Source organism: Brassica napus, chromosome C7 (genome assembly GCF_020379485.1).
Source record: "Brassica napus cultivar Da-Ae chromosome C7, Da-Ae, whole genome shotgun sequence".
Taxonomy (NCBI): domain Eukaryota; kingdom Viridiplantae; phylum Streptophyta; class Magnoliopsida; order Brassicales; family Brassicaceae; genus Brassica; species Brassica napus.
The window spans coordinates 22447048-22519136 of record NC_063450.1 but is presented as its reverse complement, the minus strand read 5'-3'; the positions used below and the strand labels follow the sequence as shown (position 1 = coordinate 22519136).

The following is a 72089-nucleotide window of genomic DNA, read 5'->3' as shown; positions in this document are numbered from 1 at the left end:
GCTTGCAAAGCTGAAGATGAGCCGTGTCAACTGTCCAACGTTGTTGTTGCATCTTATGAAATAATCTTTGAGTGGGATCCTTCTGCCTCAATTAGAATTCATCAAACTGTAAGTCATTATAATTTATCTATTGGAATTCTTACGGTTTATTGTACTAGTATTTTCTTTTCTCTTGTCTTGTGCGTTGTGCTAATTTATTACTCTTTACTCTGTCTGTAGGAATGCTACCATGAATTTAAAGAAATTATTTTGGCCGGGGAGAGGCTTCTGCTGGACACAAGTGCTTTCCATCTCCTAGACGTTGAACTTCCCTACAAACCTCTGGCTGCAGCCTTGAATAGGCTGAACGCTTGGCCTGACCTTGCAACAGCTGCTTGGAATTTTGTGCATGACTGGTAAAGACCCTTTGTTAATACTAGCTTCTGCGCTTTTGTCTCCACATCGAGTTTGAATAAACTTATAATGCATTGTGCGTAGGCTTCGAACGACACTGTGTTTGCAGTACAAACCCCATGTTATCGCAACTGCCACTGTGCACCTAGCTGCCACGTTTCAGAACGCGAAAGTTGGCAGCAGGAGAGATTGGTGGTTGGAGTTTGGAGTAACCACCAAGTTATTAAAAGGTTTGTCTTTCAAACATCTTTAATTTTATTTGTGTGTTATTATTGCCAATCGTTTGATCAGTCCCATAGAGAGATGCATGTTAGGTTCTTTCTTACCGTGTGCACATATTGAGTTTGGGAATTAGGTATAGTGGTCTGAATAAACAAACTGCGACATGATATCAGCGGTTGATTAAAATAACGGGGTGTTTCTCATCAATGGTGACAGAGGTAATCCAGGAGATGTACATGCTGATAGAAGTGAACAGAAGGAGGGCTATGCCGCCTCCAAGAAGAGAAGTAGCATGGGCAGTACCTACAGTCATAAAGCCGCCGGTCCATTTTGCTAGAGGCTACCCGTTTCACAGCTACCCTATGCAGTCCTATAGACAGCCTGGCATCTGGTGAGCGATACTTCAGCAGCCTGAAGATGCAATCTCCCTTGTAGTCTTGAGTTTGTGGATAAACAAAAGGAGATTCTGCGGAGTCTCATGAGAGAGGCAGTGTAAGGTTATATAGCAATCCGAGTGAGGTGTTTTTGGCTAAGTTAAGCCTCTCAGGTGTGAGCATCTCCACCAAAGTGATTTTGTTCTGTTACATAGAGATTATGTAGAATTATTGGTTATACAAATATCCACTTCCTTACTATTATACTAGATTATTGTATGTCCGGAATCTATATGTTGGGTTTCTTCGTATTATATATTTTTAACTTCTTCTCATTGGTAAGTAGTTTGGTTTGATGAAGTGCATCATCACGGTCCTCTTCGAAGCAACAAAGTTGATCAAACTAGAACTAGTCATGTTTTGATTGCACTCGGTAAAGTCATTTCCAATGATCAGTTCAATGTGTTGAAAATAGCTTAAATCAAGTTGAACAAATAAACAAAAGTAGCTTAATCACTAATACCAAGATGCACCATAGTTTTTCAGGTGTTTTACATATTCCTGAAACTAATATACTTGTTGAAAAAAAATTATATGGTCAATTTTATTTTAAATTAGCCTATAAATAATAAAAGGGTAAATCTCCCTGCCTAAAAAAATGATTTTATGACCAACAGAACGCATAGGAAAAAAAAAAGACTAAATAGATTTAATTAAAAAGGTAAAAGATATTTGTACCTCTAATCTATACTATTATTTGCGACTATTATTTGCGAAATAATTTTTTGCAACGGAGCTCTCACGTTAAAAGTTGGAGCAGTTAATATTGATACTATCCTTAATGAATAATTAGATTTATTAATATATAATTCTACATAACTATAATAATCAATCAATTAACCAAAAATAAAATAAAAACATGTTTAAAATAATATATTCATGTTTATCTTTAATGGTTACTCAAAAGGAAGAAATTAAACCAATGATAAAATATTGTATTATTATACATTAGTTTAATTGGTTGGATGCAATACATTCATATTATAATAAATTAATGATCTTTTCACGCACTGAAATATAATAGAAAGAGATTTCATGATTTTCGCATTTTTTTACTAAAATAAAAAACCATTATAATGATCATGTATGCATGTATCACTAATTATTTTTTAAATAATTATATCTTAGTACCTATTTTCATTTACAAAATTTTAAAGTATATGAAATAGTAAAATAAGTATGCTACAAAATATCATTATTCTAATTATTTTTTTAGATTTTTATTATATATTTTTTATTTATGTTTTACTTTTATTTTGATTTTGTGTTTTTTGAAATTTAAAAAATAGGTTTACCTCTATATTTTATTTATTTGCAGGTAATGTTTGTATATGGTTATGTTCTCATATTTTAAGAAGATGAAGATGAAGCAAAATCTGATAAAAAGAGTTGAACAAAATTAAGTGATTAACAAAAACAAAAACAACTTATGATTGTGGTCTTTAAACTTATAACATATATCTAATATTTCGTAGAAAAAGTTAAGTCTGCATCCGCGGGAAAACCCTTAATTAAGTTATATATATTCTTGTGTTTGGAACTTATATGGTATACTATTATATATATTTTATTACTATCAATAATATAATAGTATAGATTAAGTTACATATACTATATATTATCATATATTATGTAATTATCCTATTCATCATATAGTATGTAATTATCTTTTTAACTACAGTAAAAACTCTATAAATTAATAAATACGTTAAATTAATAATTTTTTCGATTCTGAATTGAGCCGGTTCAAAATATAATACAAGTAAATAAAATAGTAAGATAATATTTTTTTGAAAAATACTATGTAAATATATAGTCCCATTAAATCATAAATTAATAATTTATATATAAGTTTTATGTAAATAGAACAAAAGATTGTATTATTTATTGTATATTCACAGTGAAGCTCATCGCTTAACCTTTAATATATTTTGATAGAATTTAGTAAAAGTATATCTAAAACTACATTTAAATTCTATGAAACATATTTCTCATACACCAAATAGTATAACAAAAACAATATAAAAGTCAAATTTCTAAAATTTAATTAATATATGTAATACAAAATCAAAAATGCTTCTTACTGTTTCAAAAAAAAAAAATTCTAAAAACAGAAAAATCTAAAATAGAAACTTTTTGTAAATTAATGACTCTACAAATTAATAAAATTTATATCAATAACTACAAATGTATTAATTTTTAATTGTAAGTCAGTTACTTTGGTATTCAATAAGAGCTTTATTAATGATAATAAACAAGGAAACAACATATATATACAAATTAAAGGTTTGTGTAACCAAATTGTGGAAGATGTGAAGAGCAAAAAGTTAAAATATTTTTTATGCAAATTTTAATTCCCAAACTAACATTTTAAAAGAGATGTCTCTCATCAAATATATTTTTTATGATAGGCCAGTCTGGAACACATCTTTTATCAAAGGTATTCTTACTATATTTTTTCGAAATAGGTGTTCTTCAGTCTTACTATGCATTTTAGAAATATTGAGTCCACGAAGACATGGATTTGCTATTATAAACATCATCATATTAGATTTCCCTTATTTCTAATTAATTTTTATAAAGTTGTAACTATTGTATAAAACTAAATAATGAAAAGTAGAATGCTTATATATAGAAAAAATATTAAACAAAAATATAAATCGGTATTAGTTAAAATTTAATTGACCATTTCCTTATTCATATATAAGATAGTCTTATTACATTTTTAAATATCTATATATTTTTATAGAGCTAAAAAAAAGAAAATAGATTCTAAATTTTCAAGTTTTTCATAATAGTTTTTTTTTTGTATTTTGTGAAAACTTTTTTCATGTATAAAATGTTTAAATTTTAATTTATTCTAAAATTTTCGAATACGTGAACAATTATTTATCTTAATTTGATTGATTTATTTTCTTTTGTCAATAATTGATTGTAAGATGATTATTCCGCAAACCTAAAAATTAAAAATTAATCTAAAATTTATTTGTTTAGATAAATGATTAAAGTTAATAATAAAAGTTTTCCAAAACCTAAAAATATATTTTAAGTTAAAAAGATAAAATTTATATGATTAGGTAAATGATTAAAGTAATAATAAAAATTATCCAAAACTTAAAAATATATTTTAACTTAAAAAGATAATTACTATATATATATTTTGTTGTTATTTGAAAATTATCTTTTGATAAAAACTAAAAAAAAGATAAAACTATAACTAAATATTAATCATGTAAAATTATTAATTTGATATATATGTATAGAGAATATTATGTGATTTTTAATATTTATTTATTAATAATAAACATAGTGTACAAAGATACTTTCAAAATATTTAGAATACATAAATTTTTTGAAATGAAAATATAAACAATAAGTTATCATTATAGTATTTTACTTTGTAATGCATGTATTAATAAGAAACTATAAAATGATTATGCCCACATCTTCTAGGATAAACACATTTCTAAATCTTACTAATTATTTTTGTGATAAAACCATTTTTAGAACTATCGTAGTATTTCTCGTGATACAATATAGGAAATATTGAAAAATAGGTCATAATAAGAATGTATTTGTCTCTTTATATCTTATAATAAATTAAAGTAGACATTATCTAACCATCAAAGTTGTTGGAGTATGTTATATTAATTAATATTAAATATGTTATCAATATGAAAAATTTATGTGAAACTTTTAATAATTAAATTTTAATTTTCACTTTAGCAACATATAAAATTAAATATCATATGTTAAATAAAATTTTTCTTTTTAAATAAAATAAAAGTATTGTTTATTTATGTTATTTATAATTGCAAAAATTTAAGAATTATTATGTAAACCAAAAAACTGCGTTGTTATATGTAAAAAAAATATTTCTCCATAGACATATCTTTTAGTTATAATTCTAAAAAGTTAAAAGACTAATGTGTAAACAAAAAAAATTATCTCTATTATAGATAAAAGCTATTTTTACCTCAAAATATAGATGAAAAAATAGTAATTTTTCTTTTATGGGAAAAAATAGAAACATGTTGGAGTAGATTTTACTCTATTATAACATGCATATAGAGGCAAAACAGCAAAGGATTAGAAATGTTCTAATAGGATAAAAAGTATATAATTGTTAGCCAATATAAATTATAAATCTGTTCACTCCACGAGTCTCCACCTAGTATATACCTATTTTGGGATGTTATACCAATAAAATAAACCAGTGTGTGACGTTTATGACTAAAAACCGTATTGTTAGGATGTTATACCAATAAAATAAACCAGTCTGTGACGTTTATGACTAAAAACCGTATTGTTTGTTCCCCTATTAGCTTTTGTGCGGTGAAACATTATAGAAAAAGGTAAGAGAGTAAAAGGGAGGTCAGGTGCAACATTTTAGCAAAAAAAAAAGAAGAAGTAAAAATTCGATTCTTCTAGTTCCCTTTCCTTTACTATTTTAAAATTTGTTAAGAGCAGTTAATTACAAAAAATCATCGATCACCTCTAGCTTTCTCTCCCAGCTCGCGAACAAAGCAAACCCAAGATCATCAATCCGACGGAGACTGCAGCTCTTCGTCGGCAATTTCTTCTCCACAGGCGGCGTCTAATCGCAGATCTCTCGGTGTCTTCCATCTCTGTAACATTCTGTAAGCATGCTTTCTCTTTCTTCGCTTAGGTCGTGTCTGTAGTTTTAAGTTTTAAGAGCTTTGTGCTTTTTAGCTCCTTTGGACGATTTTGCTTCTCATGTATCTGATTATCTGTTTTTGTATTTGGTTCTCTGTGATTTGTTGCTTATTGATTGATAATCAATTCTGTTCCATTAATTTGTGATTTATGTATTCTTGATTATTGTAAAAACAGGGTTGCCGTTTTGCGATGGCGGAGCATTTAGCTTCGATCTTTGGTACCGAAAAGGACAGAGTGAACTGTCCCTTCTACTTCAAGATTGGCGCTTGCCGTCACGGTGACCGCTGCTCTCGTCTCCACAACCGTCCTACCATCTCCCCAACACTCCTCCTCTCCAACATGTACCAGAGACCCGACATGATCACCCCCGGTGTCGATGCAAATGGCCAGCCCCTCGACCCGCGCAAGATCCAAGAGCACTTTGAGGATTTCTTCGAGGATCTCTTTGAGGAACTCGGCAAGTTTGGCGAGATTGAAAGCCTCAACATTTGTGACAACCTTGCTGATCACATGATTGGCAACGTCTATGTTCAGTTTAAGGAAGAGGATCAGGCTGCAGCCGCTTTGCAGGCTCTGCAAGGTAGGTTTTATTCGGGGCGTCCCATCATTGCCGATTTCTCTCCTGTCACGGATTTTCGGGAAGCCACGTGTAGGCAGTATGAAGAGAACAACTGTAACCGTGGTGGGTATTGTAACTTTATGCACGTGAAGCTTGTTTCGAGGGAGCTGAGGAGGAAACTCTTTGGGAGGTCTAGGCGGTCTTACCGCAGGGGAAGTGGAAGTAGAAGCAGGAGTAGGAGTATAAGCCCTAGGCATAAGAGAGAGTATGACTGGCGTGATCCTCCTCACAGAGAGTTTAGTCACCGGGACAGAGATGGCGAGTTTTACAGGCATGGAAGTGGGAAAAGGAGTAGTGAGAGGTCGGAGAAGGGAGACAGGGACGGTTCAAGGAGGAGACATGGAAGCCCTCCTCCTAGACGAGGAGGGAGCCCTGGTGGTGGGAGAGAAGGAAGCGAGGAGAGGAGGGCAAGGATTGAGCAATGGAACAGAGAACGGGAGGAGAAGGAAGAGGGAGGAGGAGCATAAGAAAAACATAACTGCTGCAATGTGGTGGATTCTGCTGTCAGCTTCTCTGCGTTTGTTGATGTATTCTGAAGTCGGTAAAATCTAGTGATGGATTTTTCATGTGGTTGTTCTAATTTTGGAACTTGGAATGAGAGTGGAATCAACTCCTTTAGATTATAAAAATAATGTTGTTGGGGTTACTTTCTTGTAGTTGTGATTAGGAAAAACTTTGTTGCCTAGCTTGTTACCTATCTTCACCAGTGTCCTTTAGAACTTTGTACTATCTTCTCTTTAGTTAAAAGGTTCTTCTATCATCCTATGTTTATTAACTTTCCGTAAATTCTTTAGTTAAAAGGTTCTTCTATCATCCTATGTTTATTAACTTTTCATGCTAAATTTATGGAGTAGATCCCTCATTTTCTAGATAGGAAGTTTTGATCCTTCCTTGTGGATTGTATCATATGCCTCCGCATTCAGCAAGGCCAATCCGTATTTTTGGGCGCAAGATTATGATTACAACCCTCATAACCATTCTAAAAATCGGTCTATGCCGGTGGGCATTTCTGTTTAATTACGGGTTCGGTTTGGGTCTAACAAATTTTGAATCAAGGTTAACCCAAATTAGTATGGTTTGGTTTATGTTCGGTTTTACTTCGGTTTCGTTTGTATTCAGATCAATTTTAATTCGGTTTGATTTGTGTTTGGTTCGGTTTAATTTGATATTGTTTGTATTTTCAGTTCAAACGAGTTGATTTTTTAGTTTTGTTATATTTCAATTACAAAAATATGATTTATAAAAACATAAACAAATATCATTTGATACTAAATCTTTAGTTTTTTCATATTTAAACGTAAATCCAAACATCACAATAAATATTTAAAAATGTAAAGAAGTTTTGATCCTTCCTTGTGGATTGTATCACATGCCTCCGCATTCAGCAAGGCCAATCCGTATTTTTGGGCGCAAGATTATGATTACAACCCTCATAACCATTCTAAAAATCGGTCTATGCCGGTGGGCATTTCGGTTTAATTACGGATTCGGTTTGGGTCTAAGAAATTTTGAATCAAGGTTAACCCAAATTAGTATGGTTTGGTTTATGCTCGGTTTTACTTCAGTTTTGTTTGTATTCAGATCAATTTTAATTCGGTTTGATTTGTGTTTGGTTCGGTTTAATTTGATATTGTTTGTATTTTCAGTTCAAACGAGTTGATTTTTTAGTTTTGTTATATTTCAATTACAAAAATATGATTTATAAAAACATAAACAAATATCATTTGATACTAAATCATTAGTTTTTTCATATTTAAACGTAAATCCAAACATCACAATAAATATTTAAAAAATGTAATTCAATAATTTTATATTATTATCTTCATACCTAATATAAATATCATAAAATAACTTTTTCGTTTTGATGTTAATGTATGAGATTCATATTTTTTCATTTTATTTTTAGTTGTGTTTATTCTATTCATTTAAAAGTAAAAAAATATATATGTTTAGCGGTTTAGGCTAAATGGTTAAATATATTAAATTTTAATATTATTAGTATATTTAATTATTTAATTAAAAACACTTCGGTTTTTTTGGTTTGGTTCGGTTTAAAACGAACCGAACCAAACCAAAGCATTTGGGTTGATAAAATCTTGAAACAAATGGGTTAGACAGATATTTTGGTTTGATTTGGATCGGTTTTGGTTCGGTTGGGTCGGTTTTTTTTTTTGCCACCCCTATATGCCGCTAGATGCTCGCATCGGTCTACTGATTTAAGCTACTCAAATTAGTCTAGATCGTCCCAAATCATTACCAATCTAAATTGATCTAAATTAGTATATCAGTTTAAATTTTCATTTTCAAATTTGATCTAATTTGAGCAGCTTAAACTTTCACTTTGATAACGATTTTCAGTTTCAAAATTTTGATCTAATTTTAGTTATTTTCTTGTTTTCTGAATTATGTTTTTTAGATAAATAAAATACAAAAGAAAAACAAAACAATTTTGACAAAAAACAATAAAGTGAATTATTTTCTTAGTGAATGTTGACAAATTTAGTTGATTTCTTGTTTTTTATATTTCATTTTGTTTCTATTTTCATCAAAAGTAAATATTTAAGTAAACACAAAAAATCAAAAAGACAAAAAAAATATAATATGAGGTGGCCTGGCCGACCAAAAAAAAACAAGGGATGGGAGACAGATTGATGTGGATCCACAAATCTGTCCGATTTATATATAGATTTGTTGAATTTGCAAAGAATTGGAAAGAATTTTGAATATTTTAAAAATCTATGAAAATAAATAACAATAATGATTTTAAAAATTTAAGAGATATATGTAGTATTCTTCAAATCTTGGGTTTATGAGTCAAATGGTTAAGAATACAACTTACAATAACACTAAATTTAATAGATTTATAGAATCATTAAAATTCAAGTTTGTTAAATAACAAAAGATTTTGTATAAAACTATAAAATCATCAACCCAATAACAATATATTTTTTGAGAATGTAATAATCTATAAACCAATAACACTAAATTCTAACAAAATTATTAATATTATAAATGTAACTTCCACTAGCAAGATTTCAGTTATGGAAGATGCATTAGTCGAGTTTGGCCAAAGATTATGGTCTTAAATTTTACAACAACAAAATAAACTTCCGAAAAAAGCTTCTCTCCTTCAAAACCCTAGTTTGCTTTTTTGGCGGCCGCCTTCTTCTATGCACGGTCGCCGGATTCTTTCTCCGGTTTAATTTCATCTCTTTTTTTCTTCTGCTTCTCCATGTCATATCTGTTGTCTTCTACTCCATTACGGTGGCCTTTGTCTGAAGCTCATCGTTGTCAAATCTGGTGGCTGTAGAGTGGTTATGGTGGTTTTTCGTGGCGTTTGCTATAATTGACGCCTGTTGTTAGCCAACCAAGCCCATGAGTTGTTTGTGATTGAGTACCTATCCCTTATGGGCGAACTACTGGAATTGAACCCGCGCATGGTGGATTCACAATCCAATGCTTTGATAACTGTTGGTTTTGTCTGTTTAGCCAGCAGAGTTCTCTCTCCGCTATTTTCTCTGTTATGTTTTGTTTCATAGGAGTGTGATGACTCGTTTGTCATTGATGTTTCCTATCGCCTTCTGATCTATTCGTCTAGCATGGTGGACTGGTGGTTGGGTTAAGCTCGAGCATGGGTTGGGGTTTGTAGAGGATGGATTCGACCATCCCTCAAGGTCTGGAGAACGGACGGCCCGGCCCGAACAGGACGTAACGACGGTTCGACGCGGCGGCTCGAGGCGCCGGTCTCTCGGCGCGGCGCGAGGGAACTTTCGGTCGGCTGCATTTCGACTAAATGACTCCGCGAAGCAACATGGGCTTTTCGGCCCAGCGAGTTAAATGCCCATGAAGACAACGCAAGCTAGGTCACAGGAAAACACCAAGTCAACTATAAAAGAGAGGAGAGGATGCAACGTAGAAGGGATCCGAAAATACTCATACATACTGGGTGGCTAGATTAGGGTTTTTACCTTCGTTATCTCGCCGTACTGTATCTTTCAGGCAAAGCTCCTTGAGCTCCGATCGCTTTTCCTTTACGCATTCCCTTTCCTTGTAGCCGACGAAACGCTTTTCCGACCATCAATAAGACGTTTTTGCTAAACCCACATTTAAAACCGAACGTTCTCTCGTTCAGTACCGTTTCCCGTTCGAACAGTTGGCGCCCACCGTGGGGCTCGTTAGCAAAGTAACGTTGACAAGATGGCAACGAGCAACGACGGCTCTTCCTCTGGAGAAGAGCGTGAAGCTCCCGAAACGACGCCTCCGTCTTTTCCTACAACACCGGCACCGTTACCACCCTCCTCTATAGAGACCATCATGGTGCGCCTTGCACAACAGGATGCAGCCCAGAAGGCGGCGACCGACCAAATCGCGGCGCTCGCAAAAATCTTAGCTCCTCTCGCTGCGAACGTGGAAGCCTCAACGGCGCAGTACCGAAGACATATGTTTAACACATAGAAAGCAACCGGCGCGACGCCGGCGCACGCTGACGACCAAGATGTCAACGACGGCGATACGGCTCAAACCCCTGGAGGCCTCGACGCGCAGACCATAAACGAGCTCGCCGCGTTAAAACAGTCAGTGCTCGATATAAACTCTAAGATCCACAACGTGACTACGTCCGCTCCTCAGATCGAGGGTGTCCTCGCAGAATCTCTCCGGACGCCGTTTACAGAAAAAATAACGGGGGTCCGACTCCGAAAGATGGACAAGCTCCGTCTTCCGACCTTCGACGGCGTCTCCGACCCTTCTGCCCATGTCACGTCCTTCAACATCGCAATGCGGCGCGTGAATCTCTCTGACGAAGAAAAAGACGCCGTCTTTTGCCAGCTTTTCGTCGAAACCCTAGAAGGAATCGCTCTCAACTGGTTCACCGGCCTTCAAGAAAACTCCGTCAACAGTTTTCACGACCTCTCGACGGCTTTCCTCAAGAACTATATAATGTTTACTCGCCAGGAAGCCACTGCTACGGATCTCTGGACCTCAATCACGCTAATGGGCAGAGCCTCCGAGATTTCATGGAGAAGTTTAAATCCGTTGTCTCGAAAGTCGATGTGCCGGACCACATAGCTGTGGAATCATTGATGAACACCCTCCATATCAAATCGCCATTTCGAGCCGTCCTTTATCGGCACCCGACAAGATCCGTGCTGTACGCTATCGCTCGATCCAACAACTTCATCCGTATGGAGGAAGACACCAGAGCAAAGGCGTCGAAAGAGGGGGCAGGAAAACAAACGCCCGCACGGACGAACGTCACCCGTCAGGGCCGAGTCAACATTCTACGGGCAGCAAACCCAACCAGAAGAGGGGTTACATGAACGTAGTGGACGAAGAGGATCCCTCAGGCTCCGCAGTTGTCGTGCGAGAGAAGGGATGGAATCATTGGGACCGAGAGACCGCGCCACAGAAATCCAATTCTCCCGAACCAACGAGCTCAAACGCTGCGGAACCAAGCAAGTGGTGTATGTATCACGAGGTCAAGCCACACGACACGAAGGATTGCAAAGTCCTTTACGGACATTTCCTCAAGTCGATCAAAAATGGCAAAATCGAGATAGAACCTCCTCCGCAGAAGCCGCAGAACAATAAGAGCTGGAGCAAAAACAAAGATAAGAAAACTCAGAAGTCCCAAGCCATGGCTCATCAGAAAGAAGAGCGAGCTAGCCCCGAGAGAGCCCCAGTGAACAACCTCAATCTCGAGGGAGAGTCAACCGATGAAGAACCACCTAAAAACTGGCGGCGAGTAGAAGTAATTCTCTCTCGACATGATGACTCCTCGGATGACGAAATTCCATCGATAGCACGAGATTTGCGTGAACAGTTGGGGAGAAAAATGGACTCCAAGGATCTACGCGCCTTGCTAAAGCGGAAGGCCGCGAAAGTCTCAGTAAGCGAAATGGATCTCAGGTCGACCCTCAATGAGTCCAAAGCGAGAAAGACTGCCCACACCGTAGTTGCTCCAAGCCTCCAACCTCAACCTACAGACTTACGCGAGCATATCAATTCTAAAGCTGAAGACCTACGCGTGAAGCTTAGTCAGTACAAAAAACATGATTTACGACCGTGCCTCGAAGCGAAGCGACATGCAAAACTGGAGTTGATGAAGGCTACGGGCACCCCGCACCTAAACGTGATAATGAGTGGCTTACCTCCTGGCGGGGACTCGGTAAGAGTAGTAAAAGATTACAGATGACAAGCCATCACCGCTCAGAAGTGGCCTACACAAGTCAAAGCTGACCATCAGATCTCCTTCTCAGCAGCGGATACTCGCGGCATCAGCATGCCGCATAATGATCCACTCCTCATTGATATTGGAATTGGCGAATGCCAAGTCACGAAAGTTCTCGTCGACACCGACAGCTCTGTCGATCTTATCTTTCAAGATACGCTTGGCAAGATGGGGATCGACCTACGCGATATGAAGCCCTCTTCACGCACTCTCACGGGGTTCAACGGTTCCTCGGAACAGATGATCAGGACAATACGTCTCCCGGTTTACGCAGGGGACGTAACCCGGACCGTTAAGTTCTCTGTTATCCGGGCTAAGGCGCCTTACAACGCTATCCTCGGCACCCCTTGGTTACACTCCATGAAGGCCATTCCTTCTACTTATCACCAGTGTGTAAAGTTTTCCGGGAAAAATGGAACAACACAAACGATCCGTGGAGACCAACGAGCTGCGAGGGAGCTGCTTATCGCTGCAGTCAAATTACAACAGTCGGTTCCTCTCGTCAACTCAGTCGCCAAACCAATTCATAAGATTTATCCCCAGAAGGAAGAAGTCCGGGAGGTCCACATCGATGAAGCCGATCCGACGAAAGTCATACGCGTTGGAGCCTTCCTCTCCGACGAGATGCAATCACAGGTCATCTCCTTCCTCAGAGCAAACGCTTCGACTTTTGCATGGACAACTTCGGATATCAAGGGGATAGACCCCATTGTAACGTCCCACGAGTTGAACGTCGACACTACGTTCAAACCTATTCGGCAGAAAAGACGAAAGCTTGGACCTGAGCGGTCTAAAGCTGTGAATGAAGACGTCGACAGACTGCTCGAGGCAGGCTTCATTACCGAGGTCCGGTATCCAGAATGGTTGACGAATGTGGTGGTAGTAAAGAAGAAAAACGGGAAGTGGCGCATCTATGTCGACTTCACTGATCTAAACAAAGCTTGTCCCAAGGACAGCTACCCGCTTCCTCACATCGATCGTTTGGAGAGTCGACAGCCGGTAACGAACTGTTAACCTTCATGGACGCCTTCTCAAGGTACAATCAAATCCTAATGCATCCGGACAACCGCGAGAAGACGGCCTTCATAACGGACAGGGGGACTTATTGCTATAAAGACATGCCTTTCGGCTTGAAAAATGCAGGAGCGACCTACCAACGATTGGTTAACCGAATGTTCGCAAGTAAACTCGGCGACACCATGGAGCTTTACATCGACGACATGCTGGTCAAGTCACTCCACGCCGAAAACCACCTCGACCATTTGAGAGACTGCTTCAGAACGTTGAACGAGTTTGGAATGAAACTCAACCCGACGAAGTGCACCTTCGAAGTCACCTCAGGCGAATTCCTGGGCTACATTGTTACCCAACGAGGCATCGAAGCGAACACAAAACAAATAACGGCAATCCTCGACCTCCCGAGCCCAAGGAACAGCCGAGAAGTCCAACGCTTGACAGGGAGAATCACTGCCCTCAACAGATTCATCTCGCGATCAACTGATAAGTGCCTCCCTTTCTATGAACTCTTACGCGGAAATAAAAGATTCATCTGGGAAAAAAATGCGAAGAAGCGTTCAATCAATTGAAGCACTATCTCACGACGCCTCCGGTTCTGTCAAAGCCAGAGTCCGGTGATACCCTGTCCTTGTATATGGCCGTCACTTCCTCGGCAGTCAGTAGCGTTCTCATCCGCGAAGATCGAGGAGAACAGAAGCCTATTTTCTACATCAGCAAAAGCATGACCGAACCAGAAACGCGGTACCCAACCTTGGAGTAGATGGCTCTCGCCGTCGTTACCTCGGCGAGAAAACTCAGGCCCTACTTTCAATCACATACGATTGAAATACTCTCCAACCAGCCCCTCATAACGGTTATGGAACTCAGCAAGCACGACATTGTATACAAGAACCGCACTGCGGCTAAGTCGCAGGTTCTCGCTGCCTTTCTGATCGAGTTAACGCCAGAACTCGAACAAGACCTAATCCTACAAAGCAAGAACTGGATATTGCACGTAGATGGTTCATCTACGAACAAAGGTTCGGGGGCAAGTGTCCAACTGCAGTCTCCCACGGGCGAGCTAATTCGACAATCGTTCAGCTTTGGCTTCGCAGCATCAAACAACGAAGCCGAGTACGAGTCTCTCATTGCGGGGCTCCGTCTCGCTAAAGCAGCCAAAGCTAAGCGAATCAGATCATATTGCGACTCCCAACTCGTGGTAAGCCAATATCTTGGCGATTACGACGTCAAGAATGATAGGATGAATGCTTACTTAAAGCTCGTCAAGAATCTCACACTGGATTTCGAGTTCTTCGAAATCACGAAGGTTCCTCGCGGAGAAAACATATGCGCGGATGCCCTTGCAGCTCTTGGAAGCAAACTGCACGACCAAGTTAAGAGAACGATCCCAATACACAAGATTGAGAAACCAAGCATCAGCCAAGAAACCGAGCATTTGACCATCGCAGCGTCCGTCACCGACGCAATGCATACCGACGAAGCAGAACCTTGCGCAACAGAGAGTCAGCTCAGCGATTGGCGAGAGGAGTTCATAGCTTACCTATCTGACGGCAAAGTGCCTACCGAGAAGTGGGAGGCTAGACGACTCAAGCGACGCAGCGCACACTACGTCGTCATGGACGGAGACATCCATCGATGGAACGCGACAAAGGTACTCCTTAAATGCATTTCCGGCGACGAAACAAGACTCGTCATGGCCGAAACGCACGAAGGAGCGGCAGGCAATCATTCAGGAGGGCGAGCTCTCACATTAAAAGTGAAGAACCTCGGTTTCTACTGGCCAACCATGAACGTAGATTGCGACTCCTACGTCCGGAAATGTGACAAATGCCAACGACACGCTTCAACCATCCACAGCCCGACGGAGTTGCTCCATACCTTGACTGCACCACACCCATTCATGCGATGGGGAATGTATATTATTGGACCAATGCCGAGTTCTCGACAGAAGAGATTTATCTTGGTCCTCACTGATTACTTCACTAAGTTGGTAGAAGCAGAAGCCTACGCCAACATCACAGATAAGGAGGTACATAAGTTCGTCTGGAAAAACATCATATGCAGGCACGGGCTCCCTTACGAGATAATCACCGACAACGGGTCTAGAGATGGGAATTTGGGTAATTACCTGCGGGTCCCGCCCCGTTTGACCCGCCGCGGGGCGGGTGCGGGTCGATCGATTTACATATTTCAGCATGCGGGTGCAGGTGCGGGTTGGGTCGATTTTAAGCGGGGCGGGTGCGGGTCAACCAAATTTGAGTCACGGGTACCCGCCGACCCGCAAAATAAAAAATATATTATTTTTTTCTAAATTTTTTTAAAATAAATAAAAATAAAAATAAAAATATGTAAAAATATATATAAATTAATGAAAATTATATAATTTAAATTATAAATGTATAATTTTTATTATAAAAAGTAATTAAGTGATAATAAAAATAATTATTTATTAAATTTAATATTATCTGCGGGCCCCGCGGGTTACCCGCAATCTTAGCGGGGCGGGTGCGGGTTTACGATTTTTCTTTCGCGGGTTATGCGGGTCGGAATTTTGAGTTTAATAAATACAGTCGATCCGCGGGTTGGCGGGTCATGCGGGGCGGGTTGACCCGCGAACCCAGCCCTAAACGGGTCACAGTTTATCTCGCATAACTTCAGAGAGATGGAGAATCCGTTTAAACATGTCAACACCGAGAAACCCGCAGAGCAACGGCCAAGCCGAGTCAACTAACAAAACGATCGTCGACGGACTCAAAAAGCGACTCGACTTAAAGAAGGGTTGCTGGGCTGATGAACTAGACGGAGTCCTGTGGTCCCATAGAACAACCCCGCGCGGAGCAACGATGGCTACCCCTTTCTCGATGGTCTTCGGAGTAGAAGCAATGGCACCCGCTGAGGTAAACGTGACGAGCTTGCGCCGTTCCAAAATGCCGCAGAATGTCGAACTCAACCACGATATGCTCCTCGACGCCCTAGATGACATCGAGGAAAAACGCGACCAAACACTACTTCGCATTCAGAACTATCAGAATCAGATCGAGAGCTACTATAACAAGAAGGTTAAATCTCGGCCTCTTGAACTAGGTAACCTCGTTCTGCAGAAGGTGTTCGAGAATACGAAGGAATGGAAAGCTGGCAAACTCGGAGCCAATTGGGAGGGACCTTACAAGATCACCGAGATAGTCAAACCCGGGGTCTACCATCTCGAAACCTCAACCGGCGAACCAGTGCCACGAGCTTGGAACTCGAAACACCTCCGACGTTTCCACAACTAGACAAGGCACCAAAAAGCGAGTGAATGACTCACGGTCACATTCACCAGCTCAAAAAAAAAAAAAAAAAAAACGAGTAAATGTGCTTTCACATCCACTTTTACTCGAAAACCAAAGAACTACGAATGGCTTGATTCCCCACAAAGGGGGTACGTAGGCAAACTTAACGGGTCCAGCTGTAACAAAAAACAACACAAACTTCTCCCTCGAGAAGTCACACCATCCATGCGATGCCCACAAGAGCTCGCCCCGGCCTCTCGAATGAACGTACCGGCACTCGCACCCCACTATCGAGTATGTCCTGATCAGACACGTACTCGCGGGAACTTGGTCATATCACGACATTAGCCGATATGTCCAAAATGATAACTCCTATCCATTTTATAATTTACTAAGTAAGGTTTGGCCGACTGAATGCTTAGGAATTACTTTGAGATCATATTAGGAATCATCGTCATTTAAAAATTTCTCTTGGTCTTAAGTTGCCCGCCTCAGACCCGTATCTAGTCGACGTGCGGATAACGGTACTAACGAGCGAAAGAACTTAACGACTAACGACTAGGCGACATATGGTCGCAAGTCCATTAAAATCGCGATCTATACGAGACAACGACGATGATACCATTGTCTCGATATAGCACAAATCACGCGCTCTGCATAACCGCCTTCGGTCAATATCTACCAAGTCCCTTAAACTCAATTCAAAGCCTATAGTTTCTTATGATTCTTCGAAGACTCAAACGGCAACTCTACGATTGGTTGAGAACTCGGAATCTGAGGAAGTAAGATAAATGAAGCAGAATTCGTAAAGTCTTCAAATAAAGAAAAGGCAGGTAGAGTCTCAAGCAAACAAAAGGCCACTCTGGGCCAAGTCAAAATACAAAATGAAAGATAGAGTTTAAAGTTCGAGAAGGGCAAAAACGTCACTCCTCAGCATCCTCGGCGAGCTCCTGCGCGGCGCCGTCATCGCCAACAGACGGCCCTGGAGGGTCCACATTCATCGAATGAACCGCGCCGTCATCTTCAACGAGAGGAGTCGTCTCATGCACCCCAAGCGGATCATCAGGAGGGTTGGCCTGGGAAGAATATGCATCTCCGCTTTGACCCTTGTCAATCTCCTCATCGCCCTCACCCCTGCTCGATTCCTCATCCTGACCGCCCTCTTGGCCAGCAGCTGAGGAATCAGAGATCTCGAAGACAGTGGTCTCAGCCTGACCCAGCGCCAAAGTCGTCCCCTCGCCATCAATTTGAGCGACGGAAGCCAGCACATTACCTCCTGAGGCCTCATGTCCCGAGGAACAAGAAGGAGTAATCGAAGCCTCGAGATGAGTAGTAGGATTCTGAAGGGCAACGGCGGTCCTCGGATCGATCAAATGTGCATTGGATCCGTGCGGGTCGAAGCCTGCAAAGGCTCGCATGTCGAAAAACTACGAGTCGAGCCTCAGTGGATACAGAGCCAAGTCACCTTCAGGAATCTCCCTGGGGTTTAGTTTCGTGACTTCCCTCTCAAACTGCTCCTCATGGGCAGCAAACATATCAATGGTCTCTTGAGGGATGTCGCGGTCACTAGCTTTCAAAGCTTCGAGGCATTTCTTAGTTCCGAATGCCTGACTCTGCAGCAGCCTCGCTGTGTCGAAAGGCGCGTAGCGAGCCAACCAGTCGCGGAGATTCCCGAAGTTTTTGTTGGACTTCGAGATCATCTCGGTTTCGACCTTCACCCTTTCCTTCGTAACCTCGTAGATGCGCGAGTCCCTGAGTCGGTCTAATTCTTTCTTATGCTCCGCGGCCTTGACTCCCATTTCCTCCATAAGATCGGCCTTTCGTAGCTCCAGAGCTTCGATAGTAGAGCGAGCAATGGAAAGCTCCTCCTCAGCTGCGTTAGCTTGCTTCTTCTGAGCCTTTCTCCGAGCGACCGCTCGATCTCTTTTCTCAACCATTTTATCGTACTCTGCTTGCCATTCCGCCCTCTTTCGGCGAAGGAGTTTGCTCTTGGCCGCCATCGTCTTCTTCAACTTATCCGACTCTGCAAGCGCTTCCTTCAGCGCAGTGTCGTATTTCTCGATGACGAAGTTCGAAACCCCGTCACACTGCGAAACATGGAAGCCAAAGCACTTAAACAAATAAAATAAATATGACACAAGTGGAGAAGACGAAGGAGTCGAGGGGAAACTCTTACCAGCAACTTGGTATGAGCAGCATCAACGTACTCATCCTGGAAGATCAAGTCAGCAACCGGAGGAAGAGACTTCGGGCCGCATTTGATCTGTCTGACCAGTTCTGTGCATCTGTTCGAAGCATAGATGACGGGATTCGGTCCATCGTACTCAAATGAAACACGGTCGGGGAACTCAACCCTCAGATTTATCCTAACGACCGGAGCACCACCAGTCGACGAACCAGGAGCCGACACCCCAGGGTTCGGCGGAGCAGCAGCCAAAGGAACCTGGCGTCTGGTCATTCCCGGCTCGCTTGCTTGCCTCGACTTTTTCTTCCGGAGCGGAACCTCAGGCGAGACGTTCTGGGGCTCGTCCGTTAGGGCCAAATTGAGAGGCGGCCCGGCAATCGAACAAGCTCTACCAGGGGAATGGGCAACCTCGGTGCCGCGGTTTGCAGCGTTCTCCTCCGGAGATCGCTAATTCTTCTTCTTTCTCTTCTTCATGGACGGCTCGACGGACTCAGAATGATCATTTCCCTCCAATCGAGTTTCGGGATCATCAACAATGGACGGATCGGCGTGAGACCTCTTCTTGCTCTTCTTCTTCGAGGCAGCGGCGGCAGCGCCGGGCGAGGAGTCGCTACGCTGGAGAGACGCGTCGGTCGCATCAGTAGCCGCCATCTCGCTAGAAGGTATCAACGGCTCAGCACTCGGCAGACCAAGCTGTGCCGCCATCATGGCGCTCAGATCAGGAAGGCCCCTCATCTTCCTCGCTTCGTTGATCTTCTTCTGCTCTTCCTTGGTGAACAGCGAAATCCTCCTTTTGGTCTTGTTAGCCGAGGGAAGGTAACTCGAATTCCAGTCCTCTGCGAAGGACATATAAAAAAAAATTAGAAGAGAGCTCATTTACAAGAGCAAAAGCAAAGGTTCGCGGAAGAACGAAGGAAAGGAGTGGACTTACTCCTGGAAATATGATCGATGGAACGGTGAACCCTCTCCCAAGAAATATTTCCCCAATGTTCTTGAGCGAGTCTCGCAACAGCACGAGCGCTCGAAAGGAATTCTTCTGGATACTTACGAGAAGTCGGGTGATCGGCTGCAAAGAAAAAAGACAATGAGAATAAAAGACGGTTAGTATACGAAGAAATGACGCGAGTTAACAAGGGTATTCTACCAAGCAGAGTGTTCCACAACACGCGGTAGTCTTCGTCCGGAGGATCCTCGAAGGCAGAGTCGTCGCACTTAACGTAGAAATAGAACCTCTGCCAATCGAACGTCTTATTAGGATGTCCCCCTATCACGTTATAGCTTGGTCGCATCTTTATCAACAAAAGGCCGTCATCCAACGAGCTGATGGATGTCAACTCCTCGAAGACGCGAACACTCATAGAGACATCGACCTCTGCAGCCATAACCATCAAGGCAACCACGATACGCCACGAGCCATTTAGAAACTGTCTTAGCGCTGCACCTCGACGCCTCACGTATGATGTAACTAATCGAGGGATCAGAAACCAGAGCTTCGTATCATCTTGAAAATAAGATTCGTAGACGCACTGGAACCCAACCCGTGACGACCAAGGCCTCTGGATTCTCGAAGGAATCAGAAAGGTCACCCCCAATCCGCGACGTTCCCTCAAAAGCTTCTTCACGCTATCAGGGGTCGATTGTGTCTCGATAACGTTCTCCCAGGCTTGGCCACTCACGTCCGGGGAACCCAGGAACTCGAGAGCTACTGCCGGGAGTTCCTCAAAAATTTCTCCAGGGTAATAGCACGTCGGCACATAGTTAACGAGGGAACCGTCCCTCGCACCACCCTAACTGTCTTTCTCGCAGGCCTGTGGCTCAGCTGGATTCCCGCCTACTTCTTGTCGATATGAGCGCGCTGACTCGGAGATCAAAATCCTTTGAGACAGATCTAAAATCCGAGTGTCCATCATCGCTTCATGATGAACCTGTTCGAATTCTTCAAGCGCAACCCCGCTCGCGTCCCTCGCAGGACTGGATGCAGTCGCGACCTCTTTCCCTTTCTGTTTACGAGATAACCTCCCACCAGACTACATATCGCTATCTATGCTACAACAACAACAATATAGAGAGAGAAGCAGAGAGGAAGAGAGAGAAAGTACCTGGATAACGCGGAGAAAAATGGAGAGAACGAAAAAGGGACAAGTATTTATAGAGGGGAAGCGGGGCATCTCCCCGAGGCGTTTTCATTAAATCTACATGGGCCTACGTGGACCTCGAAAAAGTATCCAGCCCCGAAGAAATCGACGCGTCGTTTTGACTTCTCGCGATAACCGGCCCAAACCCAGATCGAATCAACGGTCGAAATGAAAATCGGATCTAACCAAACAAAACCGATTCGACCAAGATTCGATTAAACCGCCTGATAAAATGAGAAGTATATGGCGATGTCTCGCGATATGTCGACCAAGCAACGTGCTTTCGCGACGATCCGTCTGTTCTTCCAAACCATTAACCCTCCAAATTCATTGAGTCCGACAGAACGTCACTCACCGATGAACTGGGGGACTTACTGTAGAGGATGAATTCGACCATCCCTCAATGCTTGGAGAACGGACGGCCCGGCCCGAACAGGACGTAACGACGGTTCGACGCGGCGGCGGTGTCTCGGCGCGGCGCGAGGGAACTTTCGGTCGGCTGCATTTCGACTAAATGACTCCGCGAAGCAACGTGGGCTTTTCGGCCCAGCGAGTTAAAAGCCCATAAAGACAACGCAAGCTAGGTCACAGGAAAACACCAAGTCGACTATAAAAGAGAGGAGGGGATGCAACGTCGAAGGGATCCGAAAATACTCATACATACTGGGCGGCTAGATTAGGGTTTTTACCTTCGTTATCTCGCCGTACTGTATCTTTCCGGCAAAGCTCCTCGAGCTCCGATCGCTTTTCCTTTACGCATTCCCTTTCTTTGTAGCCGACGAAACGCTTTTCCGACCATCAATAAGACGTCTTTGCTAAACCCACATTTAAAACCGAACGTTCTCTCGTTCAGTACCGTTTCCCGTTCGAACAGGGTTGGAGTCTTGTCCCATGTGCTTCATGCTGTCTTTTCTGTGCAGGTCTGTTTCTTACCGACTTTATTCTCGGTTCTTAACAAAGGGATTAGACCTTGCTACATGTTTCATGTTCTCTGTCGCATTTTGAAGTCACGAGTCTTGGTTGTGGAGAGGTCTCTCATCAGTTTGAGATGAGATATGCATCGTGAGAATAGGCTATGTATCAAGCAAGGATCTTACTTGGTTGGCTCTGTTACGCTTGAGAGGTTGAAAAACAATTCCGTTGGTTTGGTTTTTGTTTTGTCTGACTCTCCTTTACAGTTTCACGATTCTTCTTTGCATTTACTATTACCCACATGTGTATGGGGTTAATTTACGATGCCTACTTGTCTCTTTTCTTTTATGTTTTGTTGCTGGTCTGTTTGATTCAGTATTTTAAGAACACTTATGAATGAAATACAAGCTTTACAAAAAAATCCTAGGCTTATGAGCATAGCCCAGTACTAAGAATAAGAAAAGGCTCCAAATAAAAAGACACAATCCCCTATATATTAATAGATAAATATTTAAAAAGTTGTAACTTTAAGTTTGTATTAATTAAAAAATAGTTTTTTTAGGTGTCACTGGATGTCAATTTGGTTTACGTGGCAGCATAAAAATCAATTGAAAATTAGTAAGTTCAAAATCCAATTGCTTGGAAAACTTATATTAATCCAACATAAATGTATATTATACGATTAATTTAATACTCGGCGATCTCATCATACAATAAATAAATGGAGAATAAGATCAATGGGGAGAGTGTCCACGTCCTTGAAAAAAATCAACCAATGAAAAAGTTCTGTTCTGCCATGTCACTACCGCATTTGTCCAAAGAAAAAATGGGCTTTTCGGTTGGTGGGTCAGCTGCTTCTGAGTTCTTTTTAAACCAAACTATTATGTCGTCTCCAATTCTTCCGCTTCATTTTCATCGTTACAAATCCCTGCAAATTGGCGTTTAATTGAAGATATTTACAAATTCATGGCTCCCAAGTTAAAACCTCAGCGACTCCATCAAAGTATGTAATCCTACGCTCATCTATCGTCTTTCTCAACACCATATTATGTATGATTTGAGGGTTTGGATGTTTGTGTAGTTGCAGAGACTGGTGCTGAGCAACTGGTTAAGAAAGCAAGGACGATGACTACCGAATCCTCAATGAAAGATGCTTTCTCTCTATACGCTGATTATCTCAACAACTTCGTATGTCTTCTTTCCTCTCTTCCATGTAGAAAAGCTCGATGCTTTATGGGTTTTTGTTTCCTGTCAAGAAAGATTGAACCTTTGCGTCTAGGGATTGAGTCTTATAGGAGGTCGAAGGTTAAAGGAACGATCTTTCGATATGGAAACTTTGATTCTTCTTCTGCTGAGAGTGGGTTTGAGTCTTATAGGTAGAGATGTATGAGGTAGAGACTAAAGGAATGAACTTTCAATTTGGAAACTCTGATTCTTCATCTGCTAATAGTGGTTTTGTGTATCTTTGTTTAGTAAACCTCACAATGTGGTCTCTTTTGTAGAATGAGAAACGAGAGAGAGTGGTGAAGGCAAGTCGTGATATCACTATGAACAGCAAAAAAAGTCATCTTTCAAGTTCACAGGTAACAACATCAAACTCTTTTGCTCTGTTTTGTTTTGGGTGATAATGTTTTTTTTTTATGTGGCAGACTCAGTAAAGACAACAAAGAAGAGGTTCTGGAGAAAGCAGGGAAATATTTAGTAGCAGTGAGGGAACAACACTTTTCCTGGCTGATGAAAGAGCTTCAAGGCACTGATTTTTGGAAGCTCCGGCGAGCTTACTCCCCAGGGGCCTGTCAGAGCATCATAAACAATCATTCATCTTTCTAAAACCATTTTGGTTTAACTGATAAATGATTGTGTGTGGGTTAACTTACAGGTGCAGGAATATGTTGAAGCTGCAATGTTTTATAAGTTTTGCGTGTCCGGAATACTCTATACTCTAGATGAGATTAACTCTACGCTTTTACCGCTTAGTGACCCTTCTCTAGAGCCACTGCAGATCAACATCCTTGACTATATTCTCGGGGTATGTTGTAGACTCTCTTGATTTAATGTTTAACTCTGTTAAAAAGATCTCAGTTTATGTTTGCTTACTTGTGCAGCTTGCAGATTTGACTGGAGAGCTAATGAGGATGGCGATTGGTAGAATATCAGATGGTGAAGTCGAGTTCGCGCAGAGGATTTGTCAGTTTGTCAGACAGATTCACAGGGAACTGTTGCTGGTTGTGCCTCAGATGGATGATAGTTATGACATGAAGTCAAAGATGTAAGTGATGCTTCAAAGTTTGAGAATGGTACATTTTCTTAGCAGTATTTTTCTTAGCTTTATGTTATTATATGTAATTCTTGATTTGGTTTGTTTTGTGTATTAGCTTGCTTTAGCGTTAATGTGCGTGGATCAGAGTATATTCCGCTGCTTGGAGATGATGCACCAACGTCCTTCTTATTGGGAGGTGCTGATGTTGAATGATTAAGAAGTGAGCTCTTTTATCGTGAGAACTAGGATCACTTTAGTATGGATGCTGATGAGGAACTTTCAAAGCAGAGGACCCTGAGATCTCTTTGTTGCAAGACTTTTTGAGTATGAATGGCAAAACAAAATGTAAAAGTTTTTTTCTTTTGTCACAATCTTTTCTTTATCGCCAGCCAGAAGCTTACATTTGGAACTAAAGTATACGGAGTCTGACGATTGCATGAGAAAACTATCAGGGCGTCGCCGCAAGTGTCAACTGTGGGTATTTGTCTTTGCGTTTTTTTTTGACCTTTTTTGTATACTTCCAATTATATTGCTGGAATTAGTAAACACCTTAAATTCTCTGATCGTTTCAACCGTCTCCATTTAGATCCGACGTGGGTTGGTTCAAGAGACTGAGATCTCAAGTGGTGCTATTGGAGCCATGCTTTCTGCTGATGCTGCTACGGATTGTGGTTTAAGGTTCATTTGTGTCCACTTTAGAGTTAGTTTCAGTCCAAAGTTTCTGTGTTTTCTTTGTGTAATGAAAATATTGAAAAACTGTAGGAGGAGAATGTACGAGGAAACAAGTCCAGAAGAGATGAATGTGCACATGAGCATAAGAACGGTTCCTTCATTCTTAGGAGAAAGTGATGAAAACATATTTGAAGAAATCTGCAAGGTTCTACAAAAGAAAGAATATGTCAAGGCATAATTAGTGGTATCTTTTTTTGTAGTTGCTTTCTTCGTTCTCTTTGCTTCTTATGCAGCCATTTTGTATGTAGGTTTTAATATCCCATCAAACAATGACTTAAATTCTGCTTTTTTGTTTTTCTGGGTTCAAACGTTATCTTTGGCTGGAGAGAGCGGAACCGGGAAACCAACAGTAATTGAGCTGCTGCGGAAGTTTTACAATCCTGATGAGGTCATCACTTTTGATGGATTTGAGATTAATACCTTCAGCTGGAATGGCCACCGCAGCAACCCGGTATGATGAGCCAAGAACCAGCTCTGTTCAGTGAAACTATCAGAGAAAACATTGCTTGCGGGAAAAGGAGGAGATGCTCCTTAAACCAATGTCGTATATGCAACTGATATACCTAATGTTCATGGCATCGTTAATGGATAACAACATGTATTTTAACGGCACCTGATCAAATGTGCAGTCCTAATTTCTTGATTCATACTAAACTGAAGATGTATTCACTTTTGTAGGGCTATGATACAATGATGCTTAGACAGACCGTGTGGTTCAGTATACAGTGGACCGGATCATGGTTTACACATCGGTTATCAACAATCAAGAACTCATGTATTTTTAACGGCACCTGATCAAATGTAATTATAGTAGTTAAGAATGGTATCAACGTGGAGAAAAGAAAGAAAGAGACTTTGATTGATATAAAAAAATGGAGAATTATTTTATTATTGAATAATTCTTAAATAGAAAATAAACATCTGATAAGAAACAAACTAATAAAAAGATTAAAAAGAAAGACTAAATCAACCCACATGCACCATCAAAATATCTCTAGATTACAGTTGGTAACCATGCATGTATCCTTCAAAAAATTTTGGTAGTTTTTGGGAACCATGCATGTATCTTTCAAAGAATTTTGGTTATTTTAAGTAGACTGACGAACATAAATTATTGGTAGAAATTTAAGTTGTGAAAAATATCTAAGTAGCAGTTTGTATTAACGACGGACAAAAAAAAAAGAAATTCACCTACTCTAAAACCATAACAAAGTATTAGTCAGTAATAAATTTAAAAGTTTTTTTAAAGTTAAAAATAAATTTATATTTCTTACAACTATATGCATATATAATTTAAGACAAATATAAAACAACAAATTTTGAGTTCTAACTATTTTAAATGTGTTGGAAAAAATAAATAAATAAAAATATTTGTAATTTGTGTAGCAATTTACATTTTTATAAGCATTTATAAAAAAAAAAATATATATATATATATTCAAATAAAATGTAAAATAAAAAATAGAATTTGAATAAAAATTATAGGAAAAATATATAATGCATAAACACAAATACGCAACTAAGGAAACGAGGAACATCATTAGGATCACGAAACAAATCAAAATGTATGTACACATTTCCATATAATTAGATAGCTAATATATATATATATATATATAGGTCTGGCCCAGTACTTTGTACTGCCTAAAGCGAAATAAATATCTGGCACCCCTTATAATTCGAATCGCGTACCTTAGACCGAACATTCTACAGCAGAACCGCTAGACTATATACAAATTTTGGAAATTGTGATGTGAATTTGCGATGCCCGTAAATTGTTAATTTGATTTGGTGCCTAAAGCACTCAGCTTTAGGTCAGGGCCGGCGCTATATATAGAGAGTAAGCTATTTGTAGTTCATTTTTTAAATTCCTAATACAAATCTATATCTAAACTATACGTCTGAGGGGTAAATGTTTAATAATATAAAGCTTTATTTTTCAAAATACAAAAATTTATCCAGTCCAACCAGGAGTTTATGTGAACAACCAGCTTCGACATTAAAACTTTATGATTGTATATGATCTTATACGATGTCTAAAACCTCTTCCAACATTTATTACTTATTAATACATATATATAATATAAGTTAGACAAGTAGATTTGATATTTTCTCTTTATAGAGTATGCAAATTTTCTACTCCCTACATTTTCATACTGATTCTATCTTTAGAAAACATAATTACATTGATGTTCATTTAAAAAAAATGGTTCGGAAGGAAAAATACATGACCAACGAGGAAAGCCAACTTCCCATGGAGACATGCATCCGATAAGACTGAAGGAAGGTTAGCATAATATGTATAACTCTATTCACATATAAGGGATAGTTACAAAAAACCAAACCAAAACACAAGCAAATTATATTCAAACCATTTCTTTCCAAATACTATGTACAAAATACATTCAATCAAGTATAATTCCATCAACCAAAAATAATTTTTTTATAAATTACTTCTTTAGTTGTGACACTGAATATAATGAAACATCTATAATAAAAAGTTAAACTTATGATTTAGGATTTAAAATTTACGTTCTAGATAGAGAATAATCTAATTTAGGTTATGTCAGTCGTTATCTTCTTATACTAAATTCATCACTGTACATCTTTTGGTTTTTGTTACAAAATTTTATAAACAATTTACGATATATGTAAACAAAATAATTAGAGAAACATGTATCCATACCATCAGCTTATCTACTTGGATAAGAAAGCCATCCGAGAGAGTTTAGGCAACCAAGTGATGTTTTTCTAATCTCTTGATTCCAAGTAATTTTTAATTATTTATACAAATTCTTGAAAGTAAACCCCTCAGAAAAAGTTATCCTAATATTTTAAAATTGTTTACTGCAGACTCTGAGCCATAACATTCAGCAAGAATACATAGAAGTTGTAGAGAGCTGTGTGTTTACAGGTTTTGAATAGTGAATATGTCTAACAACTCAACTGTTCCCAGTAATGATATCTGATGTAAACTTTTTGATATTTTTGGGTGTTTTGTTACTTCGTGACAATGGTAGTTACTCTCAACTAGCAGATAAAGAAGAAAGGACTTAAAACTCTGCTTTTCTCATTTTAAATTTATTAATTCGGTATTAGTATAGGGTCCATGATGATCCGTTCCTGTGTGTAGAGGGTGGATAGATTGATTGAAACTGGAGACAGTGAGCATATTTTTCAGAAAGCAATCATGTAGTAAGGAAGAGGTCAGGCTATTCAGGTTTCGACAATACGTGTGGTTCAAGTTAGTTTTTTCTGCCTTCGTGCATGCATGTAATAAATATTGGATACACTAGCTGAGGTTCAGGAATGACATGGCGCTTTCAGAGCCTTAGAGAAGAAACTCCTCGACATTGTAGTTATAAGAAAAATGATGAATCTGAAGGTGTCAAACAAAATGCTGATTAAAGAATGCATTTGAGATCAGTAAGAGGTTCTTCCCATTCCACTTTTTCCTCCGGAGCAGAATATCTTTTGTTATTAAAGCTTTTTTTTTATGTGGTCAGTTCAGGTGCTATGGATCGGAAGAGGTGGAAAAGCCTCAAAGCCAGACAAAAGGTAAATCTGTCTGTATATATATTCTTGAAAAACCTTGAACTGTTTGCATGGAGCTCTATTGTTCAATGAACATTAGTATCTAAAGAGTTTATTTGTGCATCTGTATATTAGTCGTTCCCACGAACTAACATTTTATATCGAGTCAATCTCTTGCCAAAGGTTTTGCTACCAACTTTACAGAATTAGCCATTCAAATAGGACATAAACAAGTGATGATTTTTTTTTTGTTTCTGAAAGGAATGGTCTATTACTTTTTTTTAGGAATGGTCTATTACGTTTAGGGGGACAAGGCAAATGTCACGAGCGCGTTTCACCGAAATTCACAAGTACTGCTAGACTGAGCCCTTTACTTTTTAATTTAAGAGTAAATATATCTGAAATATTCAGAATTTATATTGATCAATTTCTTAATTCCTACATATATATTCTCTGTTGCAGTTTTTTTTACCATTTGAGATTTTTCTTTGTTGGGAATAGATTTAACTTTAAGCTTATGTTGTGCAGATATACTTATGGCCTTAATATGCAGCATTTTGTTTCCACCAAGATGCGAGTCTATATTGGCAGTAGAGATACCAGAAAGAGAGTCATACATTGGTAGTAGAGAGGAATAAGAAAACGAGTTGGTGGACGCTAAAAGAGATTGCCATGTTGTACATGAAGTCTATTTTCATGAAATATGGCATAACAGGAGGGGTGTCCTTTGGATTTGGGATTTTGGATGAGTACATAGCAAATGAGAAAGTATGGCGTTTTTTCTTTGAATATTTTTTCGAAGAGCTCTTGATCAAATGGTGTGAACACTTAGCTTGAATCTTTTGCCACCTAAATATGCCACGTATGACCTTCTTTCTTTAAGTTTGTCATGTAAGCTGTGTAACAAACACTAGCCATAAGCCTAACTAAATTTTTTCTATAGGAAAAGGTATTTTTATATTTTTTTCTATATTGTGTGGGTGGAAAGAAGTAATTGGGTATTTGTTTGAGTTTTTGTTTTTTCAAAACGCAGGATTCTTTTTGATCGATAACATTTTATTTAATGAACTTTTTACATAATTTATGCATTTAATAATTTGTGTTATAATATGTTTGGTGGAAATACTGAGGTGAAGAGAAAGATCAAGAAATCTGTTGGTGCCGTATGTTTAACCAAATCTTTCTCTTCCTTTGAACATAAAAGAATATTGAGCATATTTCATAAGAATCTTTTTTTCTTAAGCTATACCTATGGGCTATGGGGGTTTGATGTAATGGCTGCAGTGCGAAGACTGCATTCATCCATCATCTTCTTAAACTAAATTGATATCATTTGGTGCGACAGAAGCACCTTTTTATTGGGCTTCTTTAGCAGTAGTATATTCTTCTAGCTTCATACAAGCAGTGCTGCAACACTACAATTGTTATTGATTATAAAATGACGTATCATCATTGACAATAAAAATTTCAAACATATCACTATTAAAAATGACGGTTTCTCACATCACCATTAATAATGATGGTTTTTGACATATACTCAGCGATAATTTTTGACATAATCGTTTTAAATGAAGGTAGATATATCAATAAAGACATTTTTAACAACCATCATTATCCACATAATAATATAATTATTACTTTGAATTTTTTTTATGTGAGTTTTGATATTCGAAAACTAAATATTTATAAAACTAAGAATACTAATTTTATGTTTTAAATTTTTGAGAGACAAAACTAAGAATATATTTTCTGAATATTCATTTCTAAAATAATAAATTATAATCTAATTTTTTATCTCTAAAAGAATGAATAAACTAAACTGATCAACATCATGTTAATGTCAAAACTTTCTGCTTATTCAAATGAAGTCCATCAACTGAACCAAGTAAAATGCGAGAGAAACTATCATATACCATTTTTTGTCAAAGAGAATTATTATTTATGTGAAACATTTAATTTTTATAAAATTTAAAAGGATAAATATACGGAAACAGACCTAGTTAAATTAATGCTCGGCAATCTCATGAAATGAGACTTTTTAAAAATGGTTCAAGGTTGATTTATATTGTGATCCAACATAACAACTTTTTTAAAAAATATTGTAAGATAAACTCTTAATCCATATTACTTGGACAACAATTTAAATAAAAAATTTATATATAAATCGGAAAGTAATGATTTTTTTAAGTGTTTGTTTTTTTTATTAATACTAAAGAGACGCATCTATTCAAAATTGTTTAATTAATAAAAGAAAAAAAAGAAGGAATATTGTTTGATTTCCATGCCTTCATCGCATAAACAAATTTATATAAAGATTAATACGAAAATTAAGTTGTTTTGTTATTACCAAACGAACTTATATATCAAATATTTTTCCTTGCAACACAAATCTTTAGAACTTAAATTATTGAATTTATATTGAAGATTAAGAAAAAGTTTTGGCACCTGCCTAATTGTTTTTCGTAGTCTAGGAAACATTAATAATGACCTTTCGTAGTAGCTAATTATATATATCACGTCAAACTAACTTTCATTCTATACAAATTATCGGTTGCAAACAAATAATACTACCATCTTTCTATATGTGGGCCTTAAGTATAATAATAGTCTTATGTTGTCTTAATGTGGCCCATAACCAAACTATACTTCAAATTATAAGCTTAATCCAATTCGTAATTGTCTTTTTAATATTTTAATTTTCCATCTTATGTAGTCGTAAAAATTTGATATTCTGAAAATTAGTGTAACTTCAAAATCAAAAATATATAAATTTTATTTACTGATAAGTTAGTTAAAAAAAGCCAAATGTATCGGTCCAATAAATAGATGATTATAAAAACAATAAAAAATTATATACATATAAAAACAATTCGATCATATATAAATCTTAAATTTTTCAATACAATATGTTTAATTAAAAAACAACTACTTATTTTGGATTATCTATAATTGAGGTATCTTAAATGTTCTTTTTAATTTCAATTGAGGTGAAGGAGGATCAATCGTAAACTGCCGGTATTATTATTGTTAGATGACAATAAAAATCATAAAAGTTGAACCAAATTTTCGTGATACACAATTTTAGAATCAAGCTCTTTTGGTAAGTTTAAATTAATTTTTTATACCAGACTGTTTAAATAAATAAGAAACTTTTCCACCAAGTTAATGCTTCCACCGAATTGTTAAGCTTGGTACAAAATTTTGAAGAAGTTCTATATAGTAAGTTTAATTTAAGATAATAATATACTTTGTCACAATGTATAATTTTGATCATTGAAAACAACTTGCCAAATATTTTTGTGGTAGTTATTTAAAAGTTACATAAATATTGGTTTAATGTATCACACTAAAATACAGTTTCTAGATAATTAATATTAATTATTTTAACTTTCCAAACAATCCGTCTATACATACTATATATATACGGTTGAGTTTTTACTTAGAAATACCATCAATTTTTTTCACAACCTTAATTTATGATTATATGAGTATCATTGATATTACATTTTAATTGTTTGATTTGGACTTATATACTTTTCTATGTGTATCAAATATTTATAGTTAATTAATTATTCTATATTGAGAAAAAATATAAATACCAAATATATTTTGACCATGACAAACTTTGAATCTCAAAGTATTCTTCTGTCTTATTCATTGACGGCCAAAAGCCTTATGTATATGTGTTACACGATGTCTACCCTAATGGAAAAGGAAACAATACAAGTTGCCATAAAGTATTTACTCAAATATACATATACGATCTTCCATATTGTAATACCCCCCCCCCCCCCTCAAGTTGGAGCATATAGATTGTAGATGCCCAACTTGAGAGGGGGTATTACAATATGGAAGATCGTATATGTATATTTGAGTAAATACTTTATGGCAACTTGTATTGTTTCTTTTTCCATTAGGTAGACATCGTGTAACACATATACATAAGGCCTTTGGCCGTCAATGAATAAGACAGAAGAATACTTTGAGATTCAAAGTTTGTCATGGTATCAGAGCCAGGTTGACGAGAAATCTGCAAAAGACCCATCGAGTTAGGAATGGGAGGTATATGGCAGAGATCAAGTCAAAAGATCCTGAAAGTCAGTTGTGGGACACAAGATGAATATGGTCCTTAGTTTGAGGGGGAGAATATAAGATATCAAACTAAGTCCCACATTGGAGAATTAGACAAGAAGTGTATAATATATAAAGAGATGTCCAACTCTAATTAGTACGAGGCTTTTTGGGAAAAAGTCCAAAAGTAAATCCATGCGGGCCAGCCAATTAGGCCCAAAGTGGACAATATCGTACTAATCGGATAATATATAGTTGGACATGGGCTCACACAATTCCAACAATTGGTATTAGGGATATATATCTCACATCGGGAATTCTAAGGGATATTAAGTAATAGATAAAGGGTTATGGCCAATCCACTAATCACCAATTGGTTTTAAGTTGGAAGCTCATAATTAAACCTGAATCTAACATGGTATCAGAGCCCAGATCCTAAATACCCTAAACTCCTAATTAAAAATTAAAATTAACCCTTCTGACCGGGTATAAAGGTCGTGATTAACCCTTCCAACCGGGTATAAAGGTTGTGTTAAACTCGCTCGACCGAGTATAAATGTCCTAAAGTTCCTAGATTTCTGGCCGATAAGAGCCATTATTCCGAGGAGGGGTATTAGGGATATATATCCCACATCGGGAATTTTAAGGGACATTAAGTAATATATTAAGGGTTATGGCCAATCCACTAATCACCAATTGGTTTTAAGTTGGAAGCTCATAATTAAACCCGAATCTAACGGACCACAAAAATACATGTGTTCAAAAGTCATCAGATTTTACAATATGAAAACATAGGTTTTTTATATTTTCACTAGTTATTGGCTATACACTAACTAATAAATTAAGAAAGAAAAAAATGTAGTGAATTTATAAAGCTGTGTGAATCAAACTCGTTATACGCACTAGTAACAAACTTTAAACTAAACGTAACTAGTGTAGATATGGAGGCTTTTTAGGTAATTAATTCAATGTAATTAATCACCCTTATTTGGGTTAAGCATGATTTCCCGAGTTATTCACAGATTCTCTAAATCTTCCATTAATATATTTTCCTTTTTATTGATTAAATTACTTTTTGATAAATCTAAAAGATCACAAGTCTTTGTTGACTTAGATCTTTCTGTTTGGTGTTTCTCCTTCTTTTTAGTCTCTTATTCTCTCCTTAGCTTCCTCTCCACGATTACTCAGTTCTACGATGACTGACCAGAACGGAGATGCGCATCCGGTGGTAGACTCTCCGTCGTCTCCATATCATCAACTTCGACAGGATACTCTCAGAGCGTACGAGACTATGTATGGCTCCTTGGACAATCATTACTCACTTGGAAACACACCCTTCTCTCCTTTGTCAGATTTGCAAATCCTAGAATCGAGTTTTGGAAGATTGGGTGTCTCGGATCCAAACGCTCGTCAACAGCAGCTACTTGATCATCGTCGAAGCAATCAATATCCTTTTGGCGGTCGAGATCGAGGTATGAATGTCCGTGACTACCATAACCCTTCGTATTATCCGCATCCAACTGAACGAGAGCAGCTTGATCAGGCTGGGCAGAGACTGTGGTTTAGTCAGGATAATCATTATGATGTTTATAAGTCATATGATAATGGTTCTCATGGGCGTAGCAATAGTGGCTTGACGGGTCGTCCTCCTTATATTGGCTTCAACGGAGATCTAGGAGAGGTTCCTTTAACCTCACGTAATCATAATTTATGTGATCAAAGCCCTTGGAGTTTTTCACATGTGCCTGGAACCCCCACTAATCGTCATGATCCCTACACCATGGATAACTCTAGAGCTAAAGATACCATACTTTCACGTGCTAAGGACGTTGTGGAGTCTGCTAAGTTGCAAAAAGTGATTGTGGAAGGCTCAAGGGACACAGTTCATAAAATATTTGACGAGTTGAAAACACATGTTTGTGAGCTGATGGTTGACCCGGTTGGCCATCAAGTCTTTCAAAAGATTATTGAGAAATGCACCGGTGAACAGACCACCCAGATTTTGGATTTAGTGATTCAACAACCTATTCAGTTTGTCAGAATTTGTGGCGATACTCATGGGTACGTACTTTTGATATCTTATCCTTCTTAGCTCCATTTGATATCATTTAGTTAAACTGCAATCTGTCTTTTCATAACAGAACTCGTGCAATACAAGATTTGATGCGGTCTCTTTGTTCTGAAGAGCACATATCCCGCTTTATGCAAACTATATGCCATGTTGCACTACTCTTGACTAAAAGCACAAACACGAACCATGTGATTTCGTTCTGCTTCCGTCATTTTTCTCCTTTACAAACCCATGTTAGTATTTCTCTCTCTTGATTACACTAAATATATATATATATATATATATATATATATATATATATTCATTCATGTGTATCTTATTTTCATAAATAGTTTGAGTTTATTTGTATTTTTTACTGAATTTTATATGTGGTATATTCTATAGTGTCTTCTTCAAGTGATTGTTCAGAATTGTTATCAAATTGCACTTGATCAGCACGGATGTTGTATGCTTCAACAATGCATTGGAAAATCCCCTCGAGAAATAAGGGATCCTTTGATTAGTGGCATACTCACTAACTCTCTGAGCCTATGCATAAACCGCTACGGGTAAAATAAGATGCATTACATAAATAACGTGGTTACATATTAATTGTTGGTGTAACACAATTATATTTCTATTTGTTAGAAACTATGCGGTCCAGTATGTGTTGGAAATGGAAAATTGTCAAGTGGCAGCGTCTCTAGCCCAATATCTAGATGGGCATTACGTGCAACTCTCTTGTGACAAATTTGGGAGTCATGTTGTGCAAAAGTGTTTGGAAACTAGACAATTTAACTCGAGGAGGATCATAAACGAGCTGATAAGTGACATTGATTCAATTCTTGTTGATCGTTTCGGAAACTATGTGATTCAAACTGCATGGGTGGTATCTCAGGTAAGAATTAAACATATTTTACATAGTTTGAGTGTATTTTGAAAATCATAATGCTTCTTTTGTTTGTTTGTAGGATGATATGCGGAGTAAATTGTTGTATCATATCAACAAGAATTATCCTTTAATGAGGTGCAACATGTACGGAAGGAAAATACTCGAGAAACTCAGTCTCTGGATATAGAACAACATATCAGGAGTAAGATATCGAGCCACGATTAGAAGTTAATGTTTGGTGTGTTTTTGTCTTTTGTCTTTTGACTTTGACTTTGACTTTGACTTTGACTCATGTTGTCAATCAGTGTTTATGTGCTTTATTTGTTACGTGTTTTCTTTTAGATTTGTGTTGTAGTTTCATTAGTCATGGTCTTTTATATTCACCCATCAAACAGGCTTTTAACTATTAAAAGTCTTCTTGTGTCGAATGCTTTCAATCGTAATTGTTTTCAAATGTTAGTGTGTTTTTTTTTTGTTTTCACGCATTATCATCACTGGTAAAGTTAGTGATCTCATTTTGTTTATACGTTTTTTTTTTAACGGGTAACACATTACATCATCATATAATATCTAAATCTATTAGATACGATGATCAACTACCTGCAACATATGCGATAATGATGAATAGCTCCACGAATAATGATTCCACGATGAAGCTCTCCCCGAAACACTTGAAACCACAGACGGTTCTGCATGTACGACATCCTCGATGGACAGGCTCTCACCACAACAGGCGACCACAACGAACGGCTCTGCTTAGAGTACTCTGGAACCTCCGAAAGCTTCGCATCCTATAATCTGCAAGAAATTGCATAGTCTGGGATTTGAACCCCAGATCTGGGTGTAGAAGCAGCCTTTAAACCTTAACCAATAGGCTAAGGTGCTTCCACATTTATACGTTTGTATCCTAAGTTTAATCGTTTTTGAGTTTTAGAAAAGGAGCGGCCCTGAAATTGGCCTAGAGGCTAGAGCAAAAGCATGCTTCTAAATAAAAATCGTTTACCAGGACAATTAAAATTTGCTGGGATGGGTTCAGTTATGTTTAAGCAAACATGAAATATTATTGAATATATACTGCTGGAATCAAATACTTAAAAATCTCAAACGACAAATAAGACAAGGAATGGGTTTAATGATGAGGTTTGAAAGTCTGCAACTGAGGCGCTCCATAGCTGACAAGTAGGGGTGGGCACTATTATTTTCTCGGTTCGGATTCGGCTCGGTTTGGTTAGTTCGGTTCTAGTATTTTTTCAACTGAAATAAACCATAGTTAGTTTGGTTTAGTTCGGTTCAGTTTATATTCGGTTCGGTTTGTATTCGGTTCGATTTGTATTCGGTTCGGTTTATTTTTTAGACCAGTTTAATTAGGTTCTTCTTAGTTTTATTTATTAAAGATAAATTACGTTTTAATAAACATAAACTATGTGAACTGAATTTAATATAAAACTGAAACAAAAACCTTTTGAAAATTCACAAAAAATATATAAAAACTAAAACAAATGAAAGTTAACTAAAAAAAAAATTTAACATCATTAGTAATGTCTCTTATCAATACTATTAAAAGAAAAGGAGTCCTAAAAAATCTATCTATAAAAGTTATTTGAATCCTTTCATTTTTAGTCCAACCTATAATATAAAACCAAATATCATAACATGTCTTAAAATTTATTACATTTTAATAAATAACCCACGATATTTCCAACAATTATTATAACGACAATTGTTATCTTTTTACATTTTAGCAACCCACATTATTTCAATCACACGAATATACAATATATCTTGACTTTTAAAACATTTAATTTAAACTCTTGACTTTTGAAAATTTGATTTAAAATATATCGGATGTTTCATATGTTAGTTTAGTTATACCAATATCCTTTAATATTTCTACATTATATCAAAGGAGATAAAATGTTTCGAAACATAGGGTTCATGTTTGGATCTACCGGTCTGGGTTCTTCGGATCCTAAACGTTTGACATAACTAAATATTTTAAAATCTATTGTTTAAGTTAGGGTCGGTTCTTTTTGGTTCCGATTGGTTTGGACTCATAATTTAAATATCTGTAAAATAAATTTATTTTTTGAATACATAATAGGTTCGGATTGGTTTGGGTATTAGAATCCAAAAAAACACGAAGTACCCAAAACACCAAAAAGACTTGAAACACAAAAATATCCAAAATCCAAACAAATACCTGAAAAATATTCATATACTCAAAAGATCCAAAATTTTACCCGTAAACCTAATCCGGAGAACCGAAAACACCCAAAATTTTACCAACCCAAAATATGTTTTTCTAAAATTGAAATTTTATCCATAACCCCAAACTATAACCGAAAACCCGAACCAGAAACTTAAAAATATTTGTAATGCCGAAAACATATATGAAATACCCAAACATACTTAATATACACAAATCATTCCATGTACTTTGGGTACCCGATCGAGTCTCGGATAGGACCCAAACTGGAACAGAGATTCGTGGTCCAAAAAGATATTGAATATGTACTTTTCCCATGACTCAGACCCGAACTGCATCTATATTTTCGGGTTGGTTTCGGATTTAGTTTTTCAGGTCCAAAAAACTGTCGAATCGTATGAAAAAGTTAGATAAAAATGTACAGATAAAATCTGAAATAATCTCAAAACATTAATTCATATAAAACATTTTTATAATCCAAAAAAACTGTAGTGCGGGTCAAAATCTAGTATCATTATTAAAAAGCATGGAATGAATCATCTTCCATGTGACGCTGTGGAGAAGAATATTTTGTTTTTTTAAAAAATTTGCTTTAGCTTTTAGGTTTAGATTTAACATCACACATATAAGAATATAAAAATACAGACTTTTCTATTTTTTTTTAAAATCAAATATTTTGATGATTACATATTAGGTTAGAAGAATATATGTTAATGAATGAAAAATAGAAAATACGTATTTTAGTATTAAAATTTTAGTATTGGTATTACTAACATTTTTAATTTAAATAATTACAAAAACACATCGGAACCAAACCATTCGGGTTGGGTAAATCTTCAACCGAATAGTTTGAAATAGACTTTGGTTCGGTTTGAATCGGTTTTGGTTCGGTTGGTTCGGTTTGACTCGGTTCGGTTTGGTTTTTTTATGCCCACCCCTACTGACAAGTCCACCTTCTTGGGAAAATTAGAGTTAGTGACAGCTTTGCCTCACAATGACCCGAATGTGAGGTTATAAAATAATGAACTCCTGGTTCGGTCAGCCTAACAAGATCGTGTCCTGTCTTGCGCACAACTAGAGCACCGCTAATTTCATAGACGTCGTTAATTTCAGTGGCGTATTCGAAAAGCAAGTATCTCCAACTTGAAACTGTTTCTCCTCACTCCACTTGTTATAGAAGTCACTGTCATAGACTTTCCATCCTTTTGAGTCTCCGACCTTGTAGGTCTGTCCAACAGGAAGGGTCTTGCTCGGTGGTGGTGGAGGAATCGGACGTGAAGGGTCATGAATGACAAGAACTTTGAGTTTCTGTCCCGATACACATTGAGCTTGGTTTGAGGTGATGAAGTAGTGAAAACCTGATTCCGTGAGAGTCAGGACATCGTGTCCTGTGTTATAGAAACTTTTGGAAAAGAATAGTCGCATAACTCGTATTCCAAAGAGCCAGAAACTTGAGTCACATCGTTGATGATGGGATTGAAGGCCAGAGAATCTCCCACGTGGAATGCCTGATGGTCGGTCTCGGCCTAAGAGTAATAGACATCGTCCTTGGCAGTCCATCCCTTGGAGTCTCCGACTTTGTAGATCCTTGCTGAGCAGCATCCCAAGAGAACCGCGAAGCTCATCAACACGAACCTGAAGATTCTCATTGTTGTCGCCATTATAACACGAAAGATCACAAGATCAAAGAAAGATAGTTTTAGATGCAAATCTGAACTAGCTGAATCAGAAAGCGTTGATTAATGTGTGAATGAAACGATAGAGAATACTGTAACCCTCCTTTTATAAGGCTTTACAAGCACTTTTTTGAGATTTTCCTTTCTACTTTATTTCCTTTTTAATGATTTAAACCGTTTGAAAATATATATTTTTAACTTGGATTTATCTCTTGTTTGTAAAAATAAAAGATAACGCATAAATCTATAACCTTTTTCTGATTAGGTTTGTGATGATTTCTAGTTTTCCTAATTTCATCAAAAATCTTATCCTTGGTTCACAAGGAACGATCTGATATGTATTTTAATTTTTAGAACTGATAAATACCCGGATTATTAATATTTGATTATTACTTTTGACATCTATTAATACTTGTATTTTGTTTTTTCCTATTAATTTTCTTAGAGAATAACATGCCAATTTCATGAAAGAGTATTGTGGGCTTTTCTTAATTTGATATGTTGGATTTGGTTCAAATCACCAAACCGAACGAGTGAAAAAGTTCGGTATGATTCCGGTTCGACGGGTCTTTCTAGTTAAACAACTGCCGCTTGATTAAAGGCGTGATTGGTTCAAACTCAGCGGTTACGATTACGGTTGCGGAAGCAGGTGATTGCGATTTCTAACAGTTTTAAAAAATTTGTACGACTGTTATTGCGGTTAGAAATTGGTACGCTTTCATGATACTTATGACTAGTTAACTACCAAATAAAGCCGCCGTTAAATAATAAATTAACAATATTTATATTTTTTATAATTATAAAAATATCAAAAATCATAATATTATGATAAATATAAAAATTATATTTAGAAAGTTATAGTTTTAAATTTTTAAAAATTATAGAAAATATTTTTATTTTAAAAATTTATAATATTAATTAAAATATATAGATATATTTTAGTATTTTATAATTCCAATTTAAATTTTTTATTGAATATTTTTATTTTTGTATTTATATTGTTTTTTAAAAAAAAGAAAAAAAATTATTACCCTCCGGTAACCGTCCGCAATCGCAAACGTTAGCTGGAACCCACTTTTGAATTTAAGAGGTTTAGAGCGGTTTAGAGCGGTTTGAAACAGTTCAGGACGGTTTGAGTGATTGTTGCAAAACGCCAACAACCGCTACCAACCGCAAAAGCTAATCGAAGACGCGAAAAGTTTTGAACAAAATCATCATGAGGTATGATTTATACCGATATTGCCCGCCTGTTTCAAAGAAGTTCGAATTCTTGTATATGAAGCTTTCCAAAAAACAAAATAAAAGAAACCCTCTTAATAATGATATTACTATATTAGTGATTCCCAAGTTTGGTGAATTATTAAATTGATTAATATCCTTTCTGTTAATTAATTAAGTAATGTTTCTATAGTACCTTTTTATACTTAATTTGTTTGCAAAGAGCCAAAGAGTTGCCATTGTCATCAATGGACCAAATTAACTCGCATGCTCAACGTTTATAATTACATACACCTACTATCCTTTTGCTTCATTTACATATATTTTAATTTTTTAGCCTCGTGTCACCGTTACTTCCCGCTTCACGTCACGTTGATAACATATCTTGTGACAACCAGTCTCACTCGCTAAGACCTCTATGCTTACAGTCTTGCAGGACACCGACCTCAACCCTTTCATTATGAGTTTTTTTTTCTAATTCCATAATTAGGTTGTTGGTGCGCTTGACATTTCCACAGTGTCACCAATTGAGCTGCAGATCTTAAGCATCAATTGGTGACAACGCCAAACGCATCAATAACCTACATGGGGTAGTCAGCGAGGGCTCACATGTCAGGGGTTAAGGTTGTCACATATCTATCATACAATATGTTAGCATCATATGCACTTTGATTTTTTTCTTTCATAGTACGTAGCTACCACAAACTAGCACCGAATCACACAAGTTTTTCACAAAAAAGCTGTCATGATTGTCCGCTCAATTGTGTCGTTGGTATATATGGGCTTCTTCTTTACTACTTAATTATGTAATGGACGTCGTCGACTTCTAAATTCTATGATAATAATGCATGGTTCTATATATTACTAGCTAGGTAATTATCGATGCAACGTATAATTAGAACTAGCATGTTCTTATTTCTAATTTTTACTAGTTAACTAGGATTATACTTTTAATTAACATCTGTATATCTTTCGTGCTTTTATAAATAGGATTGAACACACAACACTGCACTTGAGAGTGTAGAATAATAATTGAAATGGTTATTGTGAGGTTAAAAATATGATAGTGAGAAAGAAAGCAAACACAATATATATATATTCAAACTCGGCCCCCTGAATCAACCCCGGCCCCTCTAACAAATTACGAACTTCAGAAAGCAATACTGTTTTTTTTTCCTTATAAATTTGTGTTATGTCGACTTTTGGTGGCCATCCTCATGCTCATGCATACCATACTCGTCTATATATTTGCTTTTAGCATCATCACACTCAATTGCTTTGTGCTAGAGACGTTATGCTGTACATATAATAAATAATATATATTACTAGATACATCATTATGTATATTCTTTATCTAAAAGAAACATACATTAGTGAGCAACTAGCCTTACAGGACACGAAAGGCATGCCTTAAGAATTTAGCTACAATCACAGATCCGTCTTCTAGCACCGTTGCCATCTTCTCCATGGGATGTCTACAAAGCCGGCACTGGACAAACAAAGCTGGACGAAACGTTTGCCTTAATCCCTCAAATATTTTTAAAAAAATTACATAGACATAGATTTTCCAATCTATATATAGACTCTAAAATTTGTAATAAAAAACTTTTATTAAAATCTTTATTAAATCGCCTGCATCTCCCAAAATTTTAAGACCGACCATGATTATAACACATCCATTGATGAAAAGGAGGAGAAAAACTGAAGAAGATTGGTTAGAGTTTATGTTAATTTGGTTTAGGCTTAAAAGCTAATTATCACTAATTTGATTTGGTGTTGGGTTTAGGTGTTTGATATCATATTCAGATCAAAACAGATAAAACCCATATGCGCAAGGCTTTATCCGTTTTAAATTTTCTTAAAATTTTTAAAGTTAGAAAACTTGTACTTTAAAGGATTTTAACTATTGTCAGTTAATGTTAAAATCCTAATCATAACCAAATAGAAAACAAACACAAACGAATATATGTGATGACACAAACGAATTAACTGACTTGTATAGAGCATATATGGTTTAATTTCTTTTTTTTTTGAACTTAGTATATGGTTTAATTTCATGCACATATTTCTTATATATTAGCATATTCGCTAGCATATCCATGTTTCATTTGAGTATATATGTATATGTATGCAGTATCCTAAACGCAATGTCAAGTTGACATTCTCCGTGTACTTCAAAAAAACTGTTGGTGCGTTAAACAGCAAAAACAAAAATTAGGTAGTTAATAAATTTTACTACTAATTGATGAAAACTAGGAATTAAATCTATATTCTAGAAAAAATGATTCAATGATTTATGAATTCTATTGAACCCCTAAAACTTAATGGAGGACTAATCAAACATAACATCAAAAACAAGCTTAAAGATGACAAAAGTCCCATAATCAATAATATAAGAAAAAAATTCATAAGTCTTCTCCTTAATGTAGAGATTCATCTCTCCAAAATTACAAAACGATAAAAACTACTCTAAGTCTAAATAGAAAAAATGCCTAAAATAGCTAGAAATATATAGTCCAAATTTTTTTTTGTCAAATTTTTTTAATATAGCTGAGCTAAAATAAGGAAAACCAATATTTTTCTTGTGTTAATAAACTGCTTGGCCTATGACTGGATCGATCAGTCGACTCTTATGTAAATCGGCCGATCTGATTTTCATAGCTATGTTTGAGAAATTGGACTAGCCTCCAAATCCAAATGGTTGATTTCAGCTTCTTTGATCAAATCTATAACCATCCGCATCTTCTCTTGGTGTTCACTGATCTATATATAGACAGAGATATACATGCTTCACAATGACATTTTTTAGCTCGTTAAAGTCCATTCATCGGTTTTTATGCATTAATCAAACATATTTTAAGAAAATGATAAAGGATTACAAACCATAACACACATTTTCATTCGATAATTAACATTTTATATACTAAAACAGAAGTCAAGATTTTTTTCATGTGTGATTTTTTTTATTTGGACCATCTTCTAGAATGTTTATAAAATTTTACATAACTTAATCATCATATCTTTTAATATCTTTATCTGTTATTTAAAATACAAATAAATATTGTTTAAGAAAATTTTAAGAAAATCTTTTCAGAATCAGGATAATTTTTTTTTTTTTTCAAAAACTAATTAACTAAAATTTTAATTATCATAAAATATAATTAGAATTTCAAATTAGATTTATTTTTGATTTATGAACGAAAATTAAAATCATATAAATATTTTAATTATATTTTAATGATAATAATAATTTAAATTGATTATTTTTCAAAGATCTTTAATATATTTTGTTAGAAATAAATATATTTTCTGTTTCAAATAAAATATTTACTACAAATTAGTTTGTAAGTACAATATATTATAGTTTCTCTTTTAAAAATATCTTTTGTTGTTCTTAACAATATTTCAAAATAGTTCTTCTCTGTTATGTAGGTTCAATTTAATTTAACTTCCATATATAAATTTCAAATTTAAAAATGAAACCAAAAATTACGTTGGTAAGTTCCATATATTCACTAAAGCTAATAATATAAAATCTTTGTAACTACTTTAATAATAATATAGTTTAATTTTAAATAGAATTATTATTATGCATTGATATATATTCAGTTATCGTTTATAAAATGAAAAATAAAAATTCTATTCTATTTTTATATATTTTATAATAATAATAAATCGTGTTAAAATAAACTATTATACTGAATTAAATATGATAAATTATGTTAAAATATAAGATGATGACATAACGGCTTAATATTCGCAAACTACATAATACATGTATAAAATTTACATATCTTAAAATTTTGTATATACGATAATATATTATCTAAAATGAATAAACATAAAAAATATTGCTAACAAAAATCCAACTTTGAAGGACGGTGGGTCAGAAATTAGTATAAACTAAACACAAAATAATTTTCAGATATGTTGTTTCATGCATATATTAATTTTTTTTTAGTAATTAAGTGAAAATACAATAAGATAAATATATAATAAGAAGCAACAAATGCATGTGACGATTTTAAACAATTGATTAATTATAAAATATAAACTATGAAATTATTTTATTTGAAAAAGTTATATAAATATTTTAATATATGATTAACGTTAAAAATGTGTACCACCAATGATTTAAAATAAATATCTATGTATATAAATTGAAAAAAATACCCGCGCGGTTGCACGGATCAAGATCTAGTAAAAATTAAAAATTGATAAAAGCATAGTCTATCTATATATAGTTATTCTTGTAGTATCTATACTATTAAAATATAAGTCATGATTTTCTTATGTATGATTTTTTTGTTGGACCATTTCTTAGAAAATTTATCAAACCTTACATAATTTAATTATAATGTCTTCCAATATCTTTATCTTTTTTATTTGAAATACAAACGAATATTTTTTGAAAAAATGTCACAAAATCTTTTTTAAAATCTTTCTAAAATTTACTTCCGAAAAGAAAATAATTTAAATTCTAATAAAACTAAAATATCATTAGAAATAAAATTTATTTATTTTTATTTATAAACGAAAAATAAAATTATAAAATACTTAAATTAAGTTTTAGTGATAATAACGATTTTAAATTATTTATATTCAAAAATTTTATTAAAAATTATTTTAGATAGATTTTGTTAAAAAAAATTCATATCTATTTCAAATATAAAATAAAAATATTGAAATAGAAGTCATAACTTACTTTATTTGTGTGTTTTATTTAGTTATACCATCGTTTAGAAATTCATGTTTTTATTCAATTATTAATATCTTAAAATAAATTTTTATTTTACTAAACTTAAATATAAACGAGAATATATATTACACAAAATTAAATACTAAACTTAAACTTGAAATGTTTCATGATTTATTTAAAAAAGGTTATTCAATATGTTATCCATTATAGTTTTCATACAACAGAAGTTAAAGATGATTCAATGTGCTTTAAAGGTTTTATGCATTAACATATGATATCAAATTTAGTTTAATCTCTAAGTAGTAATTTTCTATTTAGATATTCTAAGGAAATACGACAATAATATATATCCTATTAACTGAAACCATAAAAGAAAATGTAATAAATTAAATTTATCTAGATAGCACCATATGTTTATATAAAACGTAAAATAAAACTATATATATACCTTCATTTAAATCTATAAAATACTATATTTTCACATTTACACCTCTCAACACATTATCCTAATATTTAGACTTTAGTTTTTTTTGTCAAATGACATGGAATAACAAAAAAAAATTGAAATATAAACATTAATAATTTTTTATATATATAAAATCTCCGGTGCGGATGCACGGATCAAGATCTAATATATGTTATTTTATCTCCGCAACCCGCCTAGTTTAGCATAAATAGTTCATATATTATTTATCTTTACTAGTATGTATTACATTTATAACTAAAATAAATTTTTTTAAGAAATTAATCAAATTTCTAGTGGCTAGTTTGATCTAGGTATCAATGAAAATTTCGTAAAATGATAAGTATGTATTTACTTACTGTACCATGCATGCCCTAATTAAGAGGCCAATCGTATTTTAAAAGAGAGTAAACTGAAGGAAAAAAACTGATTTTTTTGTCTAAGTTTAGATAACTGAGTTTCATATACCCAAAAACTAAACTAATCTTAAAATATGCAAGTAGGCAATTGATGAACAAATAATATGAATCCATGTTCGACCTTAATCAATATAGGGACCAAACCTTTTATATATCCTAAAAATTTCCAACATATCAAACAGACCTAACTATATTTGATTAACGTTACATAACGGACGACGGTTACAACTTACAAGTGATCTTTGGTGTAGTTGTGGTTATATAGTTAAGAATATGCTGTACATACACAACGTTGATAATTTTGGCCTTACGTCATCGTTCAAACAAAATCGCAAATCTTAAAAGGTGATATACAAGAATAAGATACAAAGTACATTTTACTATAATGTACATATAGTTTATTTATCGACAAATTAAAAGAAGGATCTCCCAAAGTATGACTCAATTTTTTTTTTTACATGGTCAATCGATTTAGTGTACGGGAACATATATATTGTGACAGAATCAGAACTTAGGTATTTTCAAAGTTGATTATTTTATTTAGTAGCATAGCGTAGAGAATTTATGTATATATTATTATAATTTCTTTTTTTTTACTAAAAATATACATATATTATTAGAAATTTGGTTTGTAATATATATTACTCTAATTGTGTAGTGTAAAATGCACTTTCGAGTAGGGTTGGGCAAAAAAACCGGATACGAAGAACTGAACCGAACCCAATCCGAAAAAGTAGTACCAAATTCTAACCGATATTGATTAAATATCCGAACGGGTTCAAAATTTTGGTATCTAAAGAACCGAAACCAAATCCGATCCGAACCGAAGTATCTCGGGTACCCGAATGTAATCGAAATAGATTTATATACCTAAATATATTATTTATTTTTAGATTTAATATATATTAACAACATCTAAAATATATAAGATACTTTTAAATTTTTTAAAATGCTTAAAAATATACATAAATAGTCAAAAGTAAATGTCTAAAATATCTAAAATATATTCAAAACACCAAAATGCTTGAAATATCTATTGATTTTCTATCCAAATATTCAAATCAAACCAATTTATATGTTAAATTTAGGTATTTTGACACATATTATACAAATTTATATGTAATATATTATTTTGTTTTATAGATTTTGAAAATTTTTAAGCATATAATGAATATTAAAATTTTAAAATAATTTAAATGGGTTATCCGAACCCGAACCGAACCCGCAAAGATCCGAACCGAACCCGAACCAAAATTTAAAAATACTCGAGTGGGGCTGAAATCTTTAAATCCGAAAACCCAAAACCCGAAACCCGATTAGATCTGAACCGAACACGAATGGGTACCCGAACGCCCACCCCTACTTTCGAGCTTCGGCAATGTATGTGTCGTCATATGGAAGCTTGATAAAAAGTAAAGAACATTCCCACGGATCTTCCATTTTGAGAATCACTTTCTACTTTATATCTATACTATTATTTATGAAGTGATTTAGCTTATTTGTCATGATTTTCATGATTTTAGGTAATTTTTCTTATTTGTTATGTTTTAATTAGGTTTAATCTGATTCATTAATTTATTAATAGTTTTTAGTTGAATCCATAATTTATTAATTTAAGTAATATAACTATAAAATATGTAATTACCTATATAATTATTTTGATTTTGTTTATTTGTCATGTTTTCCATGATTTTTGTCAATTTTGCTTATTTGTCATGTTTTTATTAGGTTTTAGCTTTTTCATTGATTTATTAATAATTTTTAGCTGAATCACTAGTTTATTAATTTTAAAAAATATCAATAATGAATTTTATATTTAATTAAAAACGAATTTTGATTTAATAATATTTAAATCTATATGTTATATTAGAATTCTTATTTTCTTATTTGTCATATTTTATTAGATTTTAAGCTTTTATATATGTCATTGATTTATTATTAGTTTTTAACTGAGTATTTATTAATTTTCACAAAACTCGTAATGAATTTTATATATAATAAAACACGCATTTTATTTTAATAATAATAAATTTTTATGTTTATATTAAATAATTAATTATAAACTAATATAATAAAGATGTGAAATATATTTAAAAATTAAGAGAATTCTTATATATATTGTGTTGCTATCTGAAAACAATATTTTTTATTATAAAGTTAAAAAATTAAGATATAAAACAGTTTATAATTAAATATTAGTCAAACAAAAATATTTATATAAAGATATTTTCTAAACTATTTCTAATATATGAGTGTTTTAAAACTTTTAACACAATAATAAATACATAGTTTGATGAACGTTTTTTTGACATATATAAATAAAATCATAAATAATAACTTAACTTATGACTGAGTTCAAAACATTTTTTTTTGCTTTTATTTTAAACCAGTTTAAGTTTAATCCGTGAAACTCTATAGCCTCAGTTGGTAACCACTAGAAGAATGAAAAAATGAAAAAAATAAAAAAATAAAATTTCATTTGAGGAATTGAAAAAATAAAAAAATATGAATTTTTGTTCAATTTGTTCCTTATCAAAATTGCATAGAAAATTTTTTTCTTATAAATTCATTCTTTCATAGGGAATTTAGAAGAAAAAGTGGGGAATTTAGAAGAAAAAAGTGGGATCTACTTTTCAATAATATGACTAAAATTTCAACATAACTGGTATAAATTTTGAGGAACAAAAAATTCACCATAATTTTTTTCTTTCAACGTGTTCACTAATTAGAGTTTTATAATGCCGATTTTTGGATTAATAAGACATAAAATAATAAGTATTCGTAAGATAATTATGCACTCATGTGCGGGCAAAACACCAAGTATTTAGTTATTTACCATCCCTTTTTCCTTTTCCATATTAAGCACTCTTTTATTTTCTTGTCATTGTTTATGTAGAACACTTAAACAAGTGGTCTCAAGCACATTTTTCAAATTGATACAATTTATAACGAATATAGTGATCATTTAACAGAAGAAACTTATAAAGCCATGCTTTTATTTACAAGGTCCATTACATGCTAGGTAATATAGATTGATATTGACTCTCCTTATATTAAAACTAGAGATTGAGTATTGTGAGCTAAAATAATGCATGTACGATTTTATTTTATTTTAATTTCCTGGGTCTCCGCAGATATATGTGGCTACGGATTCAAATATCGTGATGAAAAAAAAAGTGGTCTTCTCTCTATCTAGGAATATCTGAGCATAAAACTTGTGGCATGAACGATTATTCTTTAGAAATTATACGGAGAAGAAGAGGTCATTCTAGGAATAAAACGTCAGATTAATTGTTGAGATGAAGACCAAGAAGTGAAGATATGAAGCTTTGGGGTTCAATGAAGTGAGACAGTAACTTTGGAGCTTTTACCACAGTAACTTTGGAGTTTCACCATTTCTGGATAAAGGTAACTAAGTTACAGGTTGGAAAATTACCTTGCATCCATTTGGAGAGGAAAAACGTCCAAGGGCATTAGGAGAGGATAAGAGGCACATGGACAGGCTGTCTTGAGCTGGAAAGGAGAATCTGTTTTATTACTATAGCAAACATGTGAGAAACCACAGCCAAGCATTTCAAAAGGAGTTCCAGCCTGTCCATTGACTCCACATGCTTATGGATTTCGAAATCCCCTTTGTATCAGCCTTATCTCTTCATATATAACTTGTATCTGAGACATTAAATCAATTAATGGAGTTTTGAGTCTCTATCTTATCATTTATTCTCTATAATCTCTTAATCTCTTTAATCTTACACAAATCAGCCAGATTCATTCTTAAACACACTTTAAAACACAAAAGTGTTTATGGTATCAGAGCCAGGTTCCTAAAAGGGTGGGAGTGTGTTGTTCTTGCTTTGAAAAATCTGGGTTTGTGTTCTTGGGCTGTTCTTGGTGTTCTTGAGTGTTCTTTGTGTTTTTGAGCTCTATTCTTCATTCTCTGGGATTGTTTGAGTTTATCTGATGGAAACAAACGACCTCAGTATGGATATGAAGCATGGATCTAGTAAACCAGTGAAGATTCAAGGAGAAAATGATGGGTTTTGGTCCAGATGGGTGAAGACAGTTGTGGGGAGCTGTGTGTTGTGGTGTAGTCATGTAAAGGGGAAGCCTTTAAGTGAAGTGACTACAGAAGAAGGTCAGGCAAGGAGCCTGAGGTATGAAAATAGAGCTGTTCAAGAAGACAGTACAAGGTGTGAGATTGAAACAGCTCATGGGAGTAGATCCAATCTGATGAAGGTCTATGAAGGCAAGAGAGCTATTGGGGACCTGAAACAAGGAAAGGACGAGCTCATTCAGCTTGTGGGAAAGCTGAAGTGTTTATGGTCTGATTTGGATGAGTTGAGATCAAACAGATCAGATCTGGAGGGTGTTCAAGAAAGGCTGAAACAAGATGGAGTCTTTAGCCTTCTTGGGAGCCTGAAATCAACTTATGATCAGCTAATCAGATGTATACTTAGTGGAGATGAGCTATCTGATGTAGATGGTGAGTGTGTGATTGTTCAGAAAGGTGAAGATCACCATATATGGGAGAAGAACAAGAAGCCAATGTGTATGGAGCATGGTACAAGCTGTAAGAAAGGAAGATTGAGGAGAATTTTCAGAGCTAAGAGGGCTAAGGGAATGTATCAGAAGAGGAGTAGACAGTCTGGGGGTCTAAGCAATAGCTTAGAGATGAGATCGATTAAGGAGTTTATGCAGCAAACAATTAGAGGAGAGTGCTCTTACTCAGCTTACATGGGTAACTCAGTGGAAGAGAGAATGGCTGTGAGGGGGCAGGAGACCAAAGGAGCGGATGATCCAATCACAAAGAAGGAATGGGATGAGTTTGTTAAGTATGTGTATGCTCTGGCTGCAACCAAGAGGCAAGGGGTTCTATCATCAGCCTCTAAACCTATCATAATTGATTCTGGAGCAAGCCATCATATGATCAGTGACAGGAGTCTGATAAGTGAAGTCAAAGCTGCAACAGGGAGTGTCATGATAGCTAATGGTACCAGGATCCCAATAGAAGGAGTGGGAAACCTCAAGCTGTTTGAGAAGAACTCAGCTGCTTTCTACCTACCTCAGTTCACTTCAAATCTGATATCTGTGAAGAAAGCTACAGTTGATCTTGATTGTCAAGTAGTATTCAGACCAAATGAAGTTGAGTTTCAAGACTTGAAGACTGGAAGAGTTACTGGCAGAGGAGACAGCAAGAATCAGCTATACCATCTTCAAATGGCTAAGAATTCTAAACCCTTTGATTCTGTGTGCTTGAGTAGTGCTGCTGATAGGTGTGATAGTATGATTTGGCATGCTAGATTGGGACATCCTCATGCTCGTGCAATTGAATTGATCATGCCTAATATGTTATTCAATCACTTCGAATGTGAAGCTTGCATCTTAGGGAAGCATTGTAGAACTGTTTTTCCCACATCAGAGACCATATATGCAAATTGCTTTGATCTTGTTCATTCTGATGTGTGGACAGCCCCTTGTATGTCTAGAGAAAACCAGAAGTATTTTGTGACATTCATAGATGAGAAGTCTAAGTATACATGGATCACATTGCTGCCATCGAAGGATAGAGTGTTTGATGCTTTTGTCAACTTCCAAGCATATGTAACTAATCATTACAATGCTACTGTGAAGGTACTACGGTCTGATAATGGAGGAGAATACACCAGTCATGCCTTCAAGAATCACTTGGCTAAACATGGGATAGTGTATCAGACCAGTTGTCCTTACACACCACAGCAGAATGGGGTAGCTGAGAGGAAGAATAGGCATCTGATGGAGGTGGCTAGATCCATGATGTATCATGCTAATGTTCCAAAGAGGTTTTGGGGTGATGCTGTTCAGACTGCATGTTATCTTATCAATCGGATTCCAACTAAGGTATTGAAGAATCTGTCTCCTTTTGAGGTGCTAAACAAGAGCAAGCCATACATAGATCATCTACGTGTCTTTGGATGCCTATGTTATGTCTGGGTTCCAGGAGAACAGAGAAACAAGTTGGAGGCAAAGAGCACTAAAGCAATGCTCATTGGGTACTCAGTAACTCAGAAGGGGTACAAGTGCTATGATCCAGCAACCAGGAGAGTGTTGGTGTCTAGAGATGTTAAGTTCATAGAGACCAAGGGGTATTATGAAGAAAAGAATTGGGAAGACTTGGAAGATCTGTCTCAAGAACCAAGAAACATGGCAGAGAATCTGACGAACATATTGGAAAGGCTTGGGGTAAACATGTCCCAGGATAAGGTTAGAGAAGCTGAAAGAACAACTCCCCTTGATCATGAGGGGGGAAATGAGTCTGAATCAGGAGTGCAAGAGCAGCACCAAGGGGATTCAGGTCATCATGATCAAGTGGTGACACAAGAAGTAGAGAATTTTCCTCAGGTCAGTGTGGATGAGCAAGGAGAGGTTCATGATCCAGAGGAGGTGAGTGAGACAGAAACAGAGGTTCAAGCAGAGGTTCAAGCTGAGGAACAGGTTCAACCATTAAGGAGGAGCACACGGATAAAGAGGGATGCTTCCAACTGGGTAAACACGAGAGTGTACTACAATGCCCAGGCTGTGGAGCATCCTTCTCAAGCTGTGTGTTCCTTTGCAGAATATCCAGAAGAGCACATGGTGTTTATGTGTAATTTGGATGAGAATGAGATACCAAGATCTTATGAAGAAGCTATGAAGCACAAGGTTTGGAGAGATTCAGTAGGAGATGAAAGGGATGCAATGATCAGGAATGACACTTGGTATGAGAGTGAGTTACCTAAAGGGAAGAAGGCAGTTTCAAGCAGATGGATCTTCACCATCAAGTATCTTGCAAATGGGGAGATAGATAGGCGCAAGACTAGGCTGGTTGCAAGAGGATTTACACAGACTTATGGGGAAGATTACATTGACACTTTTGCACCAGTGGCCAAGCTTCACACAATTCGAATTGTGTTGTCCATTGCAACAAACTTGGAGTGGGATTTGTGGCAAATGGATGTGAAGAATGCATTCTTGCAAGGTGAACTTGAAGATGAAGTATACATGCATCCGCCTCCTGATCTTGAGCATCTAGTAAAGCCAGGGAATGTTTTGAGATTGAAGAAGGCAATATATGGGCTGAAACAGTCACCTAGAGCTTGGTACAGGAAGCTGAGTACAACACTCAATGGGAGAGGCTTTAGGAAGTCTGAATTAGATCACACTCTCTTCACCTTGACAGGACCTTCAGGGATCATTGTGATTCTGGTGTATGTGGATGATTTGATTATCACAGGAAGTGATAAGGCAGAGATTCAAGCTACTAAGGAGTTTCTCAAATCTGTGTTTGACATCAAAGATTTGGGAGAGATGAAGTATTTTCTGGGCATTGAGATATGCAGATCAAAGGAGGGTTTGTTTATGTCTCAAAGGAAGTATACTTTGGATATGTTGAAGGAGACTGATATGCTTGGAGGAAAGATAGCTAAGACACCCCTTGAGGAGGGATATAAGGTTCTGCGTTAGGGGGAGGTTGAAGAGAAGCAGCTGTTTGAGGATCCTAAGCTATACAGAAAGGTGGTTGGCAAGCTGATCTACTTGACCATCACCAGACCAGATATATGTTTTGCTGTGAACCAAGTGAGTCAGCATATGCAGGCGCCAAAGGTACATCACTGGAAGATGGTTGATAGGATACTGAAGTATTTGAGTGGCACGCCTGGACAAGGAGTTTGAATGGGATGCAATGGCAGCACAGAAGTGGTGGGCTATTGTGATGCTGATTGGGCAGGAGATAGAGTGGATAGGAGATCAACTACTGGCTACTGTACATTCATTGGAGGGAACCTGGTTACTTGGAAGAGTAAGAAGCAGAAGGTCATCTCTTGTTCAAGTGCTGAAGCTGAGTATAGGGCTATGTTGAAGTTGACAAACGAGTTGGTGTGGATCAAGGGTATCTTGAAACATCTGGAGATTGAGCAGAGTACTCCTATGACAATGCACTGTGACAATCAAGCAGCTATCCATATTGCTTCTAACTCAGTCTTTCATGAGAGAACGAAGCACATAGAAGTGGATTGTCACAAGGTGAGGCAGATGATTGTCTTAGGAGTGATTCTGCCATGTTATACGAGGAGTGAGGATCAACTGGCTGATGTGTTTACTAAGGCAGCGAGATTAAAGACAATGGAGTCCATACTTTCTAGGCTTGGGCTCATTGATCTTACTCCTAGGAGCTGATCCCCTTAATCATGGAGTCTCCACTCTTTTTCCCTCATCAAGGTTTTGTCCCAATGGGTTTTCCTTGATGAAGTTTTTAATGAGGGAGGTCTTCATGGTTTCCAAGCTTGACTGGTTCCCATAGTCAAGCTTGAGGGGGAGTGTTGAGATGAAGACCAAGAAGTGAAGATATGAAGCTTTGGGGTTCAATGAAGTGAGACAGTAACTTTAGAGTTTTTACCACAGTAACTTTGGAGTTTCACCATTTCTGGATAAAGGTAACTAAGTTACAGCTTGGGAAGTTACCTTGCATCCATTTGGAGAGGAAAAACGTCCAAGGGCATTAGGAGAGAATAAGGGGCACATGGACAGGCTGTATTGAGCTGGAAAGGAGAATCTGCTTTATTACTATAGCAAGCATGTGAGAAACCACAACCAAGCATTTCAAAAGGAGTTCCAGTCTGTCCATTGACTCCACATGCTTATGGATTTCGAAATCCCCTTTGTATCAGCCTTATCTCTTCATATATAATTTGTATCTGAGACATTAAATCAATTAATGGAGTTTTGAGTCTCTATCTTATCCTTTATTCTCTCTAATCTCTTAATCTCTTTAATCTTACACAAATCAGCCAGATTCATTCTTAAACACACTTTAAAATACAAAATTGTTTATTAATTACCATGCGTAGCATTATACCCTCGGATATACTTCTCCTCAAGATGTATAAATGAAAACATTGCATTTTTAGGTTACAGTTGTGGAGACATGAGATGTATCAAAGGTGAAAATGCATTACAGGGTAAGATCTCTATTGGCAGGAAACCATTACTTGACCTTTGCATCTCTTTATGCATTGCTTTGTCGTGAGTTCTCTACCAAAGGAGATTTGCCCGGTAATTCTTCTGCGCCAACATGTGATCAACCGAGCAAACTCTGCATAAGTTAACTCCTTTTCCTTATTCTTCCTATATTTATTAATGTATAAGGTGAAACACATTTCATCAGTAAAAAACTTTGGTTAGAGTTATGTTATGTCCTTTCACTACAAGAAAACAGCGACATACTGAAGGAAAAAATCGTCGGTATGTTGTCGGAAGAGCGTTATTCCGACGACATGCCAACGAAACAAGTCCTCGGAAAAAACTCCTCGGAAATTCATTTTTCCTCGGAAATTTCCGACGGAATTCCGAGGAAACAAATTTCCGAAGAAACTCCGAGGACCACCAGTTCGTCGGAAAGCTCCTCGGAATATACCGAGGGAGAACTTCCTCGGGATATTTCGATGGATTTTCCGATGGTCCAATCCTCGGAAGTTCCGACGAAATGTTCGTCGGAATTTTCATCGGGAATTTCCGAGGAACGGAGCCGTCGGAAAATTCCGAGGAACGAGTCCTTCGGTATATTCCGAGGAACGAGTCCCTCGGTATATTCCGAGGAATGAGTCCCTCGGTATATTCCGAGGAACATGTCCCTCGGTATATTCTGAGAGTTCATTTCCTCGGAATTTAAAAAAAATTAATTTCTTTTTAAAAAGTAAAATTTTTGAAATTTAAATTCGAAAATATAAAATTAAAATTAAAATTGAAAACATATTAGATAATATTCAAAGTTGTACAGATAAAAATAAAACATTCCGAGTTTTTGAAAAAAAAAAAAAACTACGGGTCTGGGACGTTCGGGAACACCTCGTTCGGGTACATCCTCTGCATCATCTCCATCATTTGCTGGTTCAGCCTCCTCTATGCCTCATAGCCCGCCTGTTGAGCCGCCATCTGGGTCTCCAACAAAGATATGCGATCATCCTTGTCCTTCAACTGAGCCGTAAGTACTTATGGATCAACAAAGGGCGGTGGTACAGAAGAAGGAGGAACCGACCGGGTGCGACGACCCAAACCGACCAAACGTCCCTTCTTCTTTGAACCCACTGAAATAGAAAATAGCCAAATTTAAATCAAGAAATAAATGAATTGAACTTAAAAAAAAAGAACTTACGGATTCAACGATTTCGTTGATTCGAAAGCAGGACAAGTTGGTCGAAGCCGTCGAATCGTCATCCTCGGTTTGAAGCTGAGACACTTCATCTTGCACCTGAGTTTGGACCAGGCTGACCACTTCCCTCACAAGACCGTCATCAATCTGGCCGGTCTTCTTATTGGTATACGCCCTCTTCATTAGGGCGAGATCATCAACCGGCTCACCATCATTTTCTTCCGCCTTGAAAAAAACATAAATTAAAGAAACATTAGAAATTAGAAGAAATGCACAAAAAAATAAAATTTCAAAACTTAAATAATTGAAGAAAAAGCGGCTAAACTTACCATGCGATCTCCCAGAGAGGCAATAGATTGAGCACCCAAGTTATGCTTGAAGACGCCCTTCCCAATGCGCACACAACTCCGTCCAGACCGTGTTGTTTATCGACTTTGGGACCTTTTAATATAAAAAAAAAATAGTTTAATAAATTAAAAAATAGTTTAATAAATTAAAAAATTGTTTAATAAATTAAAAACAAACCTTGTTGATTTCCCACTTCTTCTTCCACTCGTGGATCTGCTTCCCATAGTTGTCCATAACTTTATGGACGAATTGGTGATAGATAAAGAGCGTCTCATCGGAATTCCAGTTGAATTCTTGCTGAAAAAAAAACACAATTAGTATAAAATTTATATTAAAGATTAAAAATATAAGTAAAAAATTAGAATACTTACCGCAAACTGACGAAACCACAGATGCTGCTTGTCGGTAGGGAAGTGAGTGAAAGTCGGATGTCCCTTCGAGGGCCGAGTACATCATACGGTTGATCCATGCGCTGATCCCGTTCCTGGATCGGTTGAACCTAATAAAACGAACAAACGCTTAATAATGAATCAAATTTTAATAATAAAAAAATATGTTTAATTATCATGTTTGACCCCGTCCATGTGGATACAGAGTAAGATGGGGAAGATGGTCACGGTCGGGCTGTCGAACTAACTCCGCAACACTCATCACTCCCGGAGGACCCGGAGGAGCAGGAGCGGGAGCGAGAGGAGCAGGAGCGGGTGCAGCAGAGGGAGATGTATGGTAGGAGCTATGGGGCGAAGGGGAATCCTGAAAATGGCTGGAATTCCGAGACTGGCTCCCCGTACCACAATGACCACGACGCTGTCGAGGCCGGATCTGATCATCATGAGACCTGTAAATTAAAAAAAAATATTTAATAAATATAGAAATATATAAATTAATTTTTTTTTAAAACAAAATCCTAAATAATAGTTTTTAATCACAAAAAAAGTTTTACAGATATTAAAAATGTTTAATAAATATATAAAACTAGTTCTAATAAACAAAAAATAGTTTTAATAAATAAAAAATAGTTTAATAATTACAAAAAATAGTTTTAATAATATTAAAAATGTTTAATAAATATAGAAATTTATATAATATATATATATATATATATTTTTTTTAAATCCCAAATAATAGTTTTTAATCACAAAAAAAGTTTTATAGATATTAAAAATGTTTAATAAATATATAAAAATAGTTCAAATAAACAAAAAACAGTTTTAATAAATAAAAAATAGTTTAATAATTACAAAAAATAGTTTTAAATCCCAAATAATAGTTTTTAATCACAAAAAAAAGTTTTATAGATATTAAAAATGTTTTGTAAAATCCAAAAAATCGAATTTATATACAAAAAACGTTTTCTAAAATCTAAAAAATAGGAATTTATATACAAAAATTGTTTTGTAAAATACAAAAATTGAATTTATACACCAAAATCGAATTAATATACAAAAATCGATTTTATAAATACAAAAAAAAAAATAAAATTTATAAAAAAATTCTAAATCAATTCAACAAAACAAATTATTCAACCAAATCACAATTTTAAACCTATTATACAACCAAATCACAATCCTAACCAATCGTCCTAACAAAAATCTATCAAATCTACACAAAAACCTAACAAATAGAACCTAAGAGAGTGGGATAGGGTCCTTACATGATTTGTGTAGGTTTAGAGAGGATTCGCCAGAGATATCGTCGGAGAGAAGGGGGAGATCGCCGGAGAGGAGGGAGAGGAGCCGGAGAGGAAGAAGAGAGAAATAGGGAAGAAGAAGCGGCTCGTGGTTATAAAACCTAGGGTCCGACGGATAGTTTCCATCGGAATTTCCTCGGAATTCCAATTTTAATTTTCGCGAAATATTTGCCCGGTTAAATGAAAATATTCCGAGGAAATACCGAGGAACTAGTGTTTGGGGTTTCAAAACATCGATTTTTTTTGCCGTATTTCATTTCTTATACAATTGTAATGCATACCATTGAGGATTCTTTGTATAGATGATCATAAACCATGAAATAACAAAATTTCAAAACGAATTGTAAGTATTCCCTTTACCGTTCATTAAAGTGTATAAGTGTTTCTCTTATGTTGTGGGGATTTCGTTCATACAATCGGAAAAATATTTATTATAGGGTAAGGAACAAATTTTTGACTTCATAATCAGTCTAAGACACTTAATAATGGTTATATAAGTGTTATTCAAACCGCAAAACGTTGTTTTTGGTTTAAAAACCCAACTTCCTCGGAATTTCCTCGGAATATTCCGAGGAAACCCTTATCTTCCTCGGAATTCCGTCGGAATATTCCGAGGAAATACCGAGGAACTAGTGTTTGGGGTTTCAAAACATCGATTTTTTTTGCTTTATTTCATTTTTTAAACAATTGTAATGCATACCATTGAGGATTCTTTGTATAGATGATCATAAACCAAGAAATAACAAAATTTCAAAAAGAATTGTAAGTATTCCCTTTACCGTTCATTAAAGTGTATAAGTGTTTCTCTTATGTTGTGGGGATTTCTTTCATACAATCGGAAAAGTGTTTATTATAGGGTAAGGAACAAATTTTTGACTTCATAATCAGTCTAAGACACTTAATAATGGTTATATAAGTGTTATTCAAACTGCAAAACGTTGTTTTTGGTTTAAAAACCCAACTTCCTCGGAATTTCCTCGGAATATTCCGAAGGAATTCTGAGGAAACCCTTATCTTCCTCGGAATTCCGTCGGAATATTCAGAGGAAATACCGAGGAACTAGTGTTTGGGGTTTCAAAACATCGATTTTTTTTGCCGTATTTCATTTCTTATACAATTGTAATGCATACCATTGAGGATTCTTTGTATAGATGATCATAAACCATGAAATAGCAGAATTTCAAAACGAATTGTAAGTATTCCCTTTACCGTTTATTAAAGTGTATAAGTGTTTCTCTTATGTTGTGGGGATTTCGTTCATACAATCGGAAAAGTGTTTGTTATTGGATAAAACACCAAAGTTTGACTTCATAATCTGGTTAAGACACGTAATGAAGGTTATATACGTGTTATTCAATCCGCAAAACGTTGTTTTCGGTTAAAAACCCTTAGTTCCTCGGAATTTCCTCGGAATATTCCGAGGGAATTCCGAGGAAACCCTTATCTTTCCTCGGAATTTCCTCGGTATTTCTATTAAAAAAAAAAAAAAATTCGATGCTAGTCTGTTTCCGAGTCATCATCACCAGATGAATCTGAATCTGGATCTTGGTGAAACTCTCAAATCACTGGTTCATCCTCTACGTGAACGACGGCTTCCTCTCCGAAGTCGGTTAAATCGACTACAAGGCCAACTCCAGCTAAATCTTCTGTTGCACTTAAGTTGTCGGATGTGCTTGGTTGTAGTGGGTCTTCCAGCTCAGAACTTCCCTGAACTCGGTCTCTCGGGTTGATTCTTGTAACAGTAACTCATGGAACATCTCTGTTCCTTACCCGGGGGTACTTGATATAACAAACCTGTAACATTTAAAAAATTATTAGTAAAATTATAAATTAATACACATGATGATGAATCATTCTAAATAATTAACATTTAATTACCTGATCGGCCTGAGAAGCAAGAATGAAAGGATCATAATATTGCAGCTTTCGCCTCAAATTTACTGATGTAACACCAAATGCATCTGTTCTCACACCTCGATCTAGAGTGTTGTCGTGCAAATCACAATAGAAAACAGTACAGCGCAATCCAACCATGCCCAAATACTTGATTTCCAAAATCTCATGTATGTGTCCGTAGTATACATCATCTCCTGATGCAGAACAAACGCCAGCATCATAAGTCGTACTCGAACGTCTCCTCTTCTGAGTTGTGAATGCATATCCTCGAGTACAAAATCTCGGATATGACTTCACAACAAATTTTGGTCCAACGACCATCTCGCGTATCCAATCGTCAAATGTTTCACCTCTAGCCAAACCAGCAGACACCTATATTAATAGCACATATATATGTTATATCAATAAATGTGAATTAGTATAAATATGTGATAAATGATATTTTAATTTGTTTAAATCACTCACATAAGTAAACATCCATCCAGAAAATTCTCTCTGCTTCATTTCTTCTAGTTCGTCCTCTGTGGCGTATCTATATTCGAACCGCTTTTCTGCCATGAAAATCATGTACATATGATGACAATAATGTAATTAATTAAGATTTAAATTTTAACTTGTTAAAAGAAAAATACTGCGCTCCTGCTCAGTAAGTCGACGGTCCTTTGGTTTTCCGCTAAGTCGTCCAACGTCTGTGAAAATGTCTGGAACCGTAACATGATATGTTGCCCATTCGCCTCTATCATCATGCCGAGCAGGTCTTCTGTTTTTGGTCTGAACTTCTGCTGGAAAGTAGTACTCGGCAAAGTTTGAAGTTTCTTCATTGATCATCTGTGCGACTATAGAACCTTCCACCCTACTTAAATTTTTCACCATCTTCTTCAAATGGAACATATACCGCTCATACAGATACATCCATCTATACTGCACAGGACCACCAAGTTCCAATTCTCTTGCCAGGTGAATAACAAGATGCTCCATAACATCAAAAAATGAGGGAGAAAATATCTTCTCAAGGTTGCACTGAATCACGGCTATGTTAGTCTTCAAATTTTCAATACCTTCAAGAGTCACTGATCTCGTGCATAAATCGCGGAAGAAACCACTTATCCCTGCAATTGCTTCATGAACATTTCGTGGTAATAGTTCCTTGAAGGCAAACGGAAGGAGGTGCTGCATCATTACATGACAATCATGGCTTTTCAAGCCAGTAAACTTTCCTTCCTTTCTGTCGATACAGTTACGCAAATTAGATGCGTAACCATCTGGAAATTCCACATCGTTTGAAATCCAATCAAAGAACGCATCTTTTCCCTCTGCATCAAGTCGGTATATGGGAAAATGAGCCCTACCATTCTCATCAACATGAAATTCTGAACGAGCACATATATCGACTAAATCCAGTCTTGACTTCAAATTATCCTTTGTTTTACCTTGAACATTAAGGATTGTGTTCATGAGATTGTCAAAAACGTTCTTCTCAATATGCATGACATCTAAATTATGCCTTAGCAGATGATCCTCCCAGTATGGCAGATCCCAGAAAATACTTTTTTTGTGCCAGTTATGTAGGTCTCCAACAGCATCTACTGGAAAACGCTCAAGTCCACCGACATCTGGCGTCCTTTCTGCACCAAAATCTCTTAGTTGTGTCTTCAAATCTTTCCCACAAATTTCCGGAGGTGGACTGTCAAACACCCTCTTGTTCTTCATAAACAAATTCCTACTCCTACGATATGGATGATCAGGTGGTAGGAATCTCCTATGACAGTCAAACCAACACGTTTTCCTTCCATGTTTTAGTTGGAAAGCATCAGTGTTATCTTGACAATATGGACATGATAGCCTTCCATGCGTTGTCCATCCAGATAACATACCATATGCTGGAAAATCACTTATTGTCCACATTAGTACTGCCCGCATTTGAAAGTTTTCTTTACACGAAACATCGTATGTTTCAGCACCTTGAGCCCATAGTTGTTGCAACTCATATATTAGTGGCTGAAGAAACACATCAAGTGATCTCTTAGGATGCTCTGGTCCGGGAATGAGAATCGAGAGAAACAAAAACACTCGTCGCAAGCACAAGTTTGGGGGTAGGTTGTATGGTGTAAGAATGACTGGCCATAGAGAATACTGTCTTCCACTCTTGCCAAACGGCCTGAAACCATCAGTACATGCACCAAGGTAGACATTTCTTCTCTCATACGCAAAGTCGGGATACTTTGATTGGAAATGCTTCCACGCTTTTGCATCTGAAGGATGTCTGATCTCACCATCTGTTGAGTGCTCCGCATGCCATCTCATTGGTTGCGCTGTGCGTTCAGACAGATACAACCTCTGCAACCTTTCCGTCAAAGGAAAATACCACATCCTTTTATATGGCACTGGAACTTCCACTCGTATTTTTATAACGAGACTTTCCACAAAATTTGCATGTAACCCGATGTTCATCCGCCCTCCAATAAATCATGCAGTTGTCGCTGCATAAATCTATTACCTGATACGATAAATCAAGACCAGCTACGAGTTTTTGAACCTCGTAGTATGAACCAGGAGCTACATTATCCTCGGGTAGAATACCTTTTACAAAATCAGCAATCGCATCCACACAGTCTTCAGCCAAATTATAATATGTTTTAATGCCCATCAATCTTGTAGCAGATGATAAAGTTGAATGACCATCTCTGCAACCTTCGTACAATGGTTGCTTTCCAGCATCCAACATATCATAAAATCTCCGTGCTTGTGCATTGGGTAAATCTTCCCTTCTAAAATGATCATTTACCATCTGCTCAGTACCTACACCATAATCTACATCCGTTCTAATTGGTTCTTCTAATCTAACCGCTGGCTGAGGTTCGCTAGTACTATCATGTTCATAATCAGTTTCCCCATGATGATATCAAATTTTGTAACTTCGTGTAAACCCACTCAAATATAGATGAGTCCAAACATCCCACTCTTTAATAACCTTTCTATTTTTACAATTAGAGCAAGGACATCTTAACATACCTGATTTTGCTTCCGGTTGTCGGTGAACTAACCCCATGAATTCGGTTATACCTCGTTGGTATTCTTCCGTAAGCAATCTCGTGTTTGGATCCAAATGAGGTCGATCGATCCATGAACGAAAATAATTTGAAGAATACATGTTTTTTATGAATCAAATTCGTGTGTAAAGAGAGTAAGAGGGAGGATAAAGCTATGAAGTGAATGAAGAGGAAGAGAGGTGCTTGTATTTATAGTTGAAATCCTGCCGACAGACCGAGGAAATTCCGACGGAAACGGCTAGTTCGTCAGAATTTCCTCGGAATTTTTAAAATCCCCCAACGGCTCTCTAACGGCTATAATATATCCTCGGAATTCATCGGTTTTTTCCGAGGAATACATTTTTCCTCGGTATTCCATAAGAATATTCCGACGGATTAATATTTCCTCGGAATTCCGTCGGTATATTCCGAGGAAATTCCGAGGATTTCATTTTCCGTCGGAATGTCCGTCAGAATACCGCTGTTTTCTTGTAGTGTTTGTTTTATCCATTTTCAGATAGCCGGCTTTTTGCTCTTCACACATCCATATACGCTTTATGCTCAAGCCAAGTCCGTACGGAGAAACATTTCCGTCATCAACAATATTTATTCATTAACCACCTAATATATTTTTGCTAAAATTTATGCATTATATTTTAAATGCTAACAACAACACAGTCATGTATTTCATAATACCCATTCTATAAGGTAAAGCTCAGTAGGAGAGTAAAATGAACTAAGGCTAGAAAACCCAAATGCTCGCCCACTCAAATGAGGAGAGTAAAATGAACTAAGGCTAGGAATTCATTGTTCCCATTAATTCTCTAGGTCGCAATTTAGAGCCAGAAAAATTAACAAACAAGGAAAAATCACATAATAGAAGAGGTTATCTGTGAGAGAATCCACGCATCACTGAAAAGCGACGGAAAGTAAGGAACCATGCAGCACAAAAATTCAAAGGGTATATATAAAAATCAACATTCCCATTATTTTTCATCTCTTTAATTAATGTCCTTGCCTGCGTTGAGCAATGTCGTTCTCTTCATGTCACAGTCTCAACTTTTTCGAACCCGGATGTTCCTTGCACGTTACGTGTTTCAGTTCACCGAAACATCGAGAGAAACTTCGAAGCACATGAGATCCTCTTTAGGATAATAGACAGACAAGTCAAGAACAGAACTATACCCATCAACACACGGGACAAGCTCTGGACAATGCTTTCCAGAATAAAATAAAATAATGTGCTTGTCTGTGAAGTTATTAGATTTAGAAATTTTAACATATAATGAGCCAATAAATTAGTCTAGTTAATTAATATTCCTTCCGCTTCATTTTAATTGTCGTTCTATGTTTATGCACACAAATTAATAAAATATATAATTTTGTATATTTCCAAAAGAAAAACACAATTACCTATATATCTAACCATATTGCAACCAATAAAAAAAATAAAGTAGAGAATCTTGTTAATAAAATTTGCATTGAAACTATAAAACAACACTTATTTTGAAACGATTTTTTTCCCTATAACGACAATTAAATCAAAACGGAGAGAGTAATGGTACACATTGAATCCTACAAAGCCCAAATGTTTCTGTCTTGAACTTGATTCTTCTTCTCTGTTTTGGGGAGGCCGAAGAGTCTACTTCTCTTTCAAAACTCAAGTTATAACTAAAAAATAATCATAAAATATAATAAGAAGATTTAATATTTAACTATTTTATTCATTTTGCAAAGATTTACATACTTTTTATAAAGCAAATTTACCCTTTTTAAGAATGATTTTACATATTTTTTATAAAGCAGATTTTACATTTTTTTAAGGATTCGGGATCGTTGGACTGGAGTTGGTGAAGAACCCACTAACGCATTTATTTTCTCTACTAGTGTTCATTTAATTAGCTGTATATTTTACTTTTATGGGTGTCCTATTGTTTGAGAGCATAGAAATCAGTAGAAATACTAAACATTCTATGTATCATCCAAACTCACCTAATCCATTTTGTATATCTTATCTGAAACTTCAGGGGTATACACATTTTTGTGGATACGCGAGAAAAATCGATGATGGCAATTCACATCCGGTGTGTTACGAATATATATTAAATAATCTTCATTAATTGTAGTTTTGATATTGCCTTCGCATTTGTGTCTTTTCAATTGATAACTTTTTAGATTCTGAAATATTTCAGATCATAGCAACTTCAAATATTTAAGTTTCATGCATATATATAACTTATACGTGTATTGCTAAGTCAAGTAAAAATCGCTTGTTGATTTGCGGTTACGTTTATGTTACATTTGCAATTTTAAAATCCTAATCAAAACCAAATAGAAAACAAACACAAACGAATACATGTGATGACACTCCTACTGTCTAACCATTTTCAATCGATGATAAAATATGTATAAATGTTGTTTAAGTTTATGAATTTGAACTGAGTACAAAACAAATTGCAGATACAAGATGAATTGTGATGACATAAATTAGACAAATTGCAAGTGAACGGGTTCAGATAAGATTGACTTCTCCTAAAGTTAACTTCTCCTTGTTTTTTGTAGTTCTGTCTCCGTAAGTGGGTTTATAGTCTATGGCTCACCCCTTCACTTTTCTCTTTACACAACGCTTTTTATATCTCTCTATCTGTTTGTCCTCATGTCACATATACATATTTAAGTATAACACCAAACCTCTCGTGATAGATTCTCGTCGTATACAATCTGTCCTTGGGGTTAGTCATTTGTTCTTTCTACTCATATTAGTTCCACCTTTTGATCATCCGTATGCAATGTTTTTTCCCCTAAAATATAAACAAGTCTTCTACCGAAAGAGAAGAAGAATGTTTTTCCAATAACATACACTATAGAGATTTTAAATATACTAGTGATACTAGAATATACACAAACAATAAGACTAAAAGTTCTACTTTTTAACTGAAAGACCTTGAAGCCAATTTAACATAATTATTAAGATTTTCATCTTTTATTCTACGTTAATTACGGTTCAATTTGATACAAGGCATCTTACATACCAATTGCACATGTGCATAACTGATACCTTTGATTTTTTTTGTAATGGTTAGAAGTTTAAAATAGATAGGGTGGAATAACAGATGTATATCTTAAACATGAAAAATTCATGCACAGTTTTTTTGTTGATAATATTTTATGTGCAGCTACAATTTGTGGTCTAATATTAAGAAATTCAAGACAAAACCAACTAGTTTTTTTAAATACATTATATATTTTTCTAAACTGCCTTATCCTGTTACAAAAACCAACTAAAATTAGTAATATATATACTGTCAAACAATTCTATTGTTATATGATCAACAAAGTTTAAGAAATTCAATACAAAAATCTAGTAGTACATTAAATAACAAAAACCAAACCACATTATTTCTAGAAATAAAAATAAAAGTAAGAGATAATTCTGAGATCGTGCAGTACAGTACTTATAAATTTAAAATTAACCGAAAGTAAATTTTGAATTACGTATACTGTGATAATTTAGACGTTTGCTTATGGTAGGAAAGATAACGATAGAGAATAAAACAGAGAAATTAAAGTAACGAAGCATGTGAAACAATCACAGAGTAGCTCCATGCTGAGCACTTACGGTCTGCTCTCTTACGCACCTTTCGGAGTGAGACAAACGTAAAGTTACAACCCGTGATACCTCTGATCTCTCTTCCCTCTGATCAATATATATGCAACACATTACACATTTGCACTCGCTGATATGTATTTGTCGGTAGGATTATTTTGGCTAATTCACAGGTATCTGTATCTGACATCTGGAAGTTTGCCATTGTTTTATTCTCTTTTCGCGTTCATCGATGTGTGCTCAAACTGTCTTATTTTAGTTTATGCTCAAGATCATTTACTTAAAGTTGAAAGAATATTTTTTTCTTTACCAGCAAAGCTTTTAAACCCGTGCTACAAGTTAGTATTTTCTTTTGTCAAAAAAAGTTAGCATTTTCTTTCTTCAAAATATTATTTAGCTTAGTTCCAATAAGTCTGATGGGTTTAATCAAATATTCAAGTATTTATTCTTTATAAAATTAGGAATATACTAATGTATGGATAATAGGTTAAATACAAATTAATGATTTTAATGTCCACACACCAATTATTATCATATTAATATTTGAATAGATTATTTTATTCGCTTTACAAATAATATAGTACTATAATATGAAGACATTATATAATTTATTTGTCAAACTATCTAGAATCAGAAATCAATACAACACGAGATATATAATCTTAGACTCACTTTCAATTTCAAATAACCTCTAGTCCGCTAATTTTACTATTTCTAATCTTATTTGGTTTTTGATGTTTCAATAAGCTCATCACCATGATGTATGTTCGTGCTAAACGACAAAAAGATGTGTGTATATATAGATCCCGAGATATATTCTTTAAAGCTCAAAAAATAATAATCTTTATCTCAAAGAGCTCAAATCATTGAGAAAGCTATGGTGGCTAGTGGACAAAAGAAGAGGGCACGCCAAGAGAAGCCTCATTTCCTTAATCCCAGACACTCTAAACTTGTATGTGTATTTATTATGTTCATATCCTTATATGTCATTATGTGTGTGTGAATTTAGAAGCTTGAGTCCGCGAGCTCACGGACCCAAGAGATTGCTACTAGAAGATATTGCCACCCAAATTCAAATTTAAAACTAACCCATGATTTTTTTGGATTTTTTTTGTTCTATTCACCCCACAAATTTATATAATTCACGAAAATGCCATCAAAATTTTTTTCTTCCGAAAATGACATTTTTACTCTCTCACCCTCATCATCTTCAAGTAATTACAAGATTGTCATTGTCATCAATACCCCAACCACCATGAACAACCAATTTGAAGCTCTTAATGCACCTAAAATCGATTTATACTCTCTCTTTCTCACTTGTTATGGACTAAAAACAACATCTCTTTCACTTTGCCTCCATATTCATCCAAAAAACTCAAGCTTTTGATTCAAATTTTTTTATGGTTGATAGAGCCATTCAAGCATACAATTCTTGGTGGGTTACTTTCGTTTGAGATTCTGGGTGGTTGGAGAAGACTTTGTGTGCTAAGGAAGTCATCTCACTAGTTTAAGGTATGAAATTGAAAATTTTTCCAGATATGTTCGTGTAGAAGACTTACCCGTAAGTAGTCTGGTTGTAGAAGACTTACGGGTAAGTCTTCTGGTCAAACGGAGTCGTCACCTTTGTTTGTTAAAAAAAATCTAGAGAATACCCTAGACGACTTACTGATAAGTCGTCTAGGATAAACGGGTTAGTTTTGCATTTGACCGAATTGTGTCAGATATTTGACTTTTCCTGGACGACTTACCAGTAAGTCGTCTCAGGTTACTTTTGCAATTGGAAAATAAAACTTAAATATTTAACTTTTCCCAGACGACTTACGCGGAAGTCGTCAAGTAAGACGACTTACTTGAAAGTCGTCCAGGATAAGCAAAGTAGTCCAGATTTATTTCCTAGATTATGGTCAAACCTTGCTTATCTCGGACGAGTTTCTCGTACGTCGTCTGCCTGGACGACTTTCAAGTAAGTCGTCTAGGTAAAGTTAAATATTTAAGTTTCTTTTTCGAATTGCAAACTAACCTGAGAAGACTTACAAATAAGTCGTCTAGCTTTAATAAAATATTGAAATTTTTGTTTTCCCGGAGATGACTTACTGGTAAGTCGTCCAGAAAAAGTCAAATATCTGACACAATTCAGTCAAATGTGTTTTATTTTGAATTTTTGTAGATGATGCGTTAGTTACATGCAGTGTATGAAGAATGGTTGTTGAAAGATTGTCATTGAGATTTTGTGGTTGATAATGTCAAAGGAGCGAGAATCATTTTTTTGGAGGAAGGTTTGACACATGCTGAACTTCTTGCAATGGCTCAAGAAGATTATAACCTCGACATAAGCACAAAATCTGTGGAGATAACCTACTCATTACAAGCAGAAATGATGCAGGCTCCAGACACCCCTCCTATTCATGTTACAAGTGATAGACAAGTTCAAAACTTGCTCGAGATAACCAAAACGCATGGAGTACGGCTTTGTGTATCAAGCCGTAGCAAGGTGGAAATGGTTTCAGAGTTCAGGGAAGAAGATGATGAATCTGATGAAGCTGATGAATGTTTTGAAGATGATGATGATGATTTGGTTGAAGATGAAAATCATGATGGGGAGGAGGACGATGGGGAGGAGGATGCCGGTATCTCTATTGTTGCTGAAGCGGACGAGAATGGTGAGGATTACAGTGTTTATGGAAAGGTTGAAGATGAGGATGAGGAAGATGATGATATGTGTTTTGAAGATATCAAAAAGATTGAAGGAGGAAGATCGAATGGTAACAGTATCTATGTCAACCAGAGTTTTGTTAGCAAGGATGCACTGCTTTCAGAGCTGCGGTTGACAGCAGTGAGGTTTAGGTTCTCCTTCAGAATATACAAGTCAACAAAAACTCTCCTTGTGACAACATGTCCGGTTAGTGATTGTCAGTGGAAGGTCAGAGCGAGTGTGAAACATGGGACAAACACGTTTTGGGTAACAAAGTATGTGGGAAAACATACATGCTCAGTGGGAGACCGACTCGCTCAGCGGAGACACTGTACTCCGAAGTATGTTGGTAGGCTTTTAATTGATCGTGTTGGAATCATTGATGAGTTGAATCCGCAGCATATCACTGATGCAATGAAGAACATATTTGGCATGACGCTTGATTACACCACTTCATATAGAGCACTTTTATATGCACAAACATTGGTGAGAGGATCAGCAGAAGATGGGTATTCGCGTCTGCTATCATATCTCGAGCAAATCTCTATAGCAAATCCCGATTCTATCACGGCTATAGAACTTGATTCTATCAATAGATTTAAGTATCTATTTCTCTCTTTTGGAGCTTCTATCAAAGGTTTTAAGTATCAGAGAAGGGTCATTGTGGTGGATGGGACTCACCTAAGTGGGAAGTATGGAGGTGTTATATTAGTTACAGCCGCACAAGATGGGAATTTTCAGATATTTCCATTGGTTTTTGGGATCGTAGATGCTGAAGATGAACCTTCTGGGGATTGGTTTTTCACAAAATTGGCTAGTTGTGTATCTGATGAGCAGCCTCTGGAGATAGTCTCTGACCGGCACGCGGCCATTAAAAGTGAGTGTGATAAGGTGTTTCCTCGGGCAACCCGAGGAATATGTTATTATCACCTTCAAGATAACATTGTCAAAAAGTATAAAGGGAAACATCTATTGTACTTGGTGAAAGGTGCTGCTTATGCTCATACGGTTTCAGATTTTGACCGATACATGGCTGAGATACGGAGTGCAAACCCGAACTTTGCAACGTATTTGGAGAATGCCGACGTCAGCCTATGGTCAAGGTTTTATTGTCAGGGGGACATGTACAACATAAAGACAAGCAACATCGCTGAATCTATTAATTCCGCTCTGAAGCGAGCTAGAGGATTTCCGGTTCAGTTCCTATTGGAGTTCATAAGGGAGAAGCTAGGAAAGTGGTTTTGGAAAAGGAGAGAAGATGCTTTGAGTCTCCCAACTCAACATAGTCGAGGTGTTGAATACTTGCTTGCTGTTCGATCGGAGATAGCGGATACATGATGGTACAACAAATTGATGGATGGCGATTCTTTGTGAAAGGTGGCAAAATGAACTGTGTGGTTGATTTGGAACATGGAAAGTGTGATTGTGGTGTCTATGCAGTGGAGAAAATACCTTGCTCTCATGCCATAGCTGCTAGAACATCTGCTGGTTTGCATATCTCCACACTTGTATGTCCAGTGTACTCAAAGGATTTTCTGTTTGCAGGATACCCAGAGAATATATATCCTTGTGTCGGACAACAAGTTGAGGAACGCACATGCTTTCCTCCGGATGTAAAGCGTGGTCCGGGAAGACAGAAGAAATCAAGATGGAAATCTTGGTTGGAGCTATCCAGGATGAGAGGACGCAAACCCCAGAAGCAACACAAGGTTTATAGATGCTCAAAATGCAAAGAAACTGGCCATACGAAACCACAATGTAAGTCGTCCAGTGTTTAGTCTTCCAGAAGACCTTCAATTAAGTCGTCCAGAAGGTCGTCCAGTTAGTCGTCCAGGGTTTTTTCTTCCAGAAGACCTTCAAGTTAGTCGTCCAGTGTTTAGTCTTCCAAAAGACCTTCAATTAAGTCGTCCAGAAGGTCGTCCAGTTAGTCGTCCAGGGGTTTTTCTTCCAGAAGACCTTCAAGTTAGTCGTCCAGTGTTTAGTCTTCCAGAAGACCTTCAATTAAGTCGTCCTGAAGGTCGTCCAGGTTTTTTTTCTTCCAGAAGACCTTCAAGTTAGTCATCCAGTGTTTAGTCTTCCAGAAGACCTTCAATTAAGTCGTCCAGGATGTCGTCCAGTTAGTCGTCCAGTGTTTAGTCTATGTATTAAAAATTTTTGTTATGAACTTATCTGTGTCAACTTGTTTGTCAAATTGCACTACCAAACAAATTTGAGATGGTCTTGCCCTTTATATTATCCGAAATATAGTTACAAAAGGTCACTGCTCAGAAGACTTTCCAGACTACTTATAGTTAAGTCGTCCAACATTCCAGACGACTTAACTGTAAGTCTTCTGCGCAGAATA

General features: G+C 36.0%; 3 protein-coding genes, 1 long non-coding RNA gene and 1 pseudogene across 7 annotated transcripts in view; all 5 read left to right on the top strand.

The window, feature by feature from the left end:
- LOC106425346 (cyclin-T1-3) overlaps positions 1-1324 on the top strand; it is a 3040-nt gene extending 1716 nt beyond the window's left edge. For all 4 annotated transcript variants that reach the window (XM_013866081.3, XM_022707340.2, XM_022707342.2 and 1 more), the window contains exons 4-7: positions 1-108; positions 220-395; positions 478-623; positions 832-1324. The exon at positions 1-108 is cut by the window's left edge. In XM_013866081.3, the coding sequence (XP_013721535.1) occupies positions 1-108; positions 220-395; positions 478-623; positions 832-1010 (609 nt within the window). In that variant the 3' untranslated portion in view covers positions 1011-1324. The remainder of the gene's footprint in view (positions 109-219; positions 396-477; positions 624-831) is intronic.
- A 4104-nt stretch (positions 1325-5428) lies between these two features.
- On the top strand, positions 5429-7108 carry LOC106425342 (splicing factor U2af small subunit A). Its single transcript, XM_013866078.3, has 2 exons — positions 5429-5689; positions 5904-7108. Exon 2 carries the CDS (start codon positions 5919-5921, stop codon positions 6813-6815), a length of 897 nt encoding a protein of 298 aa, XP_013721532.1. The 5' UTR covers positions 5429-5689; positions 5904-5918; the 3' UTR covers positions 6816-7108.
- A 13716-nt stretch (positions 7109-20824) lies between these two features.
- On the top strand, positions 20825-25914 carry LOC106425345 (annotated as a pseudogene).
- A 1951-nt stretch (positions 25915-27865) lies between these two features.
- On the top strand, positions 27866-31467 carry LOC125589853. The gene is made up of 3 exons (XR_007326042.1): positions 27866-28516; positions 28597-28648; positions 28930-31467. It is a non-coding gene; the product is annotated as an uncharacterized LOC125589853 (long non-coding RNA).
- A 946-nt stretch (positions 31468-32413) lies between these two features.
- On the top strand, positions 32414-36089 carry LOC106425423 (pumilio homolog 15). The gene is made up of 5 exons (XM_048762444.1): positions 32414-34756; positions 34837-34999; positions 35151-35314; positions 35394-35643; positions 35717-36089. The coding sequence occupies exons 1-5, from the start codon at positions 33891-33893 to the stop codon at positions 35822-35824; spliced, it is 1551 nt and encodes a 516-aa protein (XP_048618401.1). The 5' UTR covers positions 32414-33890; the 3' UTR covers positions 35825-36089.
- Positions 36090-72089: the final 36000 nt, after the last annotated feature.

Bases quoted from the DNA above. Each gene is read 5' to 3' on its own strand.
- LOC106425342 (XM_013866078.3), top strand. From the start codon at position 5,919: ATGGCGGAGCATTTAGCTTCGATCTTTGGTACCGAAAAGGACAGAGTG.
- LOC106425423 (XM_048762444.1), top strand. From the start codon at position 33,891: ATGACTGACCAGAACGGAGATGCGCATCCGGTGGTAGACTCTCCGTCG. The intron at 34,757-34,836 runs GTACGTACTTTT...TTTTCATAACAG, and splicing joins ATTTGTGGCGATACTCATGG to AACTCGTGCAATACAAGATT. The intron at 35,644-35,716 runs GTAAGAATTAAA...GTTTGTTTGTAG, and splicing joins CTGCATGGGTGGTATCTCAG to GATGATATGCGGAGTAAATT.